Here is a 61,029-nt window from a genome sequence, read left to right on the forward strand (position 1 = left end):
ATCTGTATAATAACCGTCTCCAAGTAGGACTTTGCAACCAGAAGTATGTGTTTCTTTATGTCCTAACACGTGCGTTTTTCTTGTAAACGCACATACTTGACGATAGTATGGTTTCTCCACAGCATTTGCTTTTGGTTAATAAATTTGTAAATAAAGAGTCAAATACTTCATAATTGTGGTTACTTTCTCTTTAGTTTCATTTCAGTCGAAGAACTAAAAAACAAGAGGGCTTACACTTGATCCTTATATCAGATATAAAGATATCTGAATATACATTAAACTTCATTACGTCTCAAATGTTTACTTAGTATCTTATTTCAGTCACGTGTACTATATAGTTATGAAAATTTAGTCAGGATTTACTTGTAGGGAAAATATCCTCATACCAGTTTGTTGTACTAACAACTTTAATGCCTACAAGACACTGTTCTCTTATGTTTAAGATCTCTGTATACGTGTTGTATACAGAGATCTTAAACATAAGAGAACAGTGTCTTGTAGGCATTAAAGTTGTTAGTACGCATTCACATATGTTGTCATACATTTAGTTTCTTCGTAAATGCAAAGTCACATATTTGACCAGACCATGTTTTCTCTTTTTTGTTTTGTTTTAATCAGTTTGTTCAAGCTATGGATGGTGCATCCTACTGGATGGCAAACATTCAGCTGCTTACTTAGATATTTAACTGAGAGATTTTTTTAAGATTGTGACCGCCCCTTGAAATGCATTTGTTTGAGTCTGTCTTGCACTTTGTTTACTGGGGATATTTGCCAGGTAGGTTTTGAAATTATTTTTTCAGAAGTTGCTCCTATAACTGGAATAATACAGATCTTACAATTCCAGTTTCTTTTCATGTCATACATAAAACTTTGGTATTTTGTTATCATTTCGTATTAAGCCCTGTTTAATCCAGCATCATTGGGGACATTAACTAAAGTTGCTCCTTTCTCCTTCTTGTCCTATATATAACTATGTCAAGTTTCATGTTCTCAGAGGTGTATAACTTATTTTCAACTGTTCTTTCTGATATGTGTTCCCAGGATTTGCTGCTGAATTTTTACAGAGCAGATATTTACACATTCCAGTCCCCCGGCATATCTTTACAGCCAAATGTCAGTTGGTTCACACTCACTATTTCTGTGTGGCAGAACCTGCATGTTTGTCATTCCTAAGACCACTGGTTATGCCTTGATCTTGAACTGTCCTGATCGTAGTGGCGTGATCCCGTTTCAGCTAATGTATGAAAACTTCTTTATCTATATAATCCTGGGTGGTACATTCTTGCAGTCTTTTTGCATGAAATTCTTTCCTGTATTTTGACTATTATTTTGGGTTATTTCTGTAACAGACTTGTTTTCTGATTCCGATTTATTTGTCAGACAGTCTTGTTTAAAATGCTTGGCCAGTTTCCTGGCTCTTGTTTTTTTTTAGGTTTGAATTTGTGGATATTGTCTGGTTATAGTATGTTATTCTGTACAGTGTGCGCACTTTCTGCATTTTAGTGTCCAGTCTGTTTTTGCCCTTTTGTGGCCAGTAAACAATATCAAATATGTATTTTATCAGAGACATGGCTAGTTGGTTAATGGCAATCATCTTGTTTTTGTTTGTACGTTTTGTGTAACAGATTTTCCTAAAACAACATATATATTCAATTTCTTCTCTCGTCTTGGCATGCTGAATTGAATCATTCTCTTCATTCTGAAGTTGTATTTTTTCCTGCTATTCTGGGCCCTTGACGTCATGAAGCTTTATATTTTCCATTTGAGCATTCTTCCCTCCTTTAATGGAGTACTTGGTACAACTAAACTTAATTCCAATATCTCTGGAGATGTGTACGAACTGTTAGAGTTGGCTTATGTCAGTGTCTTTTTTTGGCATACAGCTTGCGGTCGTCCATGAAGAGCAAGTGATTGACTCTTTTGTTTGGATCTTGTTGGCAGCCTTGGCTCAGATTGTCAGCACGCTGGTATTTGCTATATAATTTGCTTTACAGATCTATCGCTAGGCAGAAGATTGGATTATTCCTCTTTTGATTTTCATGTTGGGTATTTTTACAGTTCCGGTGGTGTGGTTTATGTCACAGTCTGTTGCAAAACTTTTATATGTACAGACATGGTTTTTGGATTGCTGAATGGATTTTATACAAATCTAAGCATCACACTAGCCACATGTGAGGAACACTATCACATGCCTTTGGGTAATCAACCCACAATATAAGTGGGTTTCTTTGTCTCTTCTTCTAATCCTAAATAATGGTCTTATGATTAATAACTGATCTTTGGTGCCTAAACGCTTCCTCCTGTAGCCTGCTTGTTCTTTTTCCAAGTATGCTCTAGAGGAGAGATGCTGATAGATACTTTCTGTAAGCAAAGTTTGTACTTACTAGTAAGTTGTGTCTCGTTTGTTTTCATTGAAAAATTGTGTAGGTTGTCTATGCTTAGCTTCTTCTTTAAATTTTGTTTATCATGCCAGCTGCTATCTCCGTCTCTAGCATTTCTGGTTTATTTTCGTTGCTTTTATCAACATATTTTATTTATTCGGCCTCTTCATTGCATAGAGGCTTCCAATAATCTTTCAGCTCTTGCATTTTGGGCAGCTTATCTACCATTATTGTGTCCCTTAAGTTACAGTAGAATTGCTTAAATATTTTATGTTTTGTTTTTGCCATATTCTCTCTTTTTTCTTTATTCTTTTATCAAGAACTAGCATTTTTATTATTGAGGTCTCTGGTTACGTTCTTCAGCTCCCCTACTATCATGCCATATTTTGCAGATGTTGTTTTTCAGCCATCTGTTTTATTTGAGATAATTCTCTTCTGCATAGGTCTAGCTGATTTTGAAGCTTCTATTTTGTGTGTGCTGTTTACATTTTTGCTGTTGAAAATTAAGGTCTGTATTTTAAACAATGTAGTGCCCTTCAGGATAACATATCTTGTTTAACCTCACAAACAATTATATTATATGGCACAAGGGATATGTATTGTACAAGTTTTTGTAGAGTAAAAATTCATCCTTCTAATTGCTGCCTTCTCTCAGCTATGTGTTTGCATATGTTTTAACAGATGATGTTTCTGTATAAAGGAAGAATCACAAATTTCACAAGAATATGGTTTCTCTCCAGTATGTGTTCGCATATGCCTTGACATATTTCGTTTCTCTGTGAAGGAAAACCCACATATTTCACAAGAATATGGTTTCTCTCCAGTATGTATTCGCATATGTTTATACATGTCGTGCTTTCTTGTAAAAGAAGAGCCACATACTTCACAAGAATATGTTTTTTCTCCGGTATGTCTTTGCCTATGTTGCAACATTTGTAGTTTCTGTGTAAAAAAAGAGCAACATACTTCACAAGAATATGGTTTCTCTCCAGTATGCACTCGCATATGTTTAAACATATTTTGTTTTGTTGTAAAAGAAGAGCTACATACTTCACAAGAATATGGCTTCTCGCCAGTATGTGTTCTTATATGTTGTGACAGGGTGCGCTTCTCTGCAAATGAAGAACCACATATTTCACAAGAATATGGCTTTTCTCCAGTATGTGTTCGCATATGTTGAAACATATTTTGCTTTGTTGTAAAATAAGAGTAACATACTTCACAAGAATATGGTTTCTCTCCAGTATGTGTTCGCATATGTTGTAACAAATGTTGCTTCTGTGCAAAACAAGAACCACATACTTTACAAGAATATGGTTTTTCCCCAGTATGTGTTAGTTTATGTCGTGACATATTTTGTTTCCTTGTAAAAGAAGAGCCACATATTTTACAAGAATATGGTTTCTCTCCTGTATGTGTTCGCATATGTTGTAACATATGTTGTTTTTGTGTAAAACAAGAGCCACAGACTTCACAAGAATATGGTCTCTCTTTACGAAGCATTTCTATATCATGCAACATATCTTTTTTCTGTGTAAAATAAGAATATGTTTGCTCTTTGTTTTCTGATTCAGCGTTCATTATCAAAGTTCAATAATTGAAAGTTTTTTAGTAAAATTTGTTTCTATATGCTTTCCTTAGTGTTTTAATAAACAGATTGAATTATGAAATATTCACTCTTTTCTGTTCAATTTTTATGTATGTAAAATTTAGTAGGTGGTTAAATAGGTTATAATCTATATTTTCCTCAAGTTGTGATTAAAAACATTGTTATTAAATGTTATTGTTAATATATGTGTGTACATATATATATATTTCTCTCTTTCTCTCTCTCTCTCTCTCTATATATATATATATATGTGTGAATAAACATATGAATGGTATCTCATCATAAGATGCATGAACTTCTCATCAATGCATACATGATAGATTCATTGAATGCTATTACATTTTAAAAGATAAGATTTAAATTTTACATAAATAATGTAATGCATATAGATGCTCACAATGCAGGAAAATACAATGTTCTGTGTATTTTAATTTTATAATTCCGATGTTCATCATAAGCAGTATATTTCTTTCTAATGTTTTTGGTGGTTTATATATTGCATTACTTAAAGGTTAATTAATGCATTAGTTGTATGCATTCAAAAGACAATATGTCCTATTTTATAAGCATAAGAAGTACATACATAGCAGTCAAGACATTATATATGCATATATATATATATATATATATATATATATATATATATATAATTTAAATAAAATTCAATTAGATGAAAGAAACAGCTCGTACATTTCATATGGATATGATTTATCTCCTTTTCCCGTTTTTAATCTTATGTTATTTTCATTTGCTTTTCTTTCTATTGGTTGCTGGGTATTCTGCAAAATACAAAAGAAAAATAAATTTTAAGATATTATATTTGCACTCTTTGCAAAAGTATACTTTGATATTGTTGTGGAGCACCCCATCTAAATGGACTCAACCCCAGTCTATATATGCCAGAACTCTTAATGGTCCCAGTTAGCACTCTATTCCGGAATTAACCACACATGCTTAACCTTTTCTTTTTCTTTTGTTAATACACATCTAAACTGAAACTGTTCTGTTTTTATTTTGACTAACACCAAGCCATAACATTGGCGACAGCAGGATTGGAAGAAATGCACTCACACCAAAACTCTAATGCCTTACAAGCAATACTAACCAAGTGTGTCAAAATACTGGCTACAAAAGGAATTTAATAAACCAGTGTCCTATAACACTGGAAATATGTAGATTCAAGGAAGAATTTTCTCTCACAGTAACCCCAAAAGAAAAAAAAAACAACTCTGTTAATTGACTTTAAACAAATTCACTGGGTAAAATTAAAGTTAAAAAAAAGAATTCAGAACTGGATAAACTTAAGTAAAATCAACAGTAAATTTCAAAAGCTAAAAAAACAAAAGTCCAAAAATAAGATTCGATTTTTAATCTTCTGATTGGATTGAGTAGTTAAAAAAAAAGATTTTGCCGTTTTTCTCCCTGCATAACATAAAAATGCTACTCTATTGTTTTACTCCTACTGGAAAAAATACACATAACTTTTTTCTGGACTGTTAACTGTTCTTTTTGGTTGACTTGTTTTTTCACACCCGGAAAAATCAGCTTTGTAGGGAGATGTCGTGGGGAACTTAATGGACTCAACCACTGTCCATAGATGCCGGAACTCTTAACAATCCCAGGTAACGTTCTAGCTCCAGAGTTAACCTCACATACCCAGTGGGACGCAAAAACTCTTTTTTTTTTGTTATTCAATTTTCACCGCAAACAAGGCAAGTGCCACTTTAAAGTAAGGGGCTACTATCGGGGACATAATTTACAGGAGCATTATGAAGGGAGATGAGTAGAAAGATGTTTGTTCACATTACACTTAAACTTCTGCATATCAGTACAGTTGAGAAAGAAGAATCCCAGAAGGGAGTTCCAAAGACTTGCAGTTCTGGGGAAGAAACTATTGGAGTAAAAGGCTTTCTTATCCCTAGGGATTTCTTCTGTAAAAGGGTGGGACTTAGTTTTAATGCTGTAACCTTTTGTTTGTCTAAACTTACACTGTTGTTCTGTCATTATTGTTACTCATGTCAAGCCATGACATATGGAAACATGTAGACACGATTTTTAAAATGGATACATTTAAGATTTTATATCATAGGCTAAATGCATGTAAAATTTTTCAAAATAGTCATTAAATTAATTTATTCACGATCAAAAATATCTACTTGTTTAAACATGGCTCCCGTATATTAAGAAAATATAAATTATACAATTTTTATTGCGTGCCGCAATTACTTTATTAAAATTAGTTTTTTTTAAACAAGATTATTAAAATTTATTTTCATATAGTAGTATAGTCGAAAGAATTCTATTATTTTATGAAAATTGATTTTCCTGTAAAATATAAAGGGATAATGACATTGCTGATAGTCATTTATTTTTACATTTTATATCTATAAAAATATTAAGGGATAATGACATCGTTAAATATTTAGTTTTCCATTTTATATCTGTAAAGATCTTAGGGGATAATGACATTGTTGATTGTTATTTAGTTTCCATTTTATATCTGTAAAAATATTAAGGGAAAATGACTTTGCAGATTGTTATTTAGTTTTCCATTTTATACCTGTAAAAATTTTAAGGGATAATACGTTGTTGATTGTCATTTATTTTTTCATTTCGTATCTGTAAAAATATAAACTATATCCAGTGGTTAGGTCCCAGCTTGTGGGCCTTGGGGAGTGTGGAGCCACCCTTTAATTACCATTGCTCTCAGGTCCACTTTGACCTGGAGTGGTAGTATCTGTTAGAGTCCCAACTATGGTTTAAATAGAAACCGACTTGAAAACAACAAATATATTCTATTATAAATTTTTCTTCAAAATCTTTGGATTCGGCATTAAATAACCTGAAAAGGGTTGATATGCCGTAAAACAAAAATAATACTTACCTTTTGTTTCGCAATCTTATTTTAACAAAGAACAATTATGAGTTTATTAAAACGAAACAAGTATGACGGGTTGAAGTCAAAATTTTTAGATCGTAACTTGAAAAGCAAGTTCACAGAAAATTTAAATAATTATTTTCATTTGTTGTAATTTCAAATTTTCGTTTTCTTTTTTAAAATTTTAATTGTGTTAAATTAAAAATGATGATATTATTTTAAAAAATTTATTCAGGATTTTTCAACAATGAAAAAAAAATCACATATTTTTTTATTTAAAAAAAGCAACTATTTTTCATATGAGTTAGGATTAAAAGAAAAACCAAATATTTTCTGTGTTGGAGAAAATATGATTTACTTTATTATCAAATTTAAGAAGAACGGTCATACAAGAAGATATTATTCCATTTTAATGGAACTTATTTTTCAAAATCAGTTGTTGATAAGATTTGAATAGGATTAAATGACGCATGTTTGTTTTTATCTATCTGCAAAAGTAAAGTGAAATTGCAAGACTGAAGTAAACCATAAGAATGACCAACTCAAAGTCTGCAGCATCTGCAGTCTGGTCAGAGTCAGCTACTGATAGTAAACTCATCAGTAATATTACTTCTGGCGAAAGTTTCAGTTTCCCAAATTTATTAATTTAGTAATATTGAAGTTTAACTCATAGCGCTCTTCAGTTATGTAAACTGGAAGTCAAACAATGCTGTTATGGAATGATTATGTAAGTAAGAAAAAAATATCGTGTGAATTATGACTGAAACTCTGTGAAAACAAAAATCTGAACTATGATTGAATTTCTCGAAAAAATAGAAAAGGGGGAATAACTCTTATAAACCCTTGAAAAATCGAGTAACTTTAAAAAAAAAAAAACTTTAAAAAACAGGGGGAGTAACACTTATGAATTTAAAGAAAAAAAAACAATGACAATTTTGCATTGTATAAATGGTGATTTTATTTTGAATAACTTCCATGTGAAAAAAAGAGACTTAATTACCTGATAGACCAATGAACTGACTTTCTTATGAACATTTGTATAGAAAAGGAAAGGGGAAGAATCCTGATGGAAGGGTGGATGTTAGATGGTGTATATGTTATCATTTTCATAACAGGTAAACCAACGATGGAGAGAGGGAGGTGTGGAAAGAGAAGGTCTGATGGCGAGCTGTGGAAGGGATTGAGAAATTAGACTCTATTGGTTCTATTGAATCAACGGAGTATAAGGGGCGAATGTGACCTAATTAACCTAAGGGAGCGTTTTGCTCCCCATTCAAAAGGTCCAGACTTCACAGAGACGTGAAGAAGGCCGGGTAACTATGCTAAGATTGTTTAATTAGTCCTGGACGACAGCAGATATCCCAAAGACTTGAATTGAAATATATTAATATATTTTGCTTTATTATTTGAAAATCAGTGATATATTTGTTATTTGAGAAATAGACAACAGGAAATGTGAGAATGTTAGAATAATAGATTGTACTTGTTGGCCTGGAGAACCCAGTACCTGGGGTGTTGAATGACAAGTTTTAACCTTTAAGGTCATGGGAATGAAATGTTGACTTTGCTCCCAGATTGCAAAGCTAGTTATATGACTGAATTGCACACCTGCAATTTATTTGGCCTTTGGGGTTTCCCTAGATGCATGGCATAATTTGATTGGCTAAGGGGATTTCTACCCCGACACACACACACCACTATATAATGCTAATCCCACTCGGGAATTAAGCAGATTCCAGATTGATTTCAAGGGGCACAGAATTGCGTGGAATGTTGCCATTCCCAATGACTGACCACGACCCCCCTACTGTCCATCCGCCTGATTGCCATCTCCGAAGAGAAACTTAAGAACTTCACATGTATATATATCTGTAAAAATCCTGTAATTTTTGTGAAATAAACTCTAGTAGAATAGAATTTCAAGTGTCTGTATTCTTCTTGACTGTTTTCTTCTTGACAGCATACCAGAACCTGATGTGAGCATCTCTCGGGGAACCAGACATCACGAGCCAGGTTTTTTTTTCAAAGAAGATGATCAGGGGTCCTTGTGTGACCTCCCAAGAGAGGTGGGCTACAGTTTGATTATGCCTTAATTTGCTTATTGATGAGAGAATATAAGGCCGACAGTGAAGATTTCAGCAGTTGAGTTGAGTTGAGTGAAGTTCTCGAGAACCGGACGGAATGTGTTAGAGCAGAGAATGTTTGTTGCCAAGAATCCAGTCCAGATTTTTTTTCTATTAGAAGCTATATCGGCTTTAAATATGAGGCAGATGCGGCTGAGATGAAATGGGAAATTTTAAATGATTCACATCGAACCTGGAAAATTAAAAGTCGCGTTGAAAATTGAAAGACGCTGTCAAAGGGAGAATTGAATGAGTCATGTCAAACTGCAAAGGTTGAAGATATGATGAAGTGAGTCAGAGTTTTTTGTCTTTTTGTTGTTTTTCATTCCCAGTGGGATTCGTTGGATTTTCTTTTACTGTCATCATCAGATGAACGTATTGGAATGCGATTCAGTCTACTTGTATGTATTAAAAAGTCATCGTTTTTAAACAAGGAGTTTGGTATGGAATTCGGTTATATTTGCCAAAAAAAATCGTTGCTGTTAACAGAACTTAAAATGCGATTTGAATAACTTGTGTGCATTAAAGTCGTCATTTTTCAACGAGGAATTTAAAAAGAAATCCTGTTGTGTTGAAAAGAAAAAAAGTTGTCATTTTTAAATTCAAATAATTTTATGAAAGTACAATTTGAGTCGGATTTTATTGTGTTTGAAAAAAGTCATTGCTGTTAAAAGAACTTAAAATGCGATTCTGACGAGTTTTATGTATTAGAGTACCTATTTACAATGCCTCCCCATGGGACAGAGTTAGACACGATGGTCGTTTTTTAACATGGCGAAAAGGTACAAAAATAAAAATTGTCTCAGTCGTGAAGGATTTCTCCTCCACTGAAAGAGAACGAGAAATGGAAGTGCCGCATCTGAAGAACAGATACTACACTTTGATCTTGGCCAAAAGGAGTTTTATGTATTAGAGTAGATTTTCAATGCAGAATTTAAAATGAAATTCTGTTGTGCTGACAATGAAAAAAGTGTTGTTTTTAAACGATAGATTCATTTTAATGAAAGTACAATTCGAGTTGGATTTGTTTTTGAGGAAAAAGTCGTTGCTATTAAGAGAAGTTAAAATGCGATTTCGACGACTTGTGTGCATTAAAGTCATCATTTTTCAGCGAGGAATTTATAATGAAATCCTGCTGTGTTGAATAGAAAAAAATTGTCTGGAAAAGTCGTCGCTGTTAAAAGAACTTAAAATGTGATTCCGACGACTTGTATGTATTTAAAAGTTATTTTTCAATGCGAAATTTAAAATGAAATTGTGTTGTGCTGAAAAGGAAAAAAAGGGTGTCGTTTTTGAACGAAAGAGTTATTTTGGTGAGAGTACTATTCGAGTCGGATTTTTTTTGTTTGTTTTTGAAAAAGTAATTGCTGTTAAAAGAACTTACAATGCAATTCATTCGACTTGTATGTAAAGTTATTTTTAAAATGAGAAATTTAAAATTTAATTTCTGTGTGTCTGGCCATGGGCTGGCTGTATCTAACCATGTCTGGCCGTTGACTAGCTGTGTCTATCTGTGTTTGGCCATGGGCTAACTGTGCCTAGCCGTGTCTGGCTGTGGGCTAGCTGTGTCTGGCTGTGGGCTAGCTGTGTCTGACCGTGGATTAGATATGTTTAGCTGTGTCTGTCTGTGGGCTAGCTGTGTACTAGCTGTGTCTGGCCATGGGATAGCTGTGTCTAGCTGATTATCGGGGCTAGCTTTGTCTAGCCGGTTATCAGGAGCTAGATGTGTCTAGCCAGTTATCGGGGCTACATGTGTCGCCGGTTATCGGAGGCTAGATGTGTCTAGCTGGTTATCGGAGGCTAGGTTTGTCTAGCCGAGTATCAGGGGCTAGCTGTGTTTAGCCGAGTATTGAGGGCTTGCTGTCTAGCCAAGTAGCCTCACTTCTGCTGGGGCGTATACAACAAAAACAGATATTACTTCCATACCCAATTTGTGATCAGGGGGAGTGTAGGGAAAATTGTGGTGTAACTGCAGTCACGGAGGCAGGCTGCTAAGGGTGGCATGTGTGAACTCAAAACCTGATCGATAAGGTGACAAATCATCAGGTTTGATCGCGTCTTAATTTGAATATTAATGGGTTGGTTTTGTTTTACGGCATATCAACCTTTTTCAGGTTATTTAATGCCGAATCTAGTTATTTTGAGGAACGATTTTTAATGGAGTATTTTTTTTTTTTACGTCAGATTCTATTTAACCCATAGTTGGAACCCTAACAGGTGCTACCACTCCAGGTCAGAGTGGACCTGGGAGCAATGGCAATTAAAGGGTGGCTCCACACTCCCCAAAGCCCGCAAGGTGGGGCCTCACCATCGGATATAATTTTAGGTCATATCCAGGACCCATATTAATGGGAGAATATAAGGCCGGCAGTGAAGATGTCGGCAGTTGAGTTGAGTTGAGTTGAGTTCTCGAGAACCGGAATAAACATGTTAGAGAGGAGAACGTTCGAATGCTGCCAAGAATCCAGCATTGGTTTTTCTTCTATTAGAGATTATCAGTAATAATTCTAAAAATATGAATATTTTTACAGAAATTAAAGAATGTTAACTTAACTTTTTGCAAACACATAATAAATTTGATAAAGGTGTTTTCAGAAGTATTGATTTCTGTTAGATAGTTAAAAAATGCTTCCTTTAAATTTTTCATAATCTAAACAAAATATTCAAAATGGCCATAGCAGATTAAGTAAAGGAATTTTCGGAAATATACAACACGTAATATAGCAAGGTTTGGAGACTGATTAAACAAACACCACAAAACTCTAAAAGAGTGCATACGTTTTTACATTCATTAGTTTGGGGAGAACAAAAAACAAAAAAACAAATGTAAATTAATTATTTACTTAATTATTTTTTAAATATTTTTTTAAAACACTGTGCAAAAATTTTAGTGTTTTAAACTGCAGAAGTACCAATTTCTCTTAACACTCGGAAATGTTTAGTGCGTGTGTGTGACATTTTGAAAAACAAGGCCGAGGGAGGCGTTTTTTAATGTATTTTTGTCCGTTTGAGTTTAGGTTAGGTTTCATTAAAACACAAAAAAATTATTTGCAACATTTTCAATATTGAATCGTTTTCTGGACAGTCGCAAAAAACTAAGAACAAAGAACCTTTTTAAAAATTCACAATTAAAGTGAATATTACCATTCTTCGTTGTCTGCAAACATAGAACATTGACTCATTTCTATATCAAAACAAAGGGAAACATATTGGTTTAGACGCACTAGTAAAAAAGAGCTTCAACCCCAATTAAAATTTTTAAAAATACTTACTTTTTGTGTCACTCTTCTTTTAACAAAGAAACGATTATAAGATGAGTTAATTAAAACGAGATAACTTTGATGGGCGGAAGTCAACATTAAAATGTGGAGATGGCGACCGGAAAAGCAAGTTCGCAGAAAAAAATTAAAATAAATATTATTTATTTTTTTTCAATTTTAAGTATTGTCATTATTTTTTAATTTTTATGCATTGTTTGAATCATTAATTATGATTCTATCGTTAAAAAATTATTCATGATTTTTTTAACAATAAAAAGAAATCACCTATTTTTTTTTTTTTTTTTTTTTTTTTGTAATGTAAAAAAGAATTCAACCGCTTTTAAGAGGATTGGGGATTTTTTTTTTTTTTTTTTACATAAGCGTCACCACTTATCAAGGCCGATCGGCCACTCAAGGATAAGGGTTAAAGAGTGTAGAGTAGTCAAAAGGACAATATAGTAATCAATAGTAATGGAAGTTCGGTAAATTTGTTAACTTAAGTGGAACGCTGGAACGGCTCATCAGAAACTTGTTCACGTTGGACTTGAAGACAACCATATTATAGACAGCTGGAAAGCAGGAAAACGGAAGACAATTCCACAGGCGTGCAGTTCAGTTCTAAGAAAGAAGCTTTGATCATGGAATCTATGTTTAGGTTTAGGCACAGATAAAGAGTGGGGAAAATTATTGATAATGTTTTCAGCTAGTCTAGTGTTTCTTGTGAAAGTTTGGCGAGGGGGGGGGGGCATAGATTGAAGCTCAGTTGAACACTTTCCATGAAAATAACGATAAAGCAGAGACAAACTCGCAAAATCTCTTCTGTGAGATAGAGGTTGCAGGGAAGAGAAAATGACATCTCCCACCAGGCCACGAAGTCTATTTTGAACCCTATCAAAGCAGGACAAGTCTTTTCTAGCAGTTCCTGCCCATATGTGGCAACAGTATTCCACCCTTGGACGTATCTGGCTCTTATATAGGTAGAGAATTGCATCAGCAGTGAGATATCTACTGGATCGATAGAAGGATCCGACCATTTTTCCAGCGGCCTTGGCAACAGATTTGATGTACGTATTCCATTTAAGATCAGGAGTAAAGGTCAAGCCCATAAGCCTGTCAAAACTTGAGGCCTCCTCAAGACGAGAGCCATTCATTTTAATTGATGCCAGATGCGGATCAGAACGTTTATGATGCAAAGATAGAAGCTTGGTTTTAGATGCATTAAAAGTAACCAGCCACTCCTTTCCCCATTGTACAACGTGATCAAGATCAGAGGAGAGAGAATCTGAGAGAACTTGGTCGTTTACTGTCTTAGATGTGCTAGTGTCGTCAGCAAAAATGTCTACGAATGATGTAAAAATAAATTGACTTCTTTTAATAAAGAGAATGGGGAAAACACTAGTTTTTGTTGTTGTTGTTGTTGTTGTTGTTATTGTTGTTGTTGTTTTCTGTTCGTCTGAAAACAGACTTTAATAAGCGAACATTAAAGTCTGTTTTCAGACGAAAAAAACAACTAGTGTTTTCCACATTCACTTTATTAAAAAAAAAAAAGTCAATTTATTTATTTATTATCCCTAAAAATCGTAAAATTTGATTTTCGTCCCCCCCCCAAAATGTATTTGATTGATTTAGCTTGCATATTTTCATCTAAGTTTGTCATGTTCGCTTATTCTCTTTAATTTATTTATTTATTTAAAACCATAACTTTATTAAAGGTATTTTTTTGTTTAAACAAAATAATACATTTTCACTAAGATTTAAATAAAAATAATTAGTTCATTATATTTCGCAATCATTATTTGATAAATACTTAAAATTTCATTAAAATTGGTTAATTTCCTGATTTTTGGTGAATTTTTTAAGTAAAGAGAGGGGTCAAAATGTGGGTTTGTATTACTGTACAAATAGATTCGAAAAAGTTGTCAAAAAACAAATATATAACAAATAAATATTATCAAAGGCAAGATAAGTTACTTTTCTACCAAACTGGATATATTTTTTTTGTTTTTATTCAATGTAACATGTTTATTCAGCTCGAAAAACATACATTGTTTACCGATGTATTAGAAAATTCAAAATGGCGCCCGACACTCTCTTTAACATGGTAAGTTTGGGAAAAGGTGATATAAATAATAAACTAGATAAAATACTATTTAAAAAACACCGAATATATGTCAACTTATGTCACGGTAACATATAATGAGCGACTTGCTAGCAGTATTTTGTCTAGTTTATTATTTATAACATCTTTTCCTGAACTTACCGTGTTAAAGAGAGTGTCGGGCGCCATTTTGAATTTTCCAATACATCGGTAAAAACTGTACGCTTTTCGAGCTGAATAAGCATTCTACATTGAATAAAACACAAAAAATATATCCAGTTTGGTAGAAAAGTAACTTATCTTGCCTTTGATTACATTTATTTGTTATATATTTGTTTTTTTTTTTTTGACAACTTTTTCGAATCTATGTGTAGAGTAATACAAACCCCAAAATGTTTATAGATTTTGAGCAGCGGCATTCATTTTGACCGTATCTTATATATATATATATATATATATATATATATATATATATATATATATATATATATATATATATATATATATATAGTACTTGTACAGTTTAATTAAGACATTAAAAAATGAAAATATCGAAAAGGTTTATATTGTACGTATCCGTTATGGAATGAGGTTCTCTGAAAAAAATTCACTTAATATCATTAACAACAAATAAACGATTCAAATTATGATTCTATTGGTAAAAAATTAGGCAGATTTGTGTTTATTTGTGCAAATAGCCTCGAACTCTATTATCACAAAAAAAAAAGGACACGTTGGGTCGGTACCGATATATTACATTATGCCTTAATGTAAACAAACGTTTGTTTATATTTACGTGATTATTGAAACTGTAATCCTATGATTAAAATGTAATTTAAATTAATCACGTTGTTTAACAAATACAAAAAAAGAATGAAAAATGAAGTTTTAAACTTCATATTTCATTATTTATTTGTAAACCAACGTATTATTTGTATTGTTCAATATCTTAAATGTTAAATTATAAAATAAAAAATTTGAATTATAAAATAAAAATTTGGTAAATATCCAGATACGCTACAACAGAACACCGACCACTCTAATTTGTTTTTTGTTTTTTTTTTGGGGGGGGGGGGTAATTGAGGTCGCTGACAACGAATCTGATAGTCAAACTTGGGGCAAATTTACCGTTTGCATGGTATTAACCCCTGAACCCACGAACTACTTTTCACCATTTTGCGCGCGCGCCCCCAGCACCACACCCGCCTTCCCCCGCTCGCGCCCCCAATGTAAACAGTAAAATCTTCGAAAAATGTTAAATGGTGTTCTAATTGGTAAATGTCGGTGCGTTACCTACGGTAAAACGGTTAACTAAACTGCAGAAGCACCTATTAAGCCACATAAGTTCTATAATTGAATCCCCCTCCCGCAAAATAAAGAATGAAAAACATAAAGATGTTTGGTGCTTATGTTTTTGTAAGCCGCATTAAAAACTATGTGAGACAAAAAAAAAAAAAAGGTCCCCTAATTTGTTGTACTTTTCTTTAATTGTACCTATTTACTATGCCTCCCCACGGGACAGAGTTAGACACCAGGGTCGTTTTTTAACGTGGAGAAAAGGTACAAAAATAAAAATTGTCTCAGTCGTGAAGGATTTCTCCTCCACCGAAAGAGAACAAGAAAATGAAGTGCAGCATCTGAAGAACAGATGGTATTTATTTGCTCCCCCACCGAGCAAATTAGGCACAAGGCCAATTTTTAATGTGAGGAGTGAAGGGAGGGGGAAGGGAAAAAGGGGACCAGCTCCCGAGAGGTGGGAAATGGGAGCTGGTTAAAGGTCAGGCATGTGGGGTTGCCCCCACATCTGGTCTTTGCTAGTCATTGCTAGTCATAGCTTGCAGTATCTGAAGAACAGATACTACACTTTGATCTTGACCAAAAGGCCAAGGGCCAAGTAAAGAATAGATACCCTGTAACAGACGACGCCGCCTGGCGGTGCCCGGCGCACATTTCAACTAACACCGGTGATTCGACCTTGACATTGGCACAAGCACATGGTGTCGGTTGTTTGTAAACACGTCAAATAGCAAACACGCTCGAATATTTGCCAGTATTTTTTTTCTAAATATATTTACAAAACTTTTGAAGATTTAAAAGAAAAAGTGGTAATCTCCTAAAATACCGTTAGGGCTTAAAACATGGCCGCCAGAAGAGTCACGTGATCCGGTTGATCCAAAACATGAATCGCCGTATTACGAAACCGGAAAACGCAAATTTAAAGCAAACTTTGACAAACAAGCATAATAATTAAGTACAAAACAGTTTTTCAATATCATAATAATAAATAATTTATTTAGAACGGTCATTTAATTTTTTGTTGAGATCACAGTTTGTTTGTTTTTTAAAACAGTGTTTATAAATAATATTTTATTCAGAGTTTTTCATAAAAATGGTATTTAAAACAAGGTGTTCATTTTTTTTAAGATGTAATGTTATAAAAATACGATGTAAAAAAAAACAGTTTATATTTTTAATTTTCATTTTATAAATTTAGACAGAATAGATGGAGGCGATGCAACAAATTAGCTCACAAAATTTATTTGGGCCGACTCTTTCACGTGCGTAGACATCTTGTAAACATTGTTTTTAAAAAATAAAAAATAATACTTCTATTATGTTTTAAACGACTGTAATAGTTTATTTTGGAAGTATATTTCATAAAGAAAATTGACAACCCACTTTAAAAACAGAAATTACGAGTTTTATATATTTTATTCGCAGTTTTTTGTTGGGGGTGTCAAAAATTCCGCCTAAAATTCTGATACACCTAGTCGACCACTTGTTTGTTCTGAATAAAATACTTTTTATAAACACTGTTTTAACTAAAAACAACCTAAGATTGTTTCTCAAAGTTTGCCTATTTTTATAACAACATTATATCAACAAAAAATTAAATACAAACAAATTGTGATTGTTTCTCAAAGTTTGCCTTCAAGGCTGCGTTTTCCATTTGCACGATTCATGTTTTGGATCAACCGGATCACGTGACTCTTCTGGCGGCCATGTTGTAAGCCCTAACGGTATTTTTGGAGATTACCGAAAAAGTATATATTTACAAAACATTTTTTAAAGTAAGTAACAAAACGAACGTATGTAAATAAAAGATATTTAAATAAATGGGTGTCTCTTTCTGTTTCGGATTTTTGCGACCAAGATTGATTTTTATGTACCGTGTTTGTTTTTTTTATTGGGGGGGGGGCGTTCGTTCTTAAGACAATTCAATATTTATTTAATTATTCTTTAAAACATTAACTTCAGCGACAATTAATATATTTTGAAAATAATATTTTTAAATATTAAATTTTGACGAATATTCGTGAGCAAGATTTTTTTTTTAAATAAAAGATATTTAAATAAATGGGTGTCTTTCTGAGTGCGTTTTTTTTTTAAATAAAAATAAAAATTATAAAAAGATTTATATCTTGTGATACTACATTTCATCTTTATAAAAATAAAAGTTATAAAAAGATATGTGAATAAAATAATATATTTTTTTAAATTTCGATTGTTTATACTTGTGATTTTATTATGCATAAAAATTGCCTCGGCCTAGAAGGATTTCTCCTTCACTAACTACCGTATAGAATGAACATTGTTTTAATTTAAGTCTTATTCAAATAGTCTTTATTTGAACTTAATCGACTGTTTTTTTTTTTTTTTTTTTTTTTTTTTTTTTGTTTTGTATTTATTAACTGTTTTATTCTTTTTATCAAACAAAAATAGAACTCTTATAATGAAATATATATTATGGACTGTTTTTCAAACATCGAAATTTAAAAATTAAAGTTTTATTTAAAAAAAAAAAAAAAAAAGACGAGGTGTTTTTTCTTTTCGAGATATTTTTTTCACCATTTATCACTTTGAAATTTTATTCAACAATGAAATGATAAAAAAAAAAAAAATTCGTTAAATATATTTAAAAAAAATATATTATAAAACATCTATAAAGTCTATTTTTATGTCTGTAAAAGTTTGTTGAAAGTTCAAATAAAGTTTATAATTTAATTGAAAAAGAAAAACCCTGGTCTTTTTTATTTATTTATTTTTTTAAATAAAACTAACCTAAGTTATTAAAAAGTTATGTAAATATATTAAAAACACACTCAGAGACACCCATTTATTGAAATATCTTTTATTAAAAAAAAAAAAAATCTTGCTTCGCGAATATTCGTTAAAAGTTAATATTTAAAAATATTATTTTCAAAATATATTAATTGTCGCTGAAGTTAATGTTTTAAAGAATAAATATTGAATTGTCTTAAAAACGCACACAGAAAAAAAAAAACCCAAAACACGGTACATAAATATCAATCTTAGTCGCAAAAATCCGAAACAGAAAAAGACACCCATTTATTTAAATATCTTTTATTTACATACGCTCGTTTTGTTACTTACTTAAAAAAATGTTTTGTAAATATATACTTTTTATTTTAAATCTTCAAAAGTTTTGTAAATATATTAAAAAAAAAAAAATTGCTGCCGAATATTCGAGCGTGTTTGCTATTTGACGTGTTTACAAACAACCGACGCTATGTGCTTGTGCCAATGTCAAGGTCGAATCACCGGTGTTAGTTGAAATGTGCGCCGGGCACCGCCAGGCGGCGGCGTCTGTTACAGGGTATCTATTCTTTACTTGGTCCATTGTAAGTCATTAAAAAATGCCAGTCCGTAATTTTTTGATTGATACGCCATGTGAGAAGACAGTTTGCTAGGTGAAGCAAGCCGTCGTTTATGCTGCAATGCACGCGTAGTGTAAACGGAAGCTGCAAAATGGTGGTAAGTAGTTCGTGGGTTCAGGGGTTAATACCATGCAAACGGTAAATTTGCCCCAAGTTTGACTATTAGATTCATTGTCAGCGACCTCAATTACCTATCAAAAAACAAATTAGAGTGGTCGGTGTTTTGTTGTAGCGTATCTGGATATTTAGCAAAGATTTTAAATTATAAAATAAAAATTTTAAATTATAAAATAAAACATGTTTAATCATTTTAAAACTTTATTTTCATTAGTTTTTTATATTTGTTAAACAACGTATTATTTGTATTGTTTAATGTTTTAAACGATAAAATAAAATTTCAAATTATAAAATGAAACACATTTAATAAGTTTAAAACTTTATCTTTCATTATTTCTTTTTATTCATCTATTTATTTATTTTGTTAAACAATATGGTTTACATAAGGGTTACCAGACTAATAAATGTTTGACGCCAAATTTTGCAGGGAAAAGGGCCGAAAAAGGCCAAATTAAAAACTGGAGTCAACCTTTTTAGAAACAAAATAAGCCAAAAAAAAGGTCAAATAGAAAATTTTCTGTATTAATCTATAAATATAAAAGCGAAAATGTATGTATATATGTATGTATGTATGTATGTGTGTGTGTATGTGTGTGTGTATTTATGTATGTATGTGTGTGTGTATGTATGTATGTGTGTATGTGTGTATGTATGTGTGCGTGTGTGTGTGTGTGTGTGTGTGTGTGTGTATTGGGGTGGAGAGGGCTCCCGTAAGCCGTGGTGAAGGCAACCTTTCTCGGAGAAGCAAATCTCTGATTTAAAAAACAAAGCGGGAGACCAGTATCCGCATTAAACTGGTCTGCAGTTTAATTTGTTGCTGGCTATCTTGCTCTTGCTTGTTGCTGGATCTCCAAATTTTGAACCGAGAGAGAGACTTAGCTGTCGTACAAAGCTAAGACTCTGTAACATCATCTTTGTATAGATACTCCCTCAGGCATTTGGGCTCATGGATTTTAAATGTCTGAGGGAGTGGCACTCGTCTGACAAGACGTTGCAATCATCATATGTATGTATGTTCGCTTTTTGTGTATGTCTGTAAAAGGCTTTTTTCGCTGAACTTCTCACTCTGATCATTCCTTCTTAAAACTTTTTATATCACGTCTAAATGATAATATCTAAGAGTTACGAACGGGGGTCACCTGTCTATTTAATTTGTCCGACTTTCATGCACTATTTTTTCCAGATTTTTAGAGCGTCCCGTGTATCTTTCGCTTTTCAGTATAAAACAAGCAAAAACTGCCTTGCAGCCGCGTCATGTTTCAAGGTCAAATATCACGCGACTTAAGTTTCATCATAAAAAAGACATGCTGATAAATATTTATTGGTAATTATAAAGACATTAAGCAAAAAAAAACATTTCTCTAGGAATTGAGAGTGGGAGATAAGTTTCACATATAAATTTGATGTTAAATAATCTTCTTTTTCCAAGATATTCTAGCGTTTTAGAGCAGTTAACCACATTTTTTCTGGGAATTAAATTCTCTATATTTTGGAGGGTGTCTTCTTTTGTAAATGATTACGCATGGTTTTACAACCTTGTCAGACAACTTACACTTAGTAGTAAAAAATTAGTGAACATCCCTAAAACGCTTGAATGGAATGATGATCGTTTTATGTTAAATTTATATATGAAACTGGGCTCCCGCTCAAAATTCTGAAATAATTTTGGGAATTGTGCAAATAGTGGTAAAAAAACAAAAACAAATATATAACCAACAAGTAAATGTTACGAAAGACAAAATATGTTACTCTTCTACCTACCTGGATAAGTTTTGTGTGATTTTAAAGCGTCTATTTAATTAGAAAGAAACACAAGTAGTGCCGAGTTGGTAAGTTAGAACGACAAGATGGCCGACAAGATATTCAACTGGAAAGTTTTGATAATTGCTTAAATCATGGAAACAACAAAATACTGATAGAAATTTACCCGATAAATATCACCGTGACATTTAATTAGTGGATTTCTATTAGTATTTTATTTATTTTTCGAGTTTTGAGTGATTACTGATACTTCAAAAGCAGCATGTTCTTGTCGGCCATGTTGTTATTGGTTTAATTTACCAATTCAGTTCTACTTGTTTTTGATCCGAATAAAAGTTTTAAAATATGAGGGGCGTGCAATATGTAATGCCCCTGACCCACTTCCTATAGCAGTAAAGCAACGAAACTTGGCACAGTTATTAGTCTTTTTTTACATAAGAACCATCCAGAGTTATGCATTTCTCCCATCGTTTGATGCAGCTCTAGAGACCGTTTTTGTAGAACACCACAGGTTGGTCCTCCAACCATGACAGGACTTCAGAAATCAATGCTGCATCATCTGAGAAATGCTTTCCTTTCAAAAACAACCTCATGGCTGTGAAGAGGTGAAAGTTAGAGGGTGCAAGGTCAGGAGAGTAGAGAGGGTGGGACAGGATTTCATAATCACACGCCTGTGCTTCTGATCTGGCGACATGTGAGTTGTGGACCGGAGTGTTGTCCTACAGGAGGAGGGTACCTTTGCTGATCTGGCCCCGCCTCTTGATTTTGATAGCTTCCCTTACTTTCCTCAAAAGTGAAGCATAATAGGCTCCTGTAATTGTAGTACCCTTTACCAGGAAATCTGTCATCACTACTCCGTCCTGGTCCCAGAAGACTGTGAGCATGACCTTGCCAGCGGAGGGTTGCACCCTTGCCTTCTTTGGAGGTGGTGAGTCCAAGTGCTTTCACTGTGTTGACTGGACTTTAGTCTCTGGATCATCGTGATGGACCCAGGTTTCATCCAGTGTAATCAGTCTTTTGAAAAACTTTGACTCATCTTCTTGGCACATCTCCAAATTCATCCTCGAGCACTCGACGCATTCTCGCCTCTGGTATGGTGTGAGCAACCTGGGAATCCATCTGGCAGACACCTTATGCATATGCAAATGGTCATGAATGATAGTTTCCACAGACCCTGTACTAATCTTGACATCTTGGGCTATTTGGCGAATAGTAATGCGAATGCGCCAATCTTCCAAAATGGCAGCCTCAACTTGAGGGACAGATGCCTCATCAATGGCAGAAGAGGGGCGACCAGGTCTGGGAGCTGTTTTCACAGACTTCTGGCCATGTTTGAATTCACGATATCAGCGTTTTACAAGGTTATATGGTGGGGCATTATCACCATAAATTTCTTTCATTTCATCAAAAGTCTCCTGTGGTGTGCGTCCTTTCAAATACAAAAACCGGATCATTGCTCGACAGGCTCCATTTCACACCTGACTCAGTTCAAACACCTGTAAAACAGAAACCACAATTTGTTCAGAGCTGTAATTTGCAACATAACCCGTAGAGATATAAATCATTGTACATGCAAAATTTCAGCTAGGTCAGACAACTAGAAGTGGGTCCTGGGACATTACTTATGGCACGCCCCTCGTATGTTAAAACATAAAGAATAAAACAGGTAAGTAGAACAGTAACTTGTTTCGCCTTTGATAACATTTGTTTGTTATATATTTGTTTACCATTTCGTTATATATAGTTTGTTATATATTTGTTTCGTTTTGTTGTATATACTGCAAAATTCGCATAATGTTTTTCTTTACGCAAATGTTTTCAAAGTGTTTACATGTAATCACTACTAAACTGCAGGGGGTTGGTACTAAGTTTAAAGTGTTAATCTACATTTGCAAAATTATTGTTATTAATAATATTATTAGTATCTTTTTTTTTTTCGAATCAATCCAATAATCGACCAAATCTTTATAATTATAATAAAAAATATGAATATTTTTTGATAAAGGGAAGACACAGAATAGTTTTAAAAGGCCCCTCTTCCCATGTTAAGAATGGTTTTCTGAATAGTACTATCATTTAGAAACTCATTCTTAACATTGGGAGAGGGCGTTTTTTTAATTTTATTTGTATTTTGCATATCAATCGTCGACTATTCCCAATGTTTTGTGAAAAAAATTCAAATGCTATTTTATATAATAAGAAAAAATTAATACAAATCGACTTCGTTTTAAAATACAAATAAATCTTTAGCCGTCTCACAATTTTCAATAAAAATGTTTTATCGATCGACACAAAAATGGCGGTGGATAGTGTCGTTTGGAAAACTTTTAAATTTAAAATTCTATAAAAATAGTAGAAAAATGTGGTAAAATCCATTGAAAGCGGTCGGTGATTCTATGAGGAAATAAAGCTGTGTACGCATTATAAATGTTTCTTTTCTGTGTCTTATGTTATACATTAGTGCATTAGGGGTCATTTCGAGTAAAAAGTTTATTTACTGCACTCATCTGGACAAGAGAAAATCATGATTTAAATGTGTATGTCTCGTCTAAATAACTAACGGTAATTCTCTGATATGGCCGACAAGACGGGTGATCAAAAAGTCAGATCGAGCGTACCGGAAAACGAAATGAGATCAAATGAGGTCTCATTTCGTTAGTCTCATTTCGTTTTCCGGTACGCGGTACGCTCGATCTGACTTTTTAATCACCCGTCTTGTCGGCCATATTAGATATTCATCGTTAGTTATTTAGACGAGACATACACATTTAAATCATGATTTTCTCTAGTCTAGATGAGTGCAGTAAATAAACTTTTAACTCGAAATGACCCCTAATGTACTAATCTATAACATAAGACACAGAAAAGAAACATTTATAATGCGTACACAGCTTTATTTTCTCATAGAACCACCGACCGCTTTCAATGGATTTTACCAAAAATGTTTACATTGGTCTGCTTTTCATGTGATGAAATTAAGGCTTTTATCTTTCCAGAAAAAAAAAGTTGCTAAAAAAATAATGGATTTTAATTCGTTTTTTTTTTTTTTTTTTTTTTTTTTTTAAAGAAAAAACTACTTGTTTATTTTTCCATTTTCTGCCAGTGCTTACAATGCATTAATCATTTTTTCCAACTTCCAATTTTTCATTGCTTTGGAAAAATTCGGTATTTATTTATGTTATCCATCCAACAATATTATTTAGTTAAATTAATATTTTATGAAATTGCAAAAAATGTCAACCTATAAACTCAGAACTCATCAAGGAATTGTTGTTCTTATAGTCAACTCAGAACTAGGTGCATTAAAATTTTTGTAGGAATTTTTGACACCTTTAAAACGAAACTGCAAATAAAATATTAAAAAAAAACTCGTAATTTCTATTTTAAAAGTGGGTTGTTTATTTTCTTTATGGATTATACTTCCAAAATAAACTATAAAGTTGTATAAAATGTAATAGAAATATTTTTTAAAAAATAGTAATAAAATTAATTGAATGTTACGAGTTTAATATTTTTTCAATTTTTAAACTTTAAAAATCTATCAAAATTTTTCTATTGATTCTATTTTTACGATATTTTCAGAGTCAATGTGAAATTTTATGCTCTTTCAAATAAACCGAATATAATATTTTAGACAAACGATTTTTTTTAATTCACCCCCCCCCTTTTCAAATGTCTATTAAAAAGTAAATAATTAATTTATGTACCAAAGTTTTATATATCACAAATTGGAGATAAAGGATCAATAAATAATATATTCAAATTTAAAACAAAAAAGTGTTTTTCAGAAATTTACCTGTAAAGTCCGAAGTTTAAAACCTTTTTTTTTTTTTTTAAAACACGTTGATTTTTTTTTTTTTTTTTTAATGAAACCTTGGTCCTTGTTCCTTTAACTGAAAAAAAAAAGTAGGGCTTGAATTACATTTTTCGAGGAGTTATAAGCTTGGAAAGATAGCGGGTGGAATTATTATATAGTTTTCACGAAATTTCTGACACTGCTAACTCATAACTCATCAAGGAATTATGCTGTTCCTATCGGATATTTACAAAGTTGCGAAACATATGATTATTCTTTTTAGCTTTTACATTTGTTTTGTGTCAAGAGAGTTTAACTTTTTTATTCAACACCTTTATCCATCTTTTTCATCTTGTAATCAATGTTTTTGACTCAAAATACATAGACATTTTTTTCAACAGGTTTTACAAGAATGGAAGTATATATTTTGCTGTCAACTTTTCACTCGTTCATTTACTCAGTATTTTATTTTTAAACCAATTAGTTAAAGAAAAAAATAAACAAAATAAAGTTTTAAAAACAACTAATCTTACAAGGTTCGATGCTTATTTCAACAATATATTAACTGGAGTTTCTAAAACAATCCACATCTTACTTATTTATTGCGCCAACGTTTTTATTTTTATTGCCAACGATTTATTCTAAACCAGGCTTCCACATTTTACGTTTTATTAATCAATCTTTTTTTACGCAAAATACTGTAAGAATTACTCCCACATAATATAGAACCCTTAGGCAGTCAGAAATCAACAACAAATTGAAAAGTGCACTTACCTTGGGTTCTTGAAGAATTGGTCCGTTACACAATTCCAAAATAATTATATATATATATATATATATATATATATATATATATATATATATATATATATATATATATATATATATATATATATATATTTATATACATATATATGAACAAATGATTAATAAAACATGTTAAAAGACATCTTGAAAAAGAGTTAAAAACATATTTAATTTTAAAAAAAGGAAGCACAAGATAAGTGGATAGTCCTTAATCCGCGGAGTTTCGAAGAAATACTCTCCTTCTCATCAGAGGGCAGGAATTAGCAAAATGCGGGATCGGATTTTGCATGTAAAAGTATTTAATGAAACTACAAGTAAGTCACAGATCTTACTTGGTTAAAAAAAAAAGTGAGGTAAAGGGAATTGGAGGTAAAAGAAAAATGATAAAAAGATTTCACATGAATGGATAGTCCGGTGAAGGATAAAAAATCCAAGAATGGTAAAATCCAAAACGGTCGAATTAAAAAAATTTCCAATTCAATGGGTAAGTTCCAAATGGTCCAAAATGATCCAAAAGGCAGAGTTCCTTGGAAAAAATCGCAAATGGAATGAATTCCAAATCATTAAAAGAAAAAGCACTGGAGAGAATATTTAAAACACGTCTGTCAAGGCAGGAGAACAAATAAATGGCTAAGTTTATGAAATGAAGCGTCTATTATATATAAAAAAAATGAAAGTAAATAAATTAAAAATTGAGAATTAAATACTTTCATTAAATACTTTTACATGCAAAATCCGATCCCGCATTTTGCTAATTCCTGCCCTCTGATGAGAAGGAGAGTATTTCTTCGAAACTCCGCGGATTAAGGACTATCCACTTATCTTGTGATTCCTTTTTTTAAAATTAAATATGTTTTTAACTCTTTTTCAAGATGTCTTTTAACATGTTTTATTAAGCATTTGTTCATATTATAAGCTCTATTTCCTTTTCGATTTTATTGAGCTTTTTACATCTGGCTGAGTTTATTTTACTTGTAAATATTAACTCTTTAATATTTATAATATATTTTAAGTTTACCATTTTGATTACCTTGGTAAACTTATTGTAATTTTATTTATAAATATATATATATATATATACATACATATACATATATACATATATATATATACATATGTGTGTGTGTGTGTGTGTGTTTGTGTGTGTGTGTGTGTGTGTGTGTGTGTGTGTGTGTGTGTGTGTGTGTGTGTGTGTGCTATTTAAGAATCAAGTACCGACAGTACACTATTTTTAAATATTTGGTCCTGGTTTACTTCGAATTTATCCTCAGGTAAAGGTGTCTATACAGACCAAAAGTCCTCCTCAAGTTCGCTCAGTAGGAATTCAAGTTCAAGTTTCTCGTGTTTTTGAAAATGCTGGCCTGTATATTTCAAACAAAAAGCTTTTCACCAATGTGAGTTCACATAGGAATTTTAAACTTTGATGTGAAAATATGGAATCACAAACTTTACAACGGTAAGGTTTCAAGCAGGTTTCAAGACTACCTTCCTCACTCCTCATTCCTCACTCTCTATTCCTCACTCAAGGAAAACAAGGAGCATTCTAAAAACATCCGTTTCCCGTGACTCACCCTGCACTTGTGTGTCGTCACGTGTCTCCGTTTTTATGGCGATCCTTCAGAAATCATGAGATACTTGTAAAGAATAAAAATAGAGTTTACCTTTCCCTATCTGTGTTTTCCTTAATGATCCTTTCAGGGTCAAAACTTGGTGACGAAGGATTCGAACTTTCAAAGGGAATCACCAAAACAATTTAACCAACAAGAATTTGTGAATCGACAAGAAAGCTGAATTAAAAATACCCCAGTCTCTGCAACATTTTCGAGCAGCAAACGTTCGAATTCACAAAATAAAATAAAAATAACAATAAATATAATTGGAAAAAGGACTACGAATGAAAGCTTCCACTAACATAAAAATGGAAAACAAATTGGGTAATCTCCAAAAATACCGTTAGGGCTTACAACATGGCCGCCAGAAGAGTCACGTGATCCGGTTGATCCAAAACATGAATCGCCGTATTACGAAACCGGAAAACGCAAATTTAAAGCAAATTTTGACAAACAAGCACAATAATTAAGTACAAAAACAGTTTTTCAATATCATAATAATAAATAATTATTCAGAACGGTCATTTAATTTTTTGTTGAGAAACAATCACAGTTTGTTTGTTTTTAAAAACAATGTTTACAAAATGTCTACGAACGTGCGTAGACATTTTGTAAACATTGTTTTTAAAAAATAAAAAATAATACTTCTATTATGTTTTAAACGACTGTAATAGTTTATTTTGGAAGTATATTTCATAAAGAAAATTGACAACCCACTTTAAAAACAGAAATTACGAGTTTTATATATTTTATTCGCAGTTTTTTGTTGGGGGTGTCAAAAATTCCGCCTAAAATTCTGATACACCTAGTCGACCACTTGTTTGTTCTGAATAAAATACTTTTTATAAACACTGTTTTAACTAAAAACAACCTAAGATTGTTTCTCAAAGTTTGCCTATTTTTATAACAACATTATATCAACAAAAAATTAAATACAAACAAATTGTGATTGTTTGTCAAAGTTTGCCTTCAAGGCTGCGTTTTCCATTTGCACGATTCATGTTTTGGATCAACCGGATCACGTGACTCTTCTGGCGGCCATGTTGTAAGCCCTAACGGTATTTTTGGAGATTACCACAAATGGTACTAATAATTGCACACAAAAACGGATTACAGAAAGATCAAGTTTGTTTTTTTTGCAACTAACGCGAAAAAAAGTTGGTGGATTTTTTTCGGACACCGGAAAAATTCTTAAAGTCTGACAGCAAAAGTTTTATTTAACAATAAAATCAATAAAACCGGTAAGCTCATTTTGCTCAAATTATTTTTCTTCTGAGAGAAAAAAAATAAAAACGCAAACTCTTGCAACGTACAACGGTAAATTGTGAACATCTAAAGTGACAGGAAGTAAAATTGGTAAAGCATATATGCCAGTAAAAAGTCGAGAGCTTATGTTCTAAAACAATTTTCTAAATGATTTGGATAGTTTTAAATCATGGAATTTATCAGCCAATATTATTAATCAGAAAACATGTAAATATTGTTAAATAAACTAAAACGTAACAAATACCTTCAAAATATTTTATTCATAAAAAAAAATGAATATTGGTTAAAGCATTTCGGGATAAGCAAAAACCAATTTCGATTCAGTCAACAAGGATTAACAGATCTGAAGATAGTTCGAATTTATCAGCTTCTAACATGTTAGTTTGTATAAACATAAGCAAAATAAGCAAATTAACTTGCGAAATGGAATTGAAATGTTATGGATTGACGACATCTAGTATACCATACAATGTACAAGGCGCTAAAAACGCCACTTGAACAAGAAAAAAAAATCACTTAGATTACCCTAACCCTTTTCGGCAGTGTACTTTCAAATCATTCTGTATATGCTTATGTGTAAGACTGCAAAGAAATATTGTTTGAATCATACATATGTTGTAACATGTTATATTGTAAATAATGCAGTTAATTTAAGCAAATATAATTACATTATGTGTTTGATAGAACATCTTTTATCTCATTGAAATAGTATATATGAGTATAGAAGTAGGCAGCGGAGTGTATTTTATAATGAGTTAAAAATATAGCCACACATCCTGCAAGACAATTTTTTCTACAGTAAGTCTACAGTATGTGCTTGCATGTATAGTAGCAGTATGTTCGCGTATGTTACAACATACTTTACAAGACTATGGTTTTCTCTGTTTTATTTTTTATCAATTTGTTCAAGCTACGAATTGAGCATCCTATCGAATAGCAAACATTCACATTTTTTTTTCATTTTTCTTAAACTTTTTCTTCTAGGGGGTGGGACATCCAACCAGATGTCTGACATTTACCCCTATTTTAGTGAGTCTAAGCAAGAGATCTTTTCAGGATTCTAGCCGTCCCTTTCAGTGCAATCGTTTGTATTTCACTTGCACTTGGTTCACCGGGTATGCTTGCTATGTACTTTTTAAAGTTCTTTTTCATAAGCCCAGTTGCTCCTATAATGACTGATATAATTGAAACGTCTTTTAATTTCCAATTTCGCTTCATATCATACATAAGTCCCTGATACTTTGTTATCTTTTCCTTCTCAGCTCTGCTAAGCCCTGTATCATTTGGGTACACTGACCTCTATTATGGTCGCTTATTTGTTTGCTCTGTCCCAAATCACTATATCTGGTTTAACAGCTGCGTTTTCAAGATATGTACCAGTCGCGATTATGTAGTCATAGTGAATGGTGTAGTTGTCATTCCCAACTGTTCGTTCGGGTATATGTTCCCAGGATTTTTTACTACACTGAATGTTAAGTTTCTTACATATCTTCCAGTGAAGGTGTATGCATTCGCATATGTTGCAGCATACTTTGTTTTGTTGTAAAAGAAGAACCACATTACTTTAAAAGAAAACTGATCAACAGAAATTTCAAAAAGATCGATCGCTATTAACTCAAACCTGAACAGCAACAGTCAAGAGAAAATTGACTGACTGCCAGGCTAGAGACCAAAAGCATAATTGATTTTACAAATATTTTTGGCCCTGTCGGTGGGGCATTAGAATACACCGACTGCCCCACTGCAGAGGGTAAAAGTCCCTCAATGGGAGTGCTGGATATGACCTTAAACTATATCCAGTGGTGAGACCCCAGCTTGTGGGCTTAGGGGAGTGTGGAGCCACCCTTTAATTACCATTGCTCCTAGGTCCACTCTGACCTGGAGTGGTAGTACCCGTTAGGGTCCCAACTATGGGTTATGGTTAAATAGAAACCGACTTGAAAACAACAAATATATTCTATTAAAATTTTTTTCTTCAATATCTTTGGATTCGGCATTAAATAAACCGAAAAGGGTTGATATGCCGTAAAACAAAAACAACCAACCAACCAACAAATATTTTTGTGGGGCAAAAAGTCTTGAGAGAGTTGTGAGATCTCACCCATAGACTAAAGATGAACACTTCCAAACTGTAATAATTACCTGAGAGTTAAGACTCTTGGTGTGTGTATGAGCCATTCGTAGTCAGTCATCTTGGTGGACCTTACTACAACAGTTTCTCATTGTGTATCCTGTTTTTGATTAAATATGTTTTGTATTTTCTAACTGTAATAAACAAGCGTATGATTGCAAGAAAAATCCAGACGACCGAGTAAGGTTAATAAACATATATTTTATTTCTCACCAAATTAAAGATTTAAGGCGTCGTTGTTATGATGGCCGTTCGGGCGTTGAGATAAACTCGTCAACGATCAAAGTTCTTTGGCTTCGGTTGGGTGTGGGGCGGTGATGGCAGGAATGTGTTATATTGATTTGAAGCTAATAAAATTGTGAATGTGATCTAGTCGGTGTTGTACGGTTGCATTGTTATGTGAATTATATATTGGCGTTTATATGCTTAGGAGTTGCGTTTGCTGTGATGTTCGTGTTTTGTATTTTGGTTTTGTCTTTTGCTGTGCGGCTTTCTGTGGCGGTTTTCTTTGGTGAAGTAAGGTGCCAGTTATTCTAATGATGTGTGCATCTAAAGAAATGGGATTTGGAGTTGTCATGTGTATTTATTGTGTTCATTTGCGTTGTACCGACGAACAGATTTGTCCTAGCATCGCCATTCCTGGTTTTCGGTTTATTCATGAAAATATGGAGGGATATGCGATATAACATAACGCACCTCTTTGTCAGTGTATTCTTTAGTGACACTCTCACAGTCATAACACTAATCTTTTTTTTAAAGTACAAAAACTATGAGAGCTATGCTTTTTTTATCGCCTATATATCGCATCTATCCACAGTATCTATTGGTAAGGAAATCTTTCTGAAACTTACTTTCTATTCCATTAAAATACAACTTTCCATTCCGTATATATTCACATAATCATTTAGTTTTGATTCATAGTCTTTTAAATAAAGTAGAGCTTTTCTTAATAAAACACTATTAAAATACACGTGGCCAAATATGTTACATTTTTGTACATAAAATGTTGAGAAAATTCAATAATTTCATTAAGAAACTTGAAAATTCAATAATTTCATTAAGAAACTTGAAAATTCAATAATTTCATTAAGAAACTTGAAAATTCAATAATTTCATTAAGAAACTTAATGCATCTAAAACCAAACTCCTATCCTTACATCATCAACGCTCTAATCCCATCTGTAAAAAAAAACAAAAAACTTGATTCCTTTTATTTTCTATTACTTATGTCTATTATATTCATTGCTATCTAACGTATCACACATTCGTTTGATTTTTCAAATTCCATAAAGTGCATTAGCGTGACATTTAAATCAAAATAGATTTACCTGTTTTGCTTGTATGGTGATAAAGCTTGTACAGCGCACTTGTTATCTTAGACTTAACAGGGACATTACAAGCCTATTTAAGAACACTCCAGACTCTTAAAGTACATTAACATTAAATTTAAACAAAATCAGTTCAGCCATTTTGGAACCCACACGGAACGAAATCACACACACAAAGTGCCTTTTATATACAAGTAGAGATAAAGCATATGTAATCGTTGGTAGTTTACAGATTACTATTATTTAAACAAACAAAATTTACATAATTTTACATTCTGTGATCGTACCTTCATTGTAACTTTTATTCATGACACACAGACAATAATTTATGTATAAAAATTAAACAAAACAGAATAAACCTATTAATTTGCGTCCCATATCAATAATAAATCATAATGATAAATAATAATAAATAAAATCTTAATGATAAATAATCTATATCTATATATCTATAAAAACAGAGATGTGTGTGCCACAGACGATTTCTGATTGGTTAATCCAATAATCACATCTCCTAAAAAACTATGGTTCCTACGTTCTTAAATTTACCATAAAATATTATGCCCTTATTTTTTGTCCATCTTGGAAGGGTCTATTTTTTTCCTAACTTGCCATTTACAAATTACAAAATTACGAAACTTACACCAGCCATCACAATCCAACCTCCGACACCACGTCCACCATTCTGGCGCTAGCCACACACACGTACACACAACACGAAAACAAACGCTGTCCTCCAAAGGACAAACTATTAGTACTACTACCCAGCACACGCGCACACAGGCACACATACACACGTTCACTACCGTCCTTGTGTACGTCACGTTGTTATGGCAACCAAGCCTGTTCCCGTCTATCCATTTATTTGCTTATACTTTCTTTTACTACATTTTTTATTTATTTTTTTTATTTATTAAAGGTAAGAGAGTAATTCGGGTATGCATACTAAACTAATATCAATAATATGCTTATAAGTTTACATCGAATTATTCAGTTTTCAGAGTATATCGTACAAATTGTAATTGTTACAAAGAAATATTGCGTTACATTTTTGTAACAGTAAAAACGAATTTTAGAAAAACAATAGAAAATGCATAATTGCAATGCAAAATAGTACAATTTAGATATATGATTTTAAAAGTCATATTTTTCTCTCATAAATAAAAAAAAATATTTTTTCTCATATATCCAAACATTTGTGAACGTTATATTATTATGAGGTATAAAACAAAAGTTTTACATAAACATATGTCATTTTTCTTTATTAAAACAGTTTTCAAGTTTGTATTGATTTAATATTATCAAATCTTCGATTGAGCTTTGTATGTAAGCTCAGGTATTTTTATATTATATGTGTATTAAACATGCACATCGCATTCTTTCAATGAATTGAATCCAAATATTATGAAATGGGCGATCATTTTAGGTGCCAACCGTTCCTTTAAGTACAGGCTTCAATTCACCTGTGTTAGTTCATCAACCCTAACCATTTTCGGTAGTCTACTTTCAATTCATTCTGTATATGCTTATATGTAAGACTGCGAGGTAATATTGTTTGAATCATACATGTGTTTTTTGACATAGGCGTCACCACTTATCAAGGCCGATAGGCCACTCAAGGATAGGGTTAAAGAGTGTACAGTAGTCAAAAGGACAATAAAGTAATCGATAGTAATGGAAGTTCGGTAAATTTGTCAACTTAAGTGGAACGGCTCATCAGAAACTTGTTCACGTTGGACTTGAAGACAACCATATTATAGACAGCTGGAAAGCAGGGAAACGGAAGATAATTCCACAGGCATGCAGTTCTAAGAAAGAAGCTTTGATCATAGAATTCATGTTTAGGTTTAGGCACAGATAAAGAGTGGGGGGAATTATTGATAGTGTTTTCAGCTAGTCGAGCGTTTCTTGTGAAAGTTTGGCGAAGGGGGACCATAGATTGAAGCTCAGTCGAACACTTTAACATGTTATATTCTTAATAATGCAGTTAATTTAAGCAAATATAATTACATTATGTGTTTGATAGAACATATTTTATCTCATTAAATAGTATACATAAATGTGTATACAAGTAGATGGTGGAGTATATTTTATAATGAGTTAAAAATATAGCCACACATCCTGCAAGCAATTTTTTTTACAGTATGTCTACAGTATGTGCGTGCATGTATAGTAGCAGTATGTTCGCATATGTTACAACATACGCTGTTTGTGTAGAAGAGCCACATACTTTACTGGTTTTCTCAGTTTTATTTTTTATCAGTTTGTTCAAGCTAGGAATTGAGCATCCTATCAAATACCAAATATTCACCCAGTATGCATTCGCATATGTTGCAACATACTTTGTTTTCTTTTAAAAGAAGAAGCACATACTTCACAAGAATATGGTTTCTCTCCAGTATGTGTTTGCATATGTTGTAACACATGGTGTTTCTGTGTAAAAGAAGAACCACATATTTTACAAGAATATGGTTTTTCTCCAGTATGTATTCGCTTATGTTGCAACATATTTTGTTTCGTTGTAAAAGACGAGCCACATATGTCGCAAGAATATGGTTTCTCTCCAGTATGTGTTCGCATATGTTGCAAGATATCATACTTCTGTGGAAAGGAAGAGCCACATATTTCACAAGAATATGGTTTTTCTCCAGTATGTGTTCTCATATGTCGCAAAATACTTTGTTTCGATGTAAAAGATGAGCCACATACTTCACAAGAATATGGTTTCTCTCCAGTATGTATTCGCATATGATGCAACACACTTTGTTTCGATGTAAAAGAAGAGCCACATACTTCACATGAATATGGTTTTTCTCCAGTATGTGTTCGCATGTGTCGCAACATACTTTGTTTCTGGGTAAAGGAAGAGCCACATATTTTACAAGAATGTGGCTTCTCTCCAGTATGTGTTCGCATATGAATAATCACATCATGTTTCTTTGTAAAAACTGAGCCACATACTTCACAAGAATATGAATCCCTTTTAGTCTTAAATTTGTTCATTTTAAAAGCGAAATCGTTCAGATATTTTGTTAGTTTTTTTCTATGTATTTTTATATATTTTTACTGTAAGAAACAGAATGACTGATGAATTCCACTGTTTTTTAATTTTTATGGATTTGATATTTAGTCATATGAATAAATTTCTGAGTGTATTAATTATATGATATGATATCCAAATTAACCGAATGCATTTTTGACAGGCATTCGTGTTGATGTTCAACAAAATAAAACTAATTCGACATAAAATATATATCATATTAAAAAGAAAATGTTTTTTTCAATATATCATAAAATCTGATTAGAAAAATGAGATTCATTTCAATAGTTGTTTTTTTGCAATGAAGAAAAAGTGTTTGCATATTAAAATGCATATACGAAAGACATTTTCACATTTAAGACGTCCAAGAGAATGTAGATACATTCCAATCCGATGATACTTGATTTTCTCATGAATGGTATTCTGAAAAAGTGAAATTTGTAAAGATATATTTTATACAAAAATATAATTGTATGCAAAATCGAAGCGGTTAAATATATTTTATACATCTGAAGACTTTGAACTATTTTTTAAGTTAAAAAGCAGCTTATTTTAAATTTTACTCACCCCCCTTTTTTTTAAACATAATGCGTTTTGATCGTAAAAAATATTCAGATATTTAATACGACCTGTTTTCTTATTTAAGTTTGCAATGAGAGTAGAAAAAAGATTGAAAAACAATGAGAGTTGAAGGAAGACTTAAAAGCAATTTTGTTTGAAGATGTTCTCTGCATACATAAAGCTGAAAAAGTCAGGTGAGTAGAATGTGTGGACGTCTATGGCAACAAAATGTGGCAACTTTCAAAAAAAGCTGGACTCACTGAGAAAGAGCTCAAGGCTCTGATGAAGCTAGCATTTGACAGGATTCCTGAATGAAGCTGCAACAAGCACTAAGCATCAACATCTTGACCATGGACAATTAGCTTGTGTGAGCGAGGGTGCTCACACAGCATGTGGCTGGAGATACTGTTGAAACCAGGCGGATAACTTGAGATGAGCTCAAATTTCCACCTATAGCAAATCCTCAAAGGGGCATCATCTGTTACCGATACCGTAATCAGGGTCATATGACCAAAGTGTACAGCAGGATTGCTTGAGTGAACAAGTGCAACTTAATTATACATTTTGCTGCAAATCCAGCAATTTACAACCAGGTGCAAAGACTGCAGGCTGCCCACTGTAAGCTCAAATTTACGCGAGGAGGTTTTAATCATTGGGAATATATCTGGCAGACTTTGATTATTTACTGAATTCGAGGATAATGCATCTGAATGTATCTGGTGACGTTCACTTTCTCATGGAGAATGTATCCAGGTGTGCTGTAGTCAATAAACAACGTTTTCATCAGTTTATGTCTCGCATATGCAAATCGAGTGAGGGAAGATTTGGGAAAGATTTGACTGGCCTTTAAGTCTACTCAACAGCTTCAATAATGATAACAAGTTCTTGGATTATACATTTACAGCAATTGACGTACACAATGAGGATACGGGGAAAAGATACTTCAGAATTTTTACTGGTCGTGGTGCGATGAACAATCATTTAAATATGTGGAAAACTGGTTGGTTTTCATGTTTGTGTGTGGCTCTTAGTTGCTATATTGTACATTATAACATCACACAAAGAAAGTTGGATGACATAAAGAGTATGGTGGTGAAACTTCTGGACAGTATACATCAGCACTTATTTATAGAAAACGATTGATGTGTGAAAGCAAGTGAATTTACAGGTTGGATGGTGTGATCACACTTGCAACTGAGGTTGATGTACCAGTAGTCAATGATGCGAGCTGGTTGTATGCAGCGAAAAAGATGAAGCACATTTACCTTGCATAACTGAATGCAGTGTTAAAAAGAGTTACCCTGGTATACCAGTGGCATATAAAGGTACTGCATATCAGGACAGCATGTAACCTGCATTTAACAATAGACCACAAATGACTTGACAGTGATGTTACAACTTGGCCTTTTGGCCAAGATCAAAGTGTAGTATCTGTTCCAGCAGATACTGCAAGCTATGACTAGCTATGACTAGCAAAGACCAGATGTGGGGGCAACCCCACATGCCTGACCTTTAACCAGCTCCCATTTCCCACCTCTCGGGAGCTGGTCCCCCTTTTCCCTTCCCCCTCCCTTCACTCCTCACATTAAAAATCGGCCTTGTGCCTAATTTGCTCGGTGGGGGAGCAAATAAATACCATCTGTTCCGGCAGATACTGCAGCTATGACTGGCTATGACTAGCAAAGACCGGATGTGGGGGCAACCCCACATGCCTGACAATTAACCAGCTCCCATTTCCCACCTCTCGGGAGCTGGTCCCCCTTTTTCCCTTCCCCCTCCCTTCACTCCTCACATTAAAAATCGGCCTTGTGCCTAATTTGCTCGGTGGGGGAGCAAATAAATACCATCTGTTCCGGCAGGTACTGCAAGATATGACTAGCTAGGACTAGCTATGACTAGCAAAGACCAGATGTGGGGGCAACCCCACATGCCTGACCTTTAACCAGCTCCCATTTCCCACCTCTCGGGAGCTGGTCCCCTTTTCCCCTCCCCCCCCCTTCACTCCTCACATTAAAAATTGGCCTTGTGCCTAATTTGCTCGGTGGGGGAGCAAATAAATACCATCTGTTCCGGCAGGTACTGCAAGCAAAGACCACATGTGGGGAAAGCCCCACATATAAGACTTTGGTCAATGTAGGGGCAACCCTTCATACTAATTGTCACTATCCAGCTCCCCTACTCCCCGGGGAGTTGGTCCCCATTTCCCCTTCACTCCTCACTTTAAAAATCGGCCCTGTGCCTAATTTGCTCAGTGGGGGAGCAAATAAATACCTCAAAGTGTAGTATCTGTTCTTCAGATGCTGCACTTCCATTTCTTGTTCTTTCGATGGAGGAGAAATCCTTCATGACTGAGGCAATTTTTATTTTTGTCCTTTTTCTCCACGTTAAAAAACGACCCTGGTGTCTTCCTCTGTTCCGTGGGGAAGCATAGTAAATAGGTACAACTAACCAACAAGACTACCAGTGAAATATAAAGCAAATCGCACTGATCCATCACAAGGGTAAACAGCTCCAAATAAAATGAAAGGACGCAACTGATAAACAATTGGCAGAAAAAAAACATGCGACGCATGCCAATTGATCAATCCTGCACATGTGCACTAGTGTGAGCAGGGATTTGTTTTATCCAGTATGACACTGAGGTAGAAAGAAGAACTGACATGCCAGATTACACTGAGCTTTCTCGCTGTTCAGTTGTTGAGAAGAAATGTGCAAACCAGTGTCTTCATTGGATTATCATGGAGTATATCATTTCATATTATGTCAGTGTTTAACATCCTTATGTATTTGTAAGTTCAATGCGCAGACAAAATCTACTACAAATATGCAAAAGATTATAGAAACTTTCAATAATTGTAAGAGTGAAATAGATATGGCTCAGAGAAAGCACACTGAAATGACCAGGACCCGGATCAAGTAGATAATTCAAGAAAATCAAGTAGATACTTGAAGAAAATAGGATCTCATCATTTCTGGAAAATTTATAATAATGTGATAAATAATCGACTATCAACAATTCTCTCACCATCCAAAAACCATGACGTCGCTTTTATGGCAATAAAAAATATCTCCACACCAGAGTCTCTGCCATAAAAATTAAGAAATGTTCTACTAAGCTAAAATATTCCCTTTTCAAACTCATCGACAAATGCTTAGCTGATCCTTGCTTCACCAATACCTGGACAATTTCATTTGTGCCCAACTATTCAAGAATTCTGTTGAAAAAATTGATCTGCCATATTATCGTTTTATAAGACCCCTTTCTTTCTTCACTAAAATGTTTAAATCTTTAATCAATCACGCACTATTCTACAATCCTGTAAGTGCTAAGCGACCTTTTTGATGAACAACATCTATTTTTGCAAGCCTGTTCTACTGTAAATATTTTAATATCATCTCTGAATGCATATAACATACATTGGATAATGTAAAGAAAGCTAGTTCTCGGAGAAAATATAAATAATAAAAAAGTATAAAGAAGGAAATGCCTGTTATAAAACAAAGTGAAACAAAAAAACAGCATCGTTATTTTATATTTTGTTTAATATACATACTATTGCTTCGTGCAGAGAGAGCACCCATATTTGTAAAGGTCTGACGTGTGTGTTTTTTGTAGGGTGTGTAATCCAGAATAATAAATTTTTAAGCTCTCATCCAATGAGATTAGCTAGAATTTTAGTCAGTAGAAATTATTATTTTCGAATCGGGAAGTGGAAAGATAAATGTATCTATGAGTGCATGATCCAGTTATAAAGGGTGCCAGGACAATATAGTTATAATGTGTATATATCTTCCCGGTCTTCACTGGAGGAGGTGGGCGGACTTTTGATTTAGAGGAAAAAGTGGAAACTACTTTGTCGAAAGATAGTGTAATTATGATGATGCTGTTTCTAGGATATTATGTAGGGTTTTATTATAATGACTAAATGTAAGTAAAATGTGCTAAAGTTATATTATAATATCTAAACATAAGAAATTTGTATGTGGTATATGTTTTTGCAAGCATACAGTATTTTGGTGCAGAGAGGAATTTATACACTCAAAATATTCTATAGTAGATTAACAGGCAATCTTACTGTGAATAATTATGTTTTTTAATCGATGCCATTTTTGAATAGTGAATGATTAAAAATATCTTTAAAAATCTAACATTAATATTTTTTACTACATAAGGCCAAGGATGCAGTAATCTTTTTGCACGTCCCTGATAAAACATCATAGCATTACTCGTTTCTTTTGTCAAAGCAAAAAAATAATTTCGAAACCAAGTAACTGAAAAAAATTCCGATTTAAGAGTTTATTTAATTTCTTTGTGCACATCATGTATTATAATCTATTAATATTAAATAAAAAGTTTATATCCACATAAAAATTTTGTATGGACAATGAGTTTCCTATAAAATTAATTTAGTTAAGTTTTTTAAAAAAAAAAGCTTAGTTTTAGGAATTTACCATAGATATTTCCTAGAATAGAATGGTATTTATGCACTTTTGTTACTGTGGTGAAATAATCACGCTATTATTTTTATAAACAGTCTTAATATGAGGAGGGAGGATGCTTGTAACTATTTTGTGCTTCCACCTAACAATTTAATAAAAAGAAAGATATCGTAAAGCTTGAATTTAACCTGAAATGTTTTATATCTTTTTATACCTATTAAAATTGAATTTTTTATATCTTTTTATATCTATTAAAAAATTTTTATATCTTTTTATATCTATTAAAATTGAATTTTTTATATCTTTTTATATCTATTAAAAAATTTTTTATATCTTTTTATATCTATTAAAATTGAATTTTTTATATCTTTTTATATCTATTAAAAATTTTTTTATATCTTTTTATATCTATTAAAATTGAAATTTTTATATCTTTTTATATCTATTAAAAATTTTTTTATATCTTTTTATATCTATTAAAATTGAAATTTTTATATCTTTTTATATCTATTAAAATTGAATTTTTTATATCTTTTTATATCTACTAAAAAATTTTTATATCTTTTTATATCTATTAAAATTGAAATTTTTATCTTTTTATATCTATTAAAAATTTTTTTATATCTTTTTATATCTATTAAAATTGAAATTTTTATATCTTTTTATATCTATTAAAAAATTTTTTATATCTTTTTATACCTATTAAAATTGAATTTTTTTGTATCTTTTTATATCTATTAAAAAAATTTTTATATCTTTTTATATCTATTAAAATTGAAATTTTTATATCTTTTTATATCTATTAAAATTGAAATTTTTATATCTTTTTATATCTATTAAAAATTTTTTAATATCTTTTTATATCTATTAAAATTGAAATTTTTTATATCTTTTTATACCTATTAAAATTGAATTTTTTTGTATCTTTTTATATCTATTAAAAACATTTTTTATCTTTTTATATCTATGAAAAAATAGCGCGGTAACAAAAGTGCACAAGCGCAGATAAATTTAATAAAAATAATTTTAATTTTACTATTTTCGAGCGATTATGCTATTAAAGATAAATAATAAAACAAATTCGGTCAGTTAACAGTCTCCATAGCAAACCAGAAGTTAATTGTTTTGTTGTTTGCTAAAATGTTTGGGTTTTTTTTTTTGTTTTTGTTTTTTCTGTATATCCTATCTGTGTGTCTTTTTTCATATTTCAAACTAAAGGCAATATTTTTTCCTCTCATATTTCACTTGAATAATGATTGAACAAAACACTTTAAAAATATATAATATATACCTGCACTAAGATTTTTCCCAATATCTTTAATGTTTTATAAGACCTGTTTTTCGTAAATATGCGACGCTATTTTAATTTCTCATCTTTATGTTTTAGTTATTTTTGACGTTCAAATAAAATTTCGTCCGTTTTATTCAGTGTAAAGTAAAGAATGTTTAAAGGCGATTTAAATCCTGAAGCTTCTTCTTTAACATGTAGTAAAATCACGATGAATCAATTTCATTTCACTAGTTTTTACGTGCATTTTGTTGCTATGGATGTCGAAAATTAGTGTCATACCTATTTGTATTGTAATTGTAATTCATTTTAATCTAAATACAGAAATAAATTGAGAAAACTAAAATGGAAAAAAATATAAGTAGCACGAGATGGGGAGAAGTGGATTTAAACTGAATTGTTTTGTTATTTTTAAATTTCGGTTTACGGTACATTTCAAAAACAAACAACGTATTTGTCACGTTTTCAATATCGAAATCGTTTTCCGGGCAGTCGCAATAAATAAATAAAGCTTCAAAACATATATAATTGGAATGGTGACTCATTTCTATACCAAAACCAAAGCGAAATGTAATGCTTTGGACGCGCCCCAGAAGTAACAAAGAACAGATTTACATGCAATTAAATTCGGGGTAAATGTTTCGGGTAATCTCCAAAAATACCGTTAGGGCTTACAACATGGCCGCCAGAAGAGTCAACAAAAAACTGCGAATAAAATATATAAAACTCGTAATTTCTGTTTTTAAAGTGGGTTGTCAATTTTCTTTATGAAATATACTTCCAAAATAAACTATTACAGTCGTTTAAAACATAATAGAAGTATTATTTTTTTATTTTTTAAAAACAATGTTTACAAAATGTCTACGAACGTTCGTAGACATTGTTTTTAAAAAATAAAAAAAATACTTCTATTATGTTTTAAACGACTGTAATAGTTTATTTTGGAAGTATATTTCATAAAGAAAATTGACAACCCACTTTTAAAACAGAAATTACGAGTTTTATATATTTTATTCGCAGTTTTTTGTTGACTCTTCTGGCGGCCATGTTGTAAGCCCTAACGGTATTTTTGGAGATTACCATGTTTCGTTTCGGTCCGCCTCCACAATTTTCTTTAAAATGACGACATCTAAAGGTTTTCGACTATGCTGAATACGAAAATCGCATTGAAATGTTGCAGAGATAAGTAGTTATCAAGATAGAAAAAAATGCATTATGCACGGTAATTTTGGCGGCCATTTTTTTACGCGCATGCGCGCGCGCCCTAAGCAATCAGAATTTTACACGAAGGAAAAAAAGAAAATTGTGGAGGTGGACCTAAACGAAACATTTACCAAATTCGGTACCTGTACCGTTTAATCAAGACATTAAAAAGATGAAAAAATCGAAAAAAAAAAAAAAAAAAGGTTATATTGTTCGTATCCGTTTTGGACTGAAGATCTCCGAAAATAAAATTTCACTTAATTTGATCGAGTAGTTTTTTGTTTCTTTTTACAGCGGAAAAACACGTTTTTGTGAGAGCGCGTTTAAGTCAGCCATGGTGGAATTTATTGAACACGCCACGGGGAGATAACTCCAGTTAAAGCGCCGACACCCCCTCCCCATCTTTAATAAAAGCTTTTCTTCCTAAAATTCGAACCTTTTGCTCGGTACAAATTGTTTTTTCGCTGTAAAAAAAGAAAAAAAAACAAAAAAACTTGAAGTGAATTTTTTTTTAATTCCATAACAGATACGTACAATATAACCTTTTTTCTTCTTTTTTCTTTTTTTTTTTTTTTTCGATATTTTCATTTTTTAATGCCTTGATTAAACCTTAAATTCAAGTAATACTTACTTTTTGTTTTGGCAATCATCTTTAAAAAATAAACAATTATAAGAGTTGGTTATTAAAACCAGACGAGTTTGAAGAGTAGAAGTCAACATTTGACGATGGTGACCGGAAGAGCAAGTTCGCAGAAAATTAAAATACTTATTTTCATTTTTTTATTTTTATGGTTTCAAGTTTGTTTGTTTGTTTATATTTATTTATTTTTCTTATTACGTCTGGTGGTAAATTTAAAATAACGATTTTAACAATATAATATACCACAGTTTTTAATGTGAAAAATTCTAATCTAACCTTAAAAAATTAACCTTAACATTAAAAAATGCATTTTAATACTTTCTACATTTGGAAAATTTTTCTTAATATTTCAGCTGTTTTCGTTATTGTTATGCATTGTGTTGTCACAGACTTTGTCTTGATTTTAATCTTTATTATTATTATTATTATTATTATTATTATTATTATTATTATTATTATTATTATTGTTATTATTATTATTGTTATTATTGTTGTTATTATTATTATTACTATTGTTGTTATTGTTATTATTGTTATTATTATTGTTATTATTATTACTATTGTTATTATTATTGTTATTATTGTTGTTATTGTTATTATTGTTATTATTATTGTTATTATTATTGTTACTATTGTTATTATTATTATTGTTATTATTGTTGTTATTATTATTATTATTGTTATTATTATTATTGTTATTGTTATTATTGTTATTATTATTATTATTGTTGTTGTTGTTGTTATTATTATTGTTATTATTGTTGTTATTGTTATTATTGTTATTATTATTGTTATTATTATTATTATTATTATTACTATTGTTATTATTGTTGTTATTGTTGTTGTTGTTGTTATTATTGTTATTATTGTTATTTTTATTATTGTTATTATTGTTATTGTTATTATTATTATTATTGTTGTTGTTATTGTTATTATTATTATTATTATTATTGTTGTTATTGTTATTATTATTATTATTATTATTATTATTATTATTGTTGTTGTTGTCGTTGTTGGCTCACCTGGAGCTTTCACACGAGTCAGCAAACGATCTGATTGGAGATCTGTGGTGTTCTCTGGAAGCTGAGGGACAATAAGTCTCCCCAGACGTCCAGCTCTCTCCTCCTCCTTCGATAGCATTTGCAAATAAATTTACATCATCGCAACAGCCGCTTACCATTGATTTCTCACTGGCAGTGGGCATTGGTTTATACTGGAATTTGAATGGCACTAAGCCTCCCCAAGATCCCAGTTCTCTTCGCACTAGTCCTGCGGAGGTCTGGCCAGTGCTCCCTCCCTGGTTTTTCCATCCTCCTTGACCCTTCTCGGCTCTTTGTTATCACTTTTGGGGGGGGGGATGAACGGTGGAGAAACAATGGAGAGATGCATGATGGGGGTGTGTAGAACATGTAGATCTGCAGCTCCGGTGTTCTTCATTCCCTGTAACGCTTCTTCGTTATATTGTCTTGTGTTATTCTCCGCATTCAAGGGTTTTCCTTAATATTTCAGCCGTTTTCATTATCGTTAGGCGTTGTATTTTTGCAGCTATTCCTCTGATTCCAATTTCTGCCATTCTTTTTTCCAGGTTTTTGGGATAGTTCCTAGTGCTCCTACTATTATCGGTACTATTTTGATTTTCTTCATCATCCAAATCCCTTTTAACTCTCTGGCTAGTTCTGTGTATTGGCTTCGTTTCTCTTTTTCTTTCATACTCACCCTGTGGTCAGCTGGGACAGCAAAGTCTACGATTTGACAGGATTTCTCCTTCTTGTTAATTATTACGACATCTGGTCTTCTTGCTTGGATGGGGTTGTCCGTCTGTATGTCCATGTCCCATAGGATTTTGTGGTTCTCGTTTTCGAGTTCTGTTGCGGGTTTATGCTTGTACCATTTATCTGTATGCTCAAAATGCAGCCGTTTGAACAATTCCCAGTGCACTGCCCTCCCCACTTGGTCATGCCTGTTTTTGTATTCCTTTTGGGCCAGTTTGCTGCATTCACTAACTATATGGTTTATCGTTTCGTCTCTTTGTCCACAGAGTCTGCATTTGCTGTTTTCTTGTGTTTTATCGATCCTTGCTTTGATATGGTTTGTTATCTTGTGCTGCAGTTATTAGGGATTTAGTTTTTCGGTTTATATGTCCTTTTCGCATCCATGTCCATGTGTTTTCGTTATTCTCATCTTTTGTCATTCTTATGAATCTTCCATGGAGTTGTTTCTCTTCCCATTCCTCTTTTCTCGGTTTGTCATTTGTCTCTCTTCTGTTTTGTTGGTTTTCTCCATATCTCTTGCTGCCATAATTATCCTTTCAGTGTTTTGCATTATGTATTTTTCTAGTTCTTTTTTTGTGTCCTTCACACAGTCTTCTATAGAGATCAGTCCTCTCCCGCCGTCTTTCCTTTTCATGTAGAGTCTTTCAATATAATCCTTTGGGTGTAGTGCATTATGCATGGTCATGAGTTTCCTGGTTTTCTGGTCGAGCTGTCTCAGTTCTTCTTTTGATCATCCTATACACGATCCAGAGTATCTCACTAGTGACACTGCCCATGTATTTATACCTTTTATTAGGTTTCTGCTATATAATTTAGTTTCCAGGAGTTTTCTTGTTCTCCTGAGGTATTCCTTTCCAATTTTCTCTTTCATTTCTGTTGTTCTGATGGTGTCCGCTTCCAGGATTCCCAAGTATTTATAGTTGTCTTGTACCCCTAGTGCCCTCATTTCTGTTTGGTTGGGTAGTTTCCAGTTTTCCCTTTTTATAACTAGTAGTACACACTTTTCCATTCCAAATTCCATTTGGATATCTTGGCTGAAGATCCTGGTAGTGTTAATTAGTGTCTCTAGCTCCTTTTCGGTCTTCGCAAAAAGTTTGAAATCGTCCATGTACATCAGGTGGTTCATTTTTTCCTCTGTATTGGGGAAATTGTATCCGGCTTGGCACTTTCTCAGAATACTATTCAAGGGCATCATGGCTATGATGAACAGTAATGGCGATAATGAGTCTCCTTGGAAGATGCCTCTTCATATGTTAATTTCTGTTATGTGTTATCTATCTGCTATCAGTTCCAGTCTCCATGTTTTTATTGCATTTTTTATTACATTGGTGATCCCGCTTGGTATTTTACACATTTTTAGGCATTCTATTATCCATGCTTGGGGGATCCCGTCATATGCTTTTTTGTAGGCGATCCATGCTATGGCTAAATTTTTCCTCTTGATTTTTACCTCCTTTAGGATCTTTTGATCAACATATAACAGATCATGTGTTCCTCTTTTCCCTTTTTTGCATCCTTTTTGTTCCTCGGGGATGAGTCCACGGTTATTCAGTGAGTGATAGATTTGTTCCCTCAGTTGTGTTGTCAGTATCTTCCACATGGTGGGTAGGCACGTGATTGGTCTATAATTGCTGTGGACAGTTCCTTTCTCCGTATCCTTCTGTAGCAGTGTGGTTCTACCTTTTGTCATCCAGTCTGGCGTGTTTGCTTCCTGTATACATCTTTTCGGGTTTTGGGCTAGCCTTTCGTGTAAGGTTGTGAATTTTTTTAACCAGTATGCATGTATCCTGTTATGCCCTGGTGCTCTCCAGTTTGCCATTTTTCCTATGGTTTTCTTTAGGGTTTCCTTGCTGATTTCATTCACTGTTCCTTCTTCAATTTGTTGTAACTCTTCTTTCATGTCTTTCAGCCATTCGGAATTTCTATTGTATTCTTGTCGCTCTTCCAATATGTTACTCCAGTAGAATTTTGTGTCCGTTGGATTTGGTTATTCTGTTTTTGTTTTTCCTCCATTCACATTTTGGTAGAATTGGCGTTCGTTGGTTTCAAATGTTCTGTTTTGTTTCCATTGTTCAGCTTTATATCTATATCGTCTCAATCTCGCTTCTTTTGCTTTTATTTTGGTCCAGTTCTTCATGTTTCTTGTTTAGCCTCTCCCTGCCAGTTACATTTCCAATATTCCTTTTTTTCCACATTGCTTTGTTCCAGTTGATCATTTTGGTTTCTTTTTTATGTTTCTGTATTTTGGTTTCTAGTCTTATTTCCCATCCAGGTTTTGTCGGTCCGCTTGTTCCTGGTTGTTTTTTCTGATTTGAGATTCATATTTACCATTTTGGCACCTGCGTAAATGAGGTTGTTTAAGTCTGTGATTGTGTTTGTTGGGATGTGTGGAAGGAGCTTGTTAACCTTCTCAGTTTCTGTTTTTAATTTCTTCTGCTCTTGGATCTTTAACGATGGGAGTTTTGTTTTTTCCTCATTCATAAACTGTGTTATTTTATTTATTTCATTTGCTTCATTCTCTGTTAGTTCTGTTTCATTGTTCTCGGTTTCAACGTTTTTGGTCTTTGTTCTTCGTAGGTCTTGGGCCTTTGGTGTTTTTACTTGTGGGGCTTCAACTTGTGAGGTTTCAACTTGTGGGGTTTCAACTTGTGGGTGTTTTCTACGAGCAGTTCCATCGGGGGGTGTTCCTTGTTCAGTTTCATCATTTATTTTTCGCTAAATTTCTGCTAGTTCTAGTTTAGAGAGCCAAGCTTTCTTGAGTATCAGTTTTGCTTGGTCCGCAATACTTTGTTCTGTCGCTTGGGTGTCACTGGAGAGGTCCCATAGTTCTTTCATTCGTTTCCGATAACCTCCATATATATATATTCAGGATGACTTCTATAATAGCATTCCATTACAAGTCTATTCTCTTTTGTTGTCCATTTCTTTCTTCGGTTTTTTCCATTTTGATGATTATCACGGCTGTGCTGTGTTTGTTCGGTATCATTTTGTTCTCTGAAATTAGAGGTTATGCTTACCTGTTCAGCGTCCATGTTATTTGAGTTTCTGAAATTAAGAAGTTAGCCAACATTTGCAGGATGACGACCGGGTCCCCCATGCTGGTTACCGAAGGAGCACCTGCCGATCATGACACTCAGATCTTTCTTCTGGGTTCCATAGTTTAAATTATTTGTACTTGACATTTTTCATATTTTGGTGTTTGTGGCAACACCGAGCCCAGAATTGTTTAACCTATGGTTCTGACGCAGGTATAGTGTTTGGCTCCCATGTATACATGAGGTATCGTGCACTATAACACATACATATAAGGCATTAATAGAAGATTAAAAAAAGACAAAAAAAAACAAGAAAAAAAACAAATGAATAAAAAATAAAGAAATAATAAAAGAAATAATAAAAAAGAAAAGAAAAACTATTTTTTTTCTTTTTTTCCCTCTAAAGAAAAAAAAACTTTTTATATAAAAACTAAGTAAAAATTTAACTAAGTATTCTACTTAGTTAAAGTCGGTCGTAATGCTCTGAAAGAAGGCGTTTGATGATAGGTCTACCTGACACCATACTCGTTAGTCGCTAGAAATGTTGGATGGGAAGAAGAGGAGGAAAGTTATTGCCACTGATGCTGTGGTAGTATTTAGTTCCCTCGTTCTAAGTCGGGGCACTTTCCACGTTGATATCGCGAAAAGCACTGCTTCCGGTTAAAAGTTCGGAGCAAAGTTCAGCTAAGTTGTTCCTCAGTCGCCCGCCTGCCCACTTTTTGCATTCATGTTAGAAGTCATGCATTAGTGACATTTAAATGGACAGACAGAATTATGCATTTATATCGCAATAGAGACTGCTTCCTGAAATAAATTCAAAATAATAGTTAATTCTTTTTTGTTTTTAAAAGGAAAAAGCTCACATTCTTTCCATTATTATTATTATTATTATTATTATTATTATTATTATTATTATTATTATTATTATTATTATTGTTATTATTATTATTATTATTATTGTTATTATTATTGCTATTATTGTTATTATTATTATTATTATTATTGTTATTATTATTATTATTATTCTTATTGTTATTATTATTGCTATTATTGTTATTATTATTATTATTATTATTATTATTATTATTGCTATTATTGTTATTATTATTATTATTATTATTGTTATTGCTATTATTGTTATTGTTATTATTATTATTGTTATTATTCTTATTGTAATTATTATTGTTATTATTATTATTGTTGTTGTTGTTGTTGTTGTTACTGTTATTATTGTTATTATTATTGCTATTATTATTATTATTTTTATTGTTATCATTATTATTATTATTGTTATCATTATTGTTATTATAATTGTTATTGTTGTTAATGTTATTATTATTTTTATTGTTATTGTTGTTATTATTATTGTTATTATTAATGTTGTTACTATGATTTTTTATTATTATCATTATTATTATTATTATTATTATTATTATTATTTATTTATTTATTTTCTCGTGTCACCATGTCCATAACGATATTGTTATTGGCGGGGAGGGATATTACTTACTAGGAGTTCTTTTAAAAAGTATCATCTTTTACTTTCTTAAAATATTTGCAAAATAAATGTTAAACAGTAATGATCATTAGGGTTTGTTTTACTATATACATAGATTCGAAAAGTAGTAAAAACAAAACAAATATATAACAAATAAATGTTATCAAAGGAAAGATAAGTTTCTATTTACAATGCTTCCCCGCGGGACAGAGTTTGCGCGAGCCTTTTCTAGTCTCACACAAAAACACGTGTTCACATTTCAAGCTATATTACTTGTCATATACATACGCGCACACAAACATACGCGCCCATACATATATTCACGTTCGTGTACATACACTCACATTCACATGTGTACACACACACGCTAACATACGCACATGTACACACACATGGACAACGTCACTTCCCCTTTCAAAGGAAATCCACACATGTGCAAAAGACCACCGGAAACAAGTATAAAAGCAAGAGCAATAAGCAGCATCTTCCTTTTTCAGACCAGCTTCCTAGCTGGACGGTCTACGGATCAACAGTGTGCCTTTTCGGCAGGTGCGCGTACTTCATGCCACTTGCTACTATGTGGGACAGAAAGCTAACAGACCGTACATACACTTTATACGCTTTCTCTCTCCATGAACTGGATTGACATTCTCACTCTTTCTCTCTCTGTGTATACAACTTGTCCGAGAGAACACCACCGGGTAGCTGACTTCTGACATGGCGCACAGTTTAACTGATGTCAACCCTCTATCCTTTTCTTTGTCTACACGATGGACTGCCATTTCTCGTTACATTACATTACTCACTTCTCTTCCCACGCGCGAACAAATGATAGTGACCCAAACGTGAGATGAACACAGATTTCCTTTTTCTTTCTACACCACCAGTCCCGCAACAAACGATGGTTACACCCGCACGGACATGAACACATGTTATATCTAAAACATTCATTCTTTCAACAGTAAATAAACGACACGTTTATCTTATCCATCAATTGAGTTTTTGTTTCCCTCAATTCCATTCGTTTCATTATTTTCTTTTGTAATGGGATTAGGATTTATATGTCCTAGTCCTCTACAAGTTAGACACCAGGGTCGTTTTTTTTTTAATGTGGAGAAAAGGAAAGTTACTCTTCTACCAATATGGAAAGGTTTTTAATGGTTTTATTCACTTCAAAACGTGTAATCTTTCAAAAATCATACAGTGTTTATCGATATATTTGAAAAAGAAAAATGGCGGCATGCTCGCTGTTGAACACGGTAAGTTTGTGAAAATGAGTTCAAACAAACAAATTATACAAAATACTGTTAGAAACCCACCGAATATATGTCCGCCTATGTCACGGTGACATATACTGAGTGAGTTTCTAACAGTATTTTGTATAATTTTCTTGTTTAAACTCGTTTTCCCAAACGTACCGCGCTCAACGGCGAGCGTGCCGCCATTTGCATTTTTCAAATACATCGGTAAGCACTGTATGTTTTTCGAGCCAAATAAACACGTTACATTAAATAAAAACACTACAAAGATATCGAATAAGGTAGAAAAGTAACTTATCTTGCCTTTGATAACATTTATTTGTTATATATTTGATTTTTTGTTTTTCACAAGTTTTTCGAATCTATGTGTATAGTAACCCGATCATTAATTTATCTCCACGTTAATGTTTTCACTGTTTCATTAAATTGAATCAGAACAAAACATTTTTATGACAAAATATACTGATAATGCGGTTATCTATCCTTTATTAAAAATGTTTTTAATTTGATGAAACCAATCACAATAATAAAAGCACGTAATAAACGCAGATTGCCTATTTATAATATATATTGCATATAAAAATATATACAACAAAAGCGAATATTATTTTTTAAAGATAAATTACAAATATACACTTTTTTAAATCTTGAAGCAGCATAGTCTAATATGATGCAGATTCGGTTTAAACAAAATATACCTAAAATGGAAAGTAAGAAGAAAAAAAGAAAGAAAACAACATACTGAGGATGGAGTATAGCTCCGAAATTGTATTTATGTTGTAAATTTCAAACAAGTAAAATATTTGTTTATTTTCCTTATATTACGTTGTGATTTAGCTTTCAAGCGTATTTTATTTTATACCTAAAATGAACTAAAAATATACAACTAAACTGACTATTATTTTTTAACATAAATTACAAAGATAAACTCCTTAAATTTTGTGTCCACATTGCGATTTAAATGTAGAGATACATTAGTTTAAAAACTAGCTCTCAAATAGTTTTGCTCAAATCGAACACACAGGCATAATATGTAAAAGGCAAAGAATAGCAAACTATCGCCCTTTTTGATCTCGCCTTTGGCACACAGACGTCGACACTACCTTCATGTTTTATTTCTTTTTTCCTCTTTTGTCTCTCTTTTTCTCTTTCTCTTTTGCTCGTGGCAGGCAACAATGACAGGCGACATACCAGGCGTTTGTCTGGTTTCCACACGTAAACCGACTCTCTAATCGAATGAACTAATGCATACCGATCCAGCCTAATAGAGGTAAGTTAAACTTTGCAAAATCATGAACGAACATTACAATCCATGAATTACTTCTCTAACAACAATAAACAAAATCTGTTAATTTCAGTCCACACATGATCGCCAGAGATCAACAAACGCACTTGTACACAACACACATGTTTCACCAAAAGGTACTGTCTTTATAAAAATGTATAAATCTTTTTTTACTTATTTAAATAAAGTCTACTGTTGTACATAAATAAACTTTGTGTGTATTTTCATTAATTTATGTCGACGAACATGCAAGTATACCTCAACAGAAACAATAAGAGTCGTATAATATGATGCAGGACAGATAAACGTTTTAAAACAGAATTAATTTGAATTTATTGTTTACTTTAGAATTAGGTCATCACATTATTTGCTTGAATTTAATGTAATTTTCATTTAATATTTTTGGTGATTCTCATTCTTTATCTTTTATCTGAAAACCGAATGTATATTTAAAAATTGGCTGCTTATTTCGCTACCAAAAATTGGCTGCTTGCGTCACTACCAAAACTTGGCTGCTTAGGTCACTGCCAAAGATTAGCTGCTTACTACCAAAAATTGGTTGCTTACTACCAAAAATTAGCTGCTTACTACCAAAAATTGGTTGCTTACGTCACTACCAAAAATTGGTTTCTTACGTCACTACCAAAAATCGTCTGCTTATGTCACTACCAAAAATTTGCTATTTGTCATTACCAAAACTTGGCTTCTTACGTCACTACCAAAAATTGGTTGCTTACGTCACTACCAAACATTGGCTGCTTACGTCACTACCAAAAATTAGCTGCATACGTCACTACCAAAATTCTAACTTGTTACCACTTTTCTATTGTTTCGAAAAATTTACTAATTTTTTTATTCTCATCTCTCCAACATTCTTGTTACGTTAGATTAATATTTAATGAATTTATTTTTAAAAAATATAAATTTATAAACTAAGAACCCATCAAGAAATTATATTGTTCTTATCGAATATTTAGAGTTTGGAAACATGTGATCACCGTTTTAAGCTGTCAACACTTGTCCAATGTCAATAGATTTTAAATTTTTTATTCAACATTTTTATCTGTCCTTTTCATTTTTTTAATCAATGCTTTTTCACTCAGAATATGTCGACACTTTAATAATATCGAAACAAAATAAATAATATCTAAACAAAAACATTCTTATCCGTCTTTCTCTTCTTTTAATCGATGCTATTTTTTTGTTTTTGTTTTTTTTTTACTCAAGATATAGATACTTTTTTCTATAGGTTTTCCAAGAATGGAGGAATATATTTTGTTGGGAAAATTTACACTCTATCATTTACACGATCATTTGTTTTGCAACCAATTCGTTAAAATCATAAAAATATAAAGTTGTTCTAAAAACTAATTCATATTACATGGTTTATTGATTACTTCAACAATTTTTTTTTTATTTTGTAACCAATTTGTTACAAAACATAAAAATATAAAGTTGTTTTAGCATCTAACCTGGAGAAGTGTTAAGACTCTATCAGCTTGTGTGCTAGCTTCACTATTGTAGGAGTCTTATAATCACATTTCATGATCGCTCTGTTAAAATCCTGTGAGTCGAGACATAGGAGAAGTTTTCCAGCCTTCTTCCGAGAAGTACACTATACTGCTAACGCATTCGGTTGGTTCACTAACCTTTCTAATAATGCCTTGTGATTTCATAGACTTTAATTCCTCTTCAATTTCATCTCTCATAAAGATTGGATATTTTCTCGGCACAAGAATAACTAGGTATGTTTGGGCTTTAGGACTATGTGATAATTACTGTTGAAGTGTCCGATGCGGTCAAACATCTGGGTATGATTTTTTTTAATTCAACGATAGAGTTAATCGGCTCCTGGTTTCTTTGATTGTACAGTGAAGACTTATTAGCTCAAGTTTCTGAGTGATGGCAGTCCTATTATTGTGGCGCCCTCTGTTGTAACTACAAAGAATTTAAGTGTGTTCATTAATCATTGTGTGCACATTGTATGCAAATTGAACCTGCATTTTACTTGAGTTGTTGTATGCAGTTAGTATGGTATGTGTTTCGTCGGGTCCCTGTAATTTCTATGCTACCACATGGTGACCGCTGCTATAGCAGTATCAGAATTTTTGTAGGAATTTTTGACACCCCTAACACGAAACTGCGAATACAATATAAAAATCTCGGAATTTCTCTGTTAAAAGTGGGTTATTTATTTTCTTTATGGATTACGCTTCCAAAATAAACTATTACAGTTGTTTTAAAAGTAATAGAAATATATATTTTTTTAAACAGTAATGAATTTTCCGAACTCAATATTTTTCAATTTTTAAACTCAATATTTTTCAATTTTTAAATTTTAAAAATCTATCAACATTTTTCTATTGATTCTATTTTTACGATATTTTCAGGGTAAATGTGAAATTTTATGTTCTTTCCAATAAATCGAATATAATATTTTAGACAAACGTTTTTTTTTTAAATTCACGCACCTCCCCATCCCAATTTTTAAGTGTCTATTAAAAAGTAAATACTTAATTTAGTAACCCGATGAGTACATAATTATTTACTCACAAATTGAGGAGAAAAGGTCAATACAAAATATATTCAAATTTAAAAAAAAAAAACATAGTGTTCTTTTAGAATTTTACCTGTAAAGTTTGAAGTTTAAAACCTTTTTTTTTAAACCACGTTATTTGTTTTTTCTTTTTTTTTTAATGGAACCTTGGTCCTTGCTCCTTTAATTGAAAAAAAATTAGGGCTTGAATTACATTTTTCGAGGAGTTATAAGCTTGGAAAGACAGGGGGTCGAATAATTCACGCCTCCCATTTTGTAAATGTCTAATAATAATTAATTTAGAACCCGATGAGTACATAATTATTTGCTCACAAATTGAAGAGAAAAGGTCAATATATAATATATTCAAATTTAAAACAAAAAAACATAGTGTTCTTATAGAAGTTTACCTGTAAAGTCCGAAGTTTAAAACCTTTTTTTTAAAAAACACGTTTTTTTTGTTTTTTTAATGAAATCTTGGTCCTTGCTCCTTTAATTGAAAAAAAAATTAGGGCTTGAATTGCATTTTTCGAGGAGTTATAAGCTTGGAAAGATGGGGTGGAATTATTCACTATTTTTCACGAAATTTCTGACACCGCTACCGCTGCTACTACATTTAAGAGGAGGAAGGAAAGAACCAGAAACGCGTCCGTTCACATCAAATACTTTATTTAAACTCCCCCTGATATTAACCAATGGCAAGTAACTCTTTATTATTACACATCTCCGTTTGTCGAGATCCTTTTTTTTTCCTTCTTTTTTTTCCTTCTTTATTTACAAATAGTTTTAACCTTTATTTACGACGGTAACATTTATTATCTTTGCAAACAAAGTCTTTCAAATAGTTCGGTATTTTTTATAATCGTCCTCTGTTTGATACAGTTGTCTCCTGTTTTTGCTTAACTTCCCTTCTTCTGGTGGAGTTGTCTACGTTTTCCAAAATAGGTAGTAAATATTAACCAAGGGCAAGTAACTCTTTATTATTACACAGTATGTTCGTATTTTGTCGAACCTGGGATTGGCTGCCTTTTCTAGGAACATCCTAGAAAAGGTTCGCAGGGGAGGCGTATTTCTTTCTCCACGTGTCCAAGTTTGATTCGCTAGATGGGTGTCTGGTCTATTAGGAAGCTTTATTTTCAGTTCAGTGAAGATTTCAGTTCCATCATCTTTTCGCTGCTGAACTGCATCGAACTTAATCGTTCAAAGTTTCTGCATGCGTCACTGGGTTCTGATTTTAATGAGCAGATACGGTTGTTCTGCTTTTTGTTTCTAGTTTTGTGTGGTTATTTATGGTTCTGCGTCAGGAGTGTCAGAATCGCCATTTAAAAGGAGTGATTAATTAGACTCGCTATCTTTCGAAGCTTATAACAGCATGAATAATGTAATTTAAACCCTAATTATTGTGTCCATAAAAGAAGCAAAGACCAAATTCTAAAATATAAAAGGTTTAATCGAAAAATATGCAATATTTTTTTTAAAAATCGGTTTACTTTAAAAATGATTTCACGAAATTCAACGAATTTGAACTTAATCTAAATATAATAAATATATATAAATTCAAAAAAATCACTTACCTATATAAAATACTGTTGCGGAGACGCCCACTAATTAGCATACGTGGGTGAACAAGGTATAGATAAAGGTATCAAGTCAGCAAGACCGGGGAGCTGTGTTCGAACGCCGGATAGGCAAGACGCATGTGCCGGTTGCTCCATGAAAGACTTTAACACGCCCTCTGCCAGAAAATCTTACAACTGCAGTACAACTGCACCTTTGTAAATATGTATTATATTTTCGTCTTAATATTTTTGTTTTACCTTTACTTTCTGTGTTCGTGTTGTTATTGATACAGACACGACAAATACTAATCAATGGGTGCTTCCATTCTTCATCTATAAGAATTTTTCCATATTTATATTTTATTTTTCATGTACTTTTAAAATAAAAAGATATTTTTAAGCAAGTTGCAGAAGACCGAGTTTTCGTAACCCGTTCCCGCTGTTAGCAAAAGCTGTGTTTCCTCTATTTTTTGTAATTGTTAAATATGAATGCCCAAAAGGGCCATAAATTATCTCCCTTTTGTATTTCTGATATATTTGCTTCAAACTACAAAGTTGGTCCATATGCGTCACCGTACTTGAAAAATGATGACATTTCACTCATCTTTTTAAAAGAAACCGCTCGACCAATTTTCTATTTTTTTTTTATTCTCTTAAAGAAATACATGAGTTTTTTTATTTAATATATTTTATTTCTTCTTTATGGAGTGAATTTTTTTTTAATATCTAAACAAAAACATTGAATGAAATAGAAAAAAATGTCGTCAGCGTCCGATATTTACTGAAGAATCTAACCAGAACCTAAGGTTTCAATTAAAACAAAATCAACGTGTTTTTTTTTTGTTTTTGTTTTTTAAAAAGGTTTTAAACTTTGGACTTTACAGGTAAATTTTCAAATAACTATTCTATTTTGTTTTTGTTTTAAATTAGATTATTTTCTTTATTGATCTTTTATCTTCAATTTGTGATATATAAACCTTAGGTGAGAAAATTATTTATTTTCATTTTAATAGACATTTCAAAATGGAGGGGGGGTGAATTTAAAAAAACGTTTGTCTAGAATATCATATTCTGTTTATTGGAAACAGCATAAAATTTCACATTGACCCTGCAAATATCGTAAAAATTGAACGAATAGAAAAATTTTGATAAATTTTTAAAGTGAAAAAATTGAAAAAAAATTAACTCGTAAAATTCAATTTATTTCATTATATAGGAAAAATGGCTGCATGAGCGCACTCATGCACTTTGTAAACACTTTTTTTTTTAATAAAAAATAATATTTCTATTATTTTTTTAAACAAATTTAATACTTTATTTTGGAAGTATATTCCATAAAGAAATTAAACAACCCACTTTAAAAAGAGAAATTACGAATTTTGTATATTTTATTAGCAGTTTTGTGTTAAGGGAGTCAAAAATTGCCCCCAAATTCTGACACACGTAGTTCTCTGTTGTTTATGGTTCTGTGTTAGCAGTGTCAGAAATTTCGTGAAAACTATTGAATAATTCCCCCCACTATCTTTCGAAGCTTATAACCCCTCGAAAAATGTAATTCAAGCCCTAATTTTCTTTTTCAGTTAAAGGAGCAAAGACCAAGGTTTCATTTAAAAAAAGAAAAAAAAACGTGTTTAAAAAAAAAAAAGGTTTTAAACTTCGAACTTTACAGGTAAATTTCTAAAAAAACACTACTTTTTTGTTTTAAATTTGAATATATTATTTATTGATCCTTTATCTCCAATTTGTGATATATAAGACTTTGGTGAGTAAATTAATTATTTACTTTGTAGCAGCCCTTTTCAAGTCTCACACAAAACACACATTCATATTTCAAGCTGTCACATACATATGCGCACACAAACATACGCGCCCACGTCCACACATGTACACATATTCACGTTCGTGTACATACACTAACATTCACGTATATATACACACACGCTTGCGTATACACATGTACTCACACACGCGAACACGAACACACACATGGACGACGTCACTTCCGCTTTCTAAGGAAATATACATGCGCAAAAGACACTCCAGAAGCGAGTATAAAACATGGAGACAAGCTGTTTCTAATCCTCTTTTTAGGACCAACTCTCAACGAGAGAGGTTGGGCGAACAAGCCGCCGCCGCCGTTTCGGCGCGCACGCACACGCACCTCATGCCCACTTCCTACTATGTATGGGGCACGAGCTAATGACTGTATGTATACATTCTCCCTCTTTCTCTCTCCATCTACTACTGGTCACTAAGAACACCTTCGCGTAGCTGACTACTAACTGATGACAACTCTAATATCCTCTTCCTTGCCTACATGCTGGATTCTCATTTCCACTACAACACTCACTTCAATTCCCACGCGCGAACAAACAATAGTGACCCAAAATTGAGATGAAAACACATTTCCTTTTCTTGCTACAACACCAGTCCTGCAACGGACATTGGTTACATACGCGCGGACATGTTATAACTAAAATGATCATTTCTTTCAACAGCAAATAAACGACGTTTATCTTATCCATTACTTGAGTCTTTGTTTCCTTCCATTCCATTCGTTTCATTATTCTTTTGTAACGGGATTGGGGTATTTATATATCCTAGTCCCCTACAAATTTGGTGACCCCTTTATTTAAATGAAATGGATGAGGTTGAACAAAGCACTCATACACACACAGACTCTTTCTCTACAGGGATAAACTTTTCCTCTTCACCACTTAACGAGAGACGCACGCCAAGATATAAACTTTCTTTCTCACCAGCTAACAGCGAAAGACGCATGCAAAACTAACCACGTGTGGTACCCTTTTCTTTTACTTGTTTCTTTCACCAAAGAAATTCCTGTTCGTTTAATTCAATTTAACACGTCGTTCGTTTCTTCCTCGTGACAATTCATTTTCCCTCGGAACGCGAGAGGAGGACACATTTCCTCCTATGCCACAAGTCCACAACAAACTGGCGCCTGACTGACGTGGAACGAGCAGGCATGGCAACCCTACCATTTTGAGATTAATTGTTTTGAGCGAGACGCGCGTTTTGTTTGATAAAGAAAAAAACGAACTTCTCAACAAAGAAAACCAAGCGAACCACTACCCACAGAAATAACTACTACCAACTACAATGACGAACCCTCGTCAGACTCAGCAAAAAACGAACACGGAGCTGTCGACTTTCATATCGAATTTAAAAACAAATTCGAGCTCGACAAACATTTTCACGGTTTCCTGACATTACCCTGCAACAAACGCGAGGAGCAAAATCACATAGGCCTATGCAATTCCCTCCCGCACAAGCAGACGCAACAACAAAGAAACAGGACATCCCTATCAACACATAGGAAGAAGTTGAATCACCAATACGAGTTGAGATGCATCACGCACGCTGATAAACTCAAAACTTGGAAGTTTCGTCGACAGCCGGCAACCACGAACGAATACACAACAAACGCCCATACAGACAATGTACACACACTACCGCAGACGCACTTGCGAAGACAACAGTAACCAGACCCTGTTCAACAAGAACGAACGCGCGACTAGCGCCCGTCCAAACGAAGCACACATTACCGCAGAATCACATGCGAAGATACCGTCAACTGGGCACACACACAACACTGTCAACACGAAACAAAAATTTTCCTTCCAAACGGAACAATTCACTTCTCTGTCCAAGCAACTCTTTGCACATGTCAGCACACAACAGAAACCAAATCAACAAATGTCAGCCCCTAAAAAAGAGTAAAAGCATTTTCCATGCGTAAGTAAATACTTTTTTTACAAACAAACTCCGTTTTTGACATTCCGTTCTTTTTGACGTTGTTTTTCAAACAACCATACCAACAACAAAAAAAAAACAGGACAAAAAAATCAACTGCCGAAAACATTACTCACAAAAAAATAAATATATATATATATACATAAATATATATACATTGCATGTATTTTTTTTTCCTAGGAAGGGGAGTATTTGTACGAGCCCTTTCCAAGTCTCACACAAAACACACATTCATATTTCAAGCTGTCACATACATATGCGCACACAAACATACGCGCCCACGTCCACACATGTACACATATTCACGTTCGCGTACATACGCTAACATTCACGTATATATACACACACGCTTGCGTATACACATGTACTCACACACGCGAACACGAACACACACATGGACGACGTCACTTCCGCTTTCTAAGGAAATATACATGCGCAAAAGACACTCCAGAAGCGAGTATAAAACATGGAGACAAGCTGTTTCTAATCCTCTTTTTAGGACTAACTCTCAACGAGAGAGGTTGGGCTAACAAGCCGCCGCCGTTTCGGCGCGCGCGTACGTGCACCTCATGCCCACTTCCTACTATGTATGGGGCACGAGCTAATGACTGTATGTATACATTCTCCCTCTTTCTCTCTCCATCTACTACTGGTCACTAAGAACACCTTCGCGTAGCTGACTACTAACTGATGACAACTCTAATATCCTCTTCCTTGCCTACATGCTGGATTCTCATTTCCACTACAACACTCACTTCAATTCCCACGCGCGAACAAACAATAGTGACCCAAACTTGAGATGAAAACACATTTCCTTTTCTTGCTACAACACCAGTCCTGCAACGGACATTGGTTACATACGCGCGGACATGTTATAACTAAAATGTTCATTTCTTTCAACAGCAAATAAACAACGTTTATCTTAACCATAAATGGAGTCTTTGTTTCCTTCCATTCCATTCGTTTCATTATTCTTTTGTAACGGGATTGGGGTATTTATATATCCTAGTCCCCTACAACTTTTTAATAGACATTTGAAAATGGGGGGGGGCGTGAATTAAAAAAAAATCGTTTGTTTTAAATATTGTATTCGGTTTATTGGAAAGAGCATAAAATTTCACATTGACCCTTAAAATATCGTAAAAATAGAATCAATAGAAAAATTTTGATAGATTTTTAAAGTTTAAAAATTGAAAAATACTGAACTCGTAAGATTCAATTAATTTCATTACTATTTTTTTTTTAAAAAATATTTCTATTACTTTTTATACAACTTTAATAGTTTATTTTGGAAG

General features: G+C 32.7%; 1 protein-coding gene and 1 long non-coding RNA gene across 2 annotated transcripts; both read right to left on the bottom strand.

Moving 5' to 3' along the window:
* Positions 1–466: 466 nt before the first annotated feature.
* Positions 467–12,516, bottom strand: LOC145269396 (uncharacterized). The gene is made up of 2 exons (XM_080125081.1): positions 12,264–12,516; positions 467–4,769 (listed from the first exon to the last, which is right to left on the bottom strand). Exon 2 carries the CDS (start codon positions 3,960–3,962, stop codon positions 3,033–3,035), a length of 930 nt encoding a protein of 309 aa, XP_079981207.1. The 5' UTR covers positions 3,963–4,769; positions 12,264–12,516; the 3' UTR covers positions 467–3,032.
* Positions 12,517–30,697: 18,181 nt separating this feature from the next.
* LOC145269397 (uncharacterized) lies at positions 30,698–43,101 on the bottom strand. Its single transcript, XR_013865027.1, has 2 exons — positions 43,008–43,101; positions 30,698–35,307 (listed from the first exon to the last, which is right to left on the bottom strand). It is a non-coding gene; the product is annotated as an uncharacterized LOC145269397 (long non-coding RNA).
* Between the last annotated feature and the right edge of the window lie 17,928 nt (positions 43,102–61,029).

The sequence above is a fragment of the Euprymna scolopes genome, chromosome 45, assembly GCF_053919585.1.
Source record: "Euprymna scolopes isolate OS-2025 chromosome 45, ASM5391958v1, whole genome shotgun sequence".
In the NCBI taxonomy this organism is placed as follows: domain Eukaryota; kingdom Metazoa; phylum Mollusca; class Cephalopoda; order Sepiida; family Sepiolidae; genus Euprymna; species Euprymna scolopes.

Excerpts from the sequence above, each read along its gene's own strand:
- LOC145269396 (XM_080125081.1), bottom strand. The coding sequence starts at position 3,962 with ATGAACGCTGAATCAGAAAACAAAGAGCAAACATATTCTTATTTTACA.